At 40.3% G+C, this 60,948-nt stretch overlaps 1 protein-coding gene across 2 annotated transcripts; it reads left to right on the top strand.

The window, feature by feature from the left end:
• Nucleotides 1-12,936: 12,936 nt before the first annotated feature.
• On the top strand, nt 12,937-43,475 carry LOC140736120 (myosin regulatory light polypeptide 9). 2 transcript variants are annotated; one of them, XM_073061913.1, is made up of 4 exons: nt 12,937-13,057; nt 36,664-36,864; nt 39,125-39,286; nt 42,842-43,475. In XM_073061913.1, the coding sequence occupies exons 2-4, from the start codon at nt 36,681-36,683 to the stop codon at nt 43,012-43,014; spliced, it is 519 nt and encodes a 172-aa protein (XP_072918014.1). In that variant the 5' UTR covers nt 12,937-13,057; nt 36,664-36,680; the 3' UTR covers nt 43,015-43,475. The 2 variants fall into 2 exon arrangements, with proteins under 2 accessions (XP_072918014.1, XP_072918015.1); XM_073061914.1 differs by lacking the exon at nt 12,937-13,057 and adding an exon at nt 13,116-13,250.
• Nucleotides 43,476-60,948: the final 17,473 nt, after the last annotated feature.

Below are 60,948 nucleotides of genomic sequence, written 5' to 3'. Positions count from 1 at the left end.
TAGCAACAGAACAACACTCTCTTCTCGCCAATTAGCCTAATATCTCTTGGATCACCTCCGGTGACATTCGTAAATAAGAGGACCAAAGTAGAGCACCTGATTGCAGATGTGGCCTCACCAGTACCGTCTACAATTGTAACTATACTTAAGCTATTTTTAAACTACAACCTTCTCACAATAACGGCCAAGGACATTGCTAAGTGCACTTGCATTAAAAAAATATAAGGTCTTTACTGCAAGATCCCAACACATGCAATCAGTTAGTTCAATTTTAAAAGTTTACTGTCACGAGAAAGCTGACAGAGATGATGGTTGGTTGTTCTTATTCCATTCGTGTCTGAATAGTGAAAAGAACAGTTTCTTACAGTTACATATAATACACCAGCAGTGTTTAATTTAAAGCTGTCAGAAAGATAAGCAGCCTTTGCATTACAGAACTGTAGGCTATTTATGACACAGGAAGCAATTCAATACAATACATCAAACTAGTCAAGAAAAGGCTGGAGAGTGGTATAATCCCTCCCTCCTGAATTAGTCCATGACCCCACAGATTACAACTTCTCAATTACGCATGCAAGTATCATACATTTTAACACAGAATCATATAAAATAAGAGTGGAAATAGATCGTTTCACCCTTTCGATCCTATTCCGTCATGGTTGATCATCCAGTTCACTCCTTCTCCCCATGTCTTTTGATCACTTTAGCATAAGGAATTACTTATCTCTGCTTTCAATATATTTAATGACCTGTTCTCCACTGCCCACCATACAGAGAATTCTACAGGTTCGTCCTCCTCTGGGTGAAGAATTTTCTCCTGATTGTAAATGGCATTCTCCAACATCTTGAAATTATGACTCCTGGTGTTGTAAGCTCCAGCCATTGTCTATATCCTCCCCTTACCTAGCCACTCCTGCCCTAATGGATTTTTTTAGACTTCTGTGAGATCCCCTTATGTGAACATAGATTTAATCAACCCAGTCACTTCTGAGATGTCAGTCCTGCTATTATAGTAATCAGTCTAGTAATCTTTATTGCATTTCTTCCTTCAAGGAAGCTGCTGATATGGCCTCACCAAGGCCCTGTATAGCAGCAGCAAAACATCTTTTCTTCAATTCACAAAGGCAGCAAGTTCCCAGATCTCCTGCACTTGCTGACTGCAAAATGTTTCCTCATCTCCTTTGTAACTCTTCCACCAATATTTGTAAAAAATACAATTTTTCTTTGGTTCTCTGCAAAGTCCATGCCAAACTTTTTATCCATTTACCTGAATCCTGCTTATCTCATAAGGACCATATCCTTTGCCCATTCACATGCCTGATTAAACATCTCTTAAACACAGTAATTGTATCATATTCCATGACATCCTCTGGAAACAAGTTCTAGATATCATTTGCTCTCTGTGTAAAAAAATCTTACCCCTCAAATTCTTTTTAAAATTCACTCCACTCATCTTAAACCTATACCCCTTTGTTTTGGATACCTCTACCATGGGAAAATGATTCTGACTATCGACCCTATCCATGCACCTTGTGATTTTATATTCCTCTAATAACCTCCACTCCTGGGAAAACAATCTCAAACTATCTAATCTCCCACCCACCTCCCATAACTAACATCCTGATAAATCTCCTCTACACTCACCCCGTGCAATCACATCCCTCCTCTAAGGTGCTGGCCAGAACTGTACACAATATTTCAGATGTTGTTTTGTAAAGTTGCAACATAACCTCCCAACAGTTATATTCAATGCTAATGAAGGCAAACATATTGTATGCATTTTACATTGCATTGTCTACTTGCTTTGCTATTTTCAGGGAGCTATGGACCTGAATGCCATGACCTCCCTGATTATCAGCATTCTTAGTGCCCTGCTCATTTGCTTCCCCTTGCACTTATTGAGATTTAAATTCCATCTGTCAATGTTCCACCCAAATTTGCATCTGATCTATATCTTAAGTAGCTAATGATCGATTGTTCCATGAAAGTAAGTATTTTACCCAGAGTGCAAAGGTCAAAGTAAATTTATTAACTAAGTACATATATGTCATCATATTCAACCCTGAGATTCATTTTCTTGCGGATGTACTCAACAAATCCATAAAAGAAAAAAAACATACTAGAATCAATGAATTTCCAGTCATCTGCAACCTAAAAATCCTCAATTGCTCCAGTAACTAAAATCTCAATGCCAAAAGATGTTTCTTTCTCAGGGGCAACATTTTTCTTAATTTTGGATACACGACATTAAGAAACATGCATTTTAATAGTAACATTCTGTTTGAAGATAACTTGGGAGTGAGGGAGTATTTATGTGATTTTAATATAAAACTAAATCCGTTCAGAGAATGGGGTGCTGGAATCTCCAATCAGTTGCTGGAATGTTTTTGGCAGCAAATCACAAGGTGCACTGAAACTGTTTTGCTGTCGTGTTTCCAGATTATTTCCAGGCCATAAATGGAATCATACTCTGCCAGTGCCACAAGCATATTTTGTTTTGAAGATAAACCACTGACTTACTGATAGCTTCAGGGAAATGCATCTTTCCTTAACTGTATCCATCTAATTTTTTTGGTTTACAAGTCTGAAACAGGATTGATATATTGAAAAATAATCTCATAGAGATTAGTTTTATAATTGTGATGCAACCTTATAGAACTAATATGAATAGAATTTATTTTTATTTAATTTTGACTCTCACTTATTTTGACTGTAGCAGGTTTAAATCTGCCACATAGGAACCAGTGCAGAAATATCCCCAACCCCAATAAAAGGAGGTGTATGAAGATGGAGCCCTGTGATGAAGATCATTAATTTTAAAAAAAGCTTTAATGTTTTCTTTCTTTTCTTTCAGCCACTTAAATCAGAAAAAAAAATAGAATTGAGTTGAATACCTACTACCAGATGCAATAAAACCGAACAAAACAATGTCGTATGACTCCTTTTTCATGATACCTACAACCAGAACATGTCCAGGTAGCATAACTCAAGACAAAGCCTTTCATTCATTTTCACAAACTACAAGGCAGTTTATATTTGCTCTTGCCAAAGCAATGAAGATTTCATCATTGACATAAGTCCCAATCGCTGTTCTGGGAACATACTATATTTAACAACTTAAGCTGAAGATAGTATATTTCCAAAAAGACAGTTGGTGAACAGAATAAAATAATGCAGATGTCCCCCAAGTACTAATTTCAAGCGCCAAACATTGCATTGCCTGGCTTTAATTCAAAGTAATTGATGTGCAGTCATCTGCACTGGGAATCAACTAATGCGAGTACTTTTAAAAATACCGGGCTTTTTTTGGCCATGTATTAAACTCTGCAGTAAGTTGGCTGAAACTGCACTCCTTCAAAGGAACATAAAAATAACCTTTCATGGTTAGCAGCATTCAGCATCGGCACTTAGCTCCTGGAAACTATTATAATAACTTCTCATTAACAGTTCATGTATTCAGAAATGCAGTGCAAGTAAGTCAACTTGTTTGAATCTCATGTGGAAAGAAAAGTTTGCAATTGTTTGAATATCATGCACTCATCATCAGTGGCTGTCATGGCATTTATGTTGTGAAGATCCTTGTGCTCGTTCACTCAGACAAGTTCAAGTTTATGGTCATCTGACTGTACATACACACAACCAGTGCAACAACATTCCTCTGGACCACAGTGCACCCACAATACAAATATCATGTGTGGCACCTAAAACAAAGTATTATCACAAATAAGTTAAGAAAACATAATTCAAAATGTTTGTAAAGTGCACAAAAGAGGTAAACAGTAAACAATAATCAGCTAGCTGTCCTGGTGTTGAGACCTCAGTGGTAGCAAAGTATTCATTAGTCTCACGGCCTGCTGTTACCCAGTCTGGCAGTCCTAGTCCTGATGCTTCTGTACCTCCTCCTTGACAGAAGTGGGTCAAAGAGATTGTGCGATGGGTGGTAGGGATCCTCACCAATGCTTCTGGCCCTTCATATACAAAACTCACGGTAAATGTCACAAACAGGGGAGAGAATGACCCCATTGATCCTCTCAGTGGTGTCTTCCTATCCTCTGTAGGGTCTTGCCGTCCAATGCCTTGCAGCTTCCAATTCTGTTATCCAACAGGTACACATGCTTGGACTGGGAGTGTAGATCAGAGGTCTTGTGCTTGTATCTCTCCCAATCAATGTGCCGGTTATGAGCAAACTGTGCTCCAAGAATTTTGTCAGGAGGTGACTCTGTTGGAATTAGACTTCACTGCTTGCTAATCACACCTTGCCATAGCATTGTGTTCCCTCCTGCCCTGGCACTGAACTTATCCACATACACATCAACATGCTTCCTTCAGATTAGAGCAGAAGTTTTCCTTGGCTTCATTCTGAAGTTCCCAAGGTGAGGCATATGTGATGATGGCCATGATGTGTTAGTTCCTTGTCAGAGGAAGCTACAAAGTCAAGAGTCATATTTACAATTGCACAAGAGGATATTGCAGACTGCCTATATAAGCATATACATGATTGTAAAGCCCCATCCATGAAGAAGGTTAATGCCTCCAGTGGGAGCTGTTCTTTGAGCTGGCCTTCTCTTACCTGCCCTGTGTCACTTAGGACAGTAAAGGCAATGTCAAAACATCTTGAGCTTCAAAGCTATGACAATGGAACACCTACTGTCACTATTGGGACTGTCTCCCAGGTTCTAACAATACATGCCCTCAATCCAACTACCCTGTTATACAAAGGCCACCATCCTTTAATTACAGTATATATTATGATCCAGGAAACGTGGACCACTCCCCGTGTCTCAGGACTCACCACATAACAAAGGGAAGTGTTGATGATGAAATTCACCATCTTCCTTTAATGCATCAGCATAACATGTGACCAGTTGAGGAAAAGAATGTTTAAAGATTGATGTCAATCTTGGTACAAAACTCTGCGTGCTGGTCAGTAATGCCCTTTGCCACTCCTAAATAGTTCTCAGAGTTGAACTGCCTGCAACACGTGTCTCAAGATACTGGAGGGATACTACTAACAGTATAGGTGAAAAATCCTCCAAATATACTGGGAGCATAAACAAACAAATGTCAGGATTCTCTTCCAGGTCAGCATTCTATCCTCTAAGGTTTTAATTTTACTTAGTTGGCTCATTGGGTTGGATACATAATTTTCATGACCCCCACCGGACTCCCAAAACTCACACTTTATTGTGAATTCTGTCATGGGCAGAGATTACCAAAGATCAAGGATCAACTTTATCTACCATATCTTAAGAAAGAAATTAGAAAAGCTAAAAGAAGATATGAGGTTGCTTTGGCAAGTAAGGTGAAAATAAATCCAAAGGGTTTCTACAGTTATATTATTAGCAAAAGGAAAGTGAGGGATAAAATTGGTCCCTTAGAGAATCAGAGTGAACACTATGTGTGGAGCCAATAGAAATGGGGGAGATTTTGAACAATTTCTTTGGTATTCACTAAGGAGAAGGATAATGAATTGTGTAAGGTAAGGGAAACAAGTAGGGTAGTTATGGAAACTATGATGATTAAAGAAGAGGAAGTACTGGCGCTTTTAAAGAATATAAAAGTGGATAAGTCTCTGAGTCCTGACAGGATATTCCCTAGGACCTTGAGGGAAGTTAGTGTAGAAATAGCAGGGGCTCTGACAGAAATATTTCAAATGTCATTAGAATCAGGATGGTGTCAGAGGACTGGCATATTGCTCATGTGGTTCCATTGTTTAAAAAGGGTTCTAAGAGTAAACCTAGCAATTATCAGCCTGTAAGTTTGACATCAGTGGTGGGTAAATTAATGGAAAGTATTCTTAGAGATGGTATATATAATTATCTGGATAGACAGGGTCTGATTAGGAACAGTCAACATGGATTTGTGCGTGGAAGGTCATGTTTGACAAATCTTATTGAATTTTTTGAAGAGGTTACGAGGAAAGTTGATGAGGGTAAAGCAGTGGATGTTGTCTATACGGGCTTCAGTAAGGCCTTTGACAAGGTTCCACACGGAAGGTTAGTTAGGAAGGTTCAATCATTAGGTGTTAATATTGAAGTAGTGAAATGGATTCAACAGTGGCTGGATGGGAGATGCTAGAGAGTAATGGTGGATAACTGTTTGTCAGGTTGGAGGCCGGTGACTAGTGGTGTGCCTCAGGGATCAGTACTGGGTCCAATGTTGTTTGTCATTTACATTAATGATCTGGATGATAGGGTGGTAAATTGGATTAGTAAGTATGCAGATGATACTAATGAATCCACATACTAATGTGGATAATGAAGTAGGTTTTCAAAGCTTGCAGAGAGATTTAGGCCAGTTAGAAGAGTGGGCTGAAAGATGGCAGATGGAGTTTAATGCTAATAAGTATGAGGTGCTACATTTTGGTAGGACTAATCAAAATAGGACATACATGGTAAATGGTAGGGCATTGAGGAATGCAGTAGAACAGAGTGATCTAGGAATAATGGTGCATAGTTCCCTGAAGGTGGGATCTCATGCGGATAGGGTGGTGAAAAAAGCTTTTGGTATGCTGGCCTTTATAAATCAGAGCATTGAGTATAGGAGTTGGGATGTAATGTTAAAATTGTACAAGGCATTGGCAAGGCTGAATTTGGAGTATTGTGTACAGTTCTGGTCACCGAATTATAGGAAAGATATCAACAAAATAGAGTACAGAGAAGATTTACTAGAATGTTACCTGGGTTTCAGCACCTAAGTTGCAGAGAAAGGTTGAACAAGTTAGGTCTTTATTCTTTGGAGCGTAGAAGGTTGAGGGGGGACTTAATAGAGATATTTAAAATTATAAGGGGGATAGATAGAGTTGACATGGATAGGCTTTTTCCACTGAGCGTAGAGGAGATTCAAACAAGAGGACATGAGTTGAGAGTTAGGGGGAAAAGTTTAGGAGTAACACCAGGGGGAACTTCTTTACTCTGAGAGTGGTAGCTGTGTAGAATGAGCTTCCAGTAGAAATGGTAGAGGCAGGTTCGATATTGTCATTTAAAAAAAAAATTGGATAGGTATATGGACAGGAAAGGAATGGAGGGTTATGGACTGAGTGCAGGTAGGTGGGACTAGCTGAGAGTAAGCGTTCGGCATGGACTAGAAGGGCCAAGATGGCCTGTTTCCATGCTGTAATTGTTATATGGTTATATACAGTATATTTACATGTACACATTGAGTACCCATTATTTAAAATGCTTGACAGCTGAATTTTCACAATTATGTTCAATTTTCAGTTCATCGTGATAGATCTTTGGTTGTTTCATGATCTGCACACTGTTAAATGGCATATGCTCGCTCTAACGCTGACAAATCCATTCTCTCAATACATATTCCACTATAGACCGGTGAGTCTTACGTTGGTGGTCTGCAAACTACTGGAAAGGATTCTTAAGGATAGGATCTACGAGCATTTGGAGAAGTACAGTCTACTCATGGATAGTCAACATGGCCTTGTGAAGGGAAGATCGTGCCTCACGAGCCTGATTGAGTTTTTGAAGAGGTAACAAAAGAAATTGATGAGGGTAGGGCAGTGGATGTGGTCTACATGGACTTTAGCAAAGCATTTGACATGGTCCCTCATGAGAGACTCATCCAGAAAGTCATGAGGCATGGGATAAATGGAACCTTGGCTGTTTGGATAAAAAATTGGCTTAAAGGAAGAAAGCAGAGGGTAGTTGTGGAAGGAAAGTATTCTGCCTGGAGGTCAGTGACTAGTGGAGTGCCGCAGGGATCTGTCCTGGGACCACTGATATTTGTGATTTTTATAAATGACCCGGATGTAGAGGCGGAAGGATGGGTGAGTAAGTTTGTGGATGACACGAAGATTGGAGGAGTTGTGGATGGAGCTGCAGGTTGTCGAAGGTTACAAAAGGATATAGACAGACTGCAGAGTTGGGCAGAAAAATGCTAGATGGAGTTCAATCCAGACAAGTGTGAGGTAATACATTTTGGAAGGACAAACCAGAAGACTGAGTACAGGATTAATGGTCAGTTACTTAAGAGTGTGGATGAACAAAGGGACCTTGGGGTTCAAATCCATACATCCCTCAAGGTCGCTGTGCAGGTTGATAGGGTAGTTAAGAAGGCCTATGGGATGCTAGGCTTCATTAACGGGGATTGAGTTCAAGAGTAGAGAGATCATGTTGCAACTCTACAAATCTCTGGTGAGACCGCACTTAGAGTATTGTGTTCAGTTCTGGTCACCTCATTATAGGAAGGATGTGGAAGCTACGGAGAGGGTGCAGAGGAGATTTACCAGTATGCTGCCTGGTTTGGAGAACAAGTCATACGAAGCAAGGTTAGCAGAGATGGGACTTTTCTCTTTGGAATGTAGAAGAATGAGAGGGAACTTGATAGAGGTCTACAAGATTATGAGAGGCATAGATAGGGTGGATAGTCAGTACCTGTTTCCCAGGGCACCAACAGCAAACACCAGAGGGCATATGTACAAAATTAAGGGAGGGAAGTTTAGGGGAGACATCAGGGGTAAGTTTTTTACACAGAGGGTTGTGAATGCCTGGAATGACTTGCCAGGGATGGTGGTGGAGTCTAAAACATTAGGGGTACTTAAGAGCCTCTTGGACAGGCACATGGATGAAAGAAAAATGGAAGGTTATGGGGTAGTGTGGGTTTAGTACATTTTTTTAAGGATTATATGGGTCGGCACAACATGGAGGGCTGAAGGGCCTGTACTGTGCTGTAGTGTAGTGTTCTCTGGTTCTATTCGAGATCTTTATGCAGTAAATTTCAGTAAATTCTGTTCTTTACATATATGAGGTTACTTGTCAGAACTATCTGTGATGCACAAAGACCTGTAACGTCATGTCAGCGCTCAAAAAGTAATTCAGATTTTGGAATATTTAATGAGATAGCATAGAATCACCATCATTTCCAACACTGAATTTATATGCTACTGGTAACCAATCTTTTTTAACACTTACTCATTATACATATGTACTTACATACCAAATATTACATACGGTAAATATAATGAAAATATAATGTGTGCAGGGTAACAGAAGCAGCACAGCAGCATCGGGTGATGAACAACAATCAACGCAGGTTTTCAGTCTCCACCTACGATGTCATACTCTGATTACAGAATATCATATTTCTGTTTTACATTTTTCAAGCATTTCACAAAAGGTATATAAACAATCAGCATTGTAGACTTGTTCTGGTGTTAGATTTACATCTGTGACAATCTTGGCTAACTCATCAAGGAATTTCTCTGCTGTTTTATCACCACAAATCTTTAAAAATTTAATCCCGTGCCCTTCCTTAAATTTCTGTAACCAGCCTGCTGAATTTTCACAATTACCTTCAATTTTCAGTTTGTTTTGATAAATCTTTGCTTGCTTCACGATCAGCGTACTGTTAAGTGGCATATGTTCATTCTGATGCTGATGAATTCACTCTTTCATTATACGATTGAGATCTTCATTTTTCACTTCATGCCCTGTTTTTCTATTTTTCATTAACTTCAATTCATTACATATTGGGAAGCTTTTAAAACCCTATAGAGAGCAACTAAAAGAATAATTAGGAAGGTAAAGATGAAATATGAAAGCAAGCTAGCAAACAACATCAAAGTGGATAGTAAAAGCTTTTTCAAGTATATAAAAAATAGAAAAGAGTTGAGAGTGGATATAGGACCAATAGAAAATGAGGCCGGAGAAATAATAATGGGAGACAAGGAGATAGCAGATGAACTAAATGAGTATTTTACATCAGTCTTCACTGTGGAAGACACTAGCAGTGTGCTAGATGTTGAAGGGTGTGAGGAAAGAGAAATGAGTGCAGTTACTATTACAAGGAAGAAGGTGCTCAAAAAGCTGAAAGACATAAGGGTACATATGTCACCTGGACCAGATAAACTCCACCCTAGGGTTCTGAAAGAGGTAGCGGTAGAGATTGTGAGACATTAGTAATGATCTTTCAAAAATCATTGGACGCTAGCATCGTGCCAGAAAACTGGAAATTTGCAAATGTCACTCCACTCTTTAAGAAAGGAGGAAGACAGCAGAAAGGAAATTATAGATCAGTTAGCCTGACCTCAGTGGTTGGGAAGATATTGGAGCCAATTTTTAAGGATAAGGTTATGGAGCACTTGGTGGCACATGACACCAAGTGCAGTGCAGTGACTAAGGTAATAGATAGACGGGGTGGTGGTGGGCTAACTGGAATGGTTGATCGGATTAACAGCCTGCGAAAGAAGTTTTTAAGATAGCATGAAGTTTTTGTTTTAATAGCCCTATATCATTTTCCAGAACAGAGCTTTTGGAAAGGTATTTTTCTGGGTAGCTAGAGGAAAAGATTCAAGGATAATCTCCAAGCTTCCTTGAAAAAAAAAGTAAATTCCCCACCGACTCCTGGAGTCCCTGTCTCATGATCTCTGAAAGTGGAGCAGTCTTTAGGATAGCACAGAGAACTCTGAGACTATGCTCAGGATGTACACGGAAGTCCAGCATAAGTGGCAGAAGAAATGTGCCACCTAACAAGTTACCTTTCTGGCCATCCTGTCAGTTACCTCCATCTAATCTGTAGGGAATTGATGGGTCCCATAAGGATTGTATCATTAGTCCTAGAACCCACAGATTGGGACTGAGAGCAAATCAGCCTCTGAGCCACATTTAGCTATTACATGTACATGAAACATACAGTGAAATGTATTGTTTGTGTTAACAACCAACACACCATGTGCTGGGGGCAGCCCAAAAGTGTCGCCACACATTCAGAGCGCCCACAATTTTCAGTACAACAACACAGAACACAACAAGCAATAAAATAAGCACCTTTTCTCAATTCCACCCTGCCTCCCACCCATATACACCAGATAGTCCTCCTACTGCAGGATAAGTCTCCAGGGTTCCAGGTCTCCAGGCTTCAGCCATCGAACTTAGCTTCTGGACTTCTGATCAACCTTCGGGTTTCGATCTTCGGTATCAAGCCCTGGACTAGCAAGCGACGATAACCCATGACTCAAACTCTGATGTGCCGGCTGACCAGCTGTCATGCCTGCTCGTGCCTCCTGCTTACAGAGACGTGCACTTACCTGGAACAGCCCGAACAAGGCCACATAACTGGCTTTTGAGCACAAAGCAGAGATCTGGACACTGGTTGTCCTTCATCCCATAGCTATATTGCCAGCCTTTAGAGCATGGCGCTTAAGTCTGGATTCTGGATGTCTTTGTCCCACCAATGAAGAAAAAGATGATAAACTCAGTTTCTTAACTGAAGCTTAAATTTGATCAAAAGATGGAGATACATGGTGCCTTATGTGTCCCTTTCAGACATTCTAATCCACATTACAGCCAATAAATTATTTCCTAAAGGTAGTCATTGTTGGAACCAAACCATAAACAAGAGAAAATCTGCAGAAACTGGAAAACCTTTCTGCCCAAAATGTTGACTGTACTTTTTTCCATAGATGCTGCCTGGCCTGCTGAGCTCCTCCGGCATTTTGTGCGTGTTGCATGGCTGTAACTCTGAGACATCACAGTCACTTTGTGCACAAGTTTTGACAAACAGAAAACTGGAAATACATAATTCTTTGTGTGTTATTGGTCTTGACTTTCCTTAATTTACTGACGCGATGTGAATTCACTATGTCAGCAGTCATTACCTACTTCCAAATCCCATTGAGGTGGTTTTGAACAGTTGAGAGATTGAATACTTTTTCCCAGGGCCAAAATGTTTAAAACATGCATTTAAACTGAGAGAGTGTAAATTCACTGGAGGTGTGCAAGCAAGTTTTTTTACGGTGTGTGAATGCCTGGAATGTGCTGCCAGGGGTGCTAGTGCAGGCAAGTATGATAGAGACACTTAAAAGGCTTTTAGAAAGGAACATGAATATGCAGAGAATAGAGGGAAATGGGCATTATGTAGGCAAAAGGGTGTTTAGTTAGGTATTTAATTATTTGACAAAACATCCTGGACTACAGAGCATACTCCTGCTGCACAGTCCTATGTTCTATCAGCTTGGGTCAGGTCATATCAGAATCTCCTTTATTTCTGTACAAAATTGAATTTTTTCTACCATATTTTATTTTGTTGACAAAGTATTGTTCAGATGTATAAAATCGAAGGGAAGGACCCAGAACCCTCCCCACTGGGACTAGAGTTTCATTTCTGCTGAAACGTCTATACTGGTAACTTACTGTTCTTGATGGATGTGCGTGTTGCGAAACAATTTGAAGCCTCAGCTCCATTTAAAACAGCGTTCAGTGTCAGTAGACGGTTGCCCACCATCTATCATAACTTATTGTTGCTTAGATGTCCTATTTATTCTTGGATTGTGGTGACAAGTCAAATCTTACAATAATATAATACCAATTACCGGTAGTAATTTTAAACTGGAGGCACTAGAGACAGCAAATGCTGAAATCTGGAGCAAAGAATGATCTGCTGGAGAAAAACAGCAAGTTGGGCGGCATCTGTAGATGGAAATGGGTAGTTGACGTTTCAGGTTGAAACCCCTTCGTCTGCACTGAAACAACTTCGGACTTGTTTGCTGGCTTATGTCGTTGGTGAAACAAAAACTCCGGATTCAATTGTTTTTTGCTGATAAAATGAAATGAAAAATAGTTACCAAAATAGAGTAATTTCAATAAGTTCTGGCCAGAGCTTTAATAGCAGACAAGCCAATATTAATAAAGCTAACATAATTATACCATATCCTTATAAAGCAAATAGACACATGGTATTTTATCAGTCAGCAGAATATAAGTACTGTTATATATTTCTGCATTACAAGTATTAGTTTGGCTACACTAGGTATTTTCAACTATATAAGGCATCTTATCTGTTTATGTGGATTTCCTTGGACTAATATGCCAAAATCCATTGTACAACAAGCTATTTGGCAGCAATCCAGTCAGCATTTTATTGCCTTGTATGGACAAATGTCTGGAATGGGAGGGGAGGGATCCTAAGCAGCTGTCACTAGACATTGGACGATGTGAGCACATGACTAGTACATCAGCTTAAGCAGAGCAAATACTAACTGGCATAGCTCTGTTAACCTTAGCCTTGAAGAAAATTTAATATACCTCGTCATTTTTGACCACAGGTAAGAGTTTGAACATACATTGTTTCAACAGTTAGAACTTACTTGTCATTATTGGGAGTTGCAGAGAATGTTTAACTTCACAGCTTTCCTGTGTCAGTCTAACAAAAAGATGTATCTTTGGTAGAAGTTAACTTTTGCAGGACAACTTTCAGACTTATGAAGAGATACAGAAGCAAGGAGTCAAATCTTATGGGTAATTATCATTTTGCCTCAAAATCTAACCATACAAAAGATTAAAAAGTTTGAAGAACTTCACAGTTTTCATGGGTTAGTCATGTAAGTTGCGTATTTATTCAGAATATCAACTTTTTACTGTGTAAGTAGCTGATATCGAAGATTTCCCTTGCTTATTATATGTTGACATCCTAAATATAGCAGGAAGTTTTAATGGCAAAATTGTTAACATATTTGATCATATTGTAAATTATTGCCAGAAACACAATTCTCTATTTTTTCCCCCAGTTGAAGGCTACAGGTGAGGAACAAAATATAACGGATATTAATTGCTTTTAACTTGTCAGATGTTAATGTTTAACTGATAGGAAACATTGGAATGTGATCCCATAAGTGTGTTCTGTGTAATAAATGATCACGGCATTCTACTGGGTAGAAAAGTCAGTAAATCCAACAATGGATGCCGCAACATTATCTAGAAGTACTCGGTCTGGCATTCAGTTTAAACTAGAGATTCTTGTTTGCATTCCTGAGCTTCCAAACAGCAGAAAATTGCAGAGATTAACATATTGAGTGCCCTGTGAATTTTTGAAAATATGCTCCAAGACAATCTGCAGTGGGGGGGGGGGGGGGGGGAATGAAGTTTAAAAGGTACCCAAAATGGGTAAAAACTTTGTTTAATCTTAACTGGAAAAAGACTTTTCCTGCTTGGGTATCTCAACAAACGTTAAGATGAGAGTAATTATTTAACAATATACAGTAGGAGGAATTAAGTTTTGAATGCCTGAACAAAACAACAAAAAGTAAAATTTACGTAGTACTTCCAATACAAAAAGTTGACTCCAGGTTTTCACAAATGTTGCAGGCAAAAGCTAAATAAAAAATAGTCATGAAGAAATGACCAAAACTTTGTTCAAATTTTGTATGTTATCTTGCAGTATTAGATGAAGTTGAAGAGGAGGTGGGGTACAGAAAGTGAAATACAAATCTTGTAGCCTAAAACAGCAAGAGATCCCAGGGGAAGAGGAGGCGTGATCACATATGTCTTTTCCTTCAGACAAGCCTGACTTGCTTGTGAGATAACCAATGAGTCCAATATCGGATGCATAGACAATACTACAGCTGGGGCAGGTGTTACTTGACTGATGGTTTAATGGGCTGTTTTGTGAAGCGTGTTCCTTCTGATGTTTGTACTCAACTGGATGTACTCCTGCTGTAAAGACATGAGAAACTCAATGCCTTCCTGCATGGACAGGCTTGCAGAAACAAGAGGAAGGTTAGGGGAGAAATATATCAGAAGTAGATTTAATATCACTGGCATATGTCATAAAAATCGTTATCTTATAGTAGCAGTACTTTGCAATACATAATAATAATAGAAAAATTATAATTTACAATGAGAAAATTAAATAAGTCGTGCAAAAAGAGAGCAAAAAATAGGGAGATATTGTACGTGGGTTCATTGTCCATTCAGACATCTGGTGGTGGAGGGGAAATAGCTGTTCCTAAAGTGATGAGTGTGTCTTCTGGCTCATATACCTCCTCCCTGATGTTAGCAATGAGAAGAGGGCATGTCCTGGGTGATGGGGGTCCTTAAAGAAGGATGCTGCCTTTTCGAGGCATTACTCCTTAAGATGTCCTCGATGCTGGTGAGGCTAGTATCCATGATGGAGTTGGTCGAGTTTTTAACTTCCTGCAGCTTTTTCCGATCCTGTGTAGTGGCCCCTCCATACCAGATGGTGATGCAACAGTTAGAATGCTCTCTACATTACATCTGTAGAAATTTGTAAACAGTCATTGGTGGTATTTGAACATGAGTATAAAAATCTTTTAAAAATCATAAAAAAACAGCAGATTATGCAAGTCTGAATTTTTTTAAAAAATGAAATACAAAGCATAAATTGTTAAAAACATGGTCAGGAAGCATCTGTGGAAAGAAAACCAGAATTAATGTTTCTGGTCAAAGACCCTTCATCAAAACTGGGAAAGGGAGAAAACAGGTTAGTTTTGAATTTGCAAAGAAAAGGTTGGGGAGGGTTGAATAGAACGAACAAAATATCTGTGAAAGGGTGAAGTAAGGTTCTCTGAGGGGATAAAGAGTGTAAATGCAATTTGATGCACCATCAATAACTCTCTGAGACGTGGGGCGAGATATCGGCTTTTATTGGCTGGAAGAAAGAACAAGCAGCAATTGACCACCACACTGCATCCTGGAGACTGAGGCCGGGGCGGAGTCCCCAATCGCCTTTATACCGGGGTCCGTGGGAGGAGCCCATTTTTAAACCATTAAAAAGGGTTTAAATGGCGGGAAGAGAGTAATAATCCCATTCCAACTCACTCTGGCTCTCACTTGCTTGTCTCTGTTATCAGAAGCCCAGCAACTCATCTTCCATTTAGGCACATTGCAGCCTTCTGGACTCCAGCTTCAGGTAACTCACTTTCTCCATCTGTATCAGGATGAGCTAATTCCACTATAAATTATCCACCTGAAATATCAGCTCAGTTTTCCTCTCACAATTATCGGTACCACATCCCATTATTTACAAATCATTATACTTCTTTGATTGTATTATCACCACCTAACTACCCTGTTGATCCATTTGATGGAAGGTTCTATACGAACAGCAGCCTAATCACAACTTGACCTACCCAATGCCCCACACACTCTTCATTCCAACTTAGTTCTAACCTGTTTACTCTCTTTTCGAGTTCTGATTGAAGGATTTTCAAACTGGAATGTTAAAATATTTCTTTTTCTGTCTTGCCAGCTTAGTGGCTCCAGTTTTTCCTGTGAGCATTGAATACGACATGTGTTTGCATCCTAATACCAAGGTGAAGAGCAAGTTAATTTTTTTGATGTAGAAAATAATGTAACTAAAAGAGATTTGAATTCATTGATAATTCTGGAGCGCTGGGGTGGGGGTGCGGGTAATCTGAAGCCAAACACGGGAAAATTAGAGTAAGCATAAATACAAGAGGTTCTGCAGATGCTGGAAATCCAGAGCAACACACACAAAATGCTGGAGGAACTCAGCGGGTCAGGGAGCATCTATGAAAATTAATGACTTTTCAGGCTGAGATCCTTCATCGGGACTGGAAAGAAAGGGAGAAGAAGCCAGAATAAGAAGTTCGGGGGAGGGGAAGGAGTACAGCCTAGAATGAAATGGGTGAAAATTAGAGTAAGCATGCACGAACAAAGGTGTGAGCTTTGCTGTGGTGAATGATGTTAAGGGTGAGAAGTTAGGGGTTGTGGCAATAATAGGATAAAGAATCAAAAACCTATGGCAACGATTAATAGCACCACACAGCTGCAAACTGTCACATGGCTGACAATGGATATACTGTTGAAGTCGAGATGCCACTTGCATGGTTCCTTATGCATTTCTTTCAGCATGTCCTAAAACACCTTGAAGCCAATGAAGAACTTCATTGAAAGGTAGGAACTGTTGTACATGCCATCACCAAATCCATGCATCATTTTTGTCCCCAAATTATCTGCCATTACACATCATATATATGCAACTCCACAGTGATTGAAGACAATATGTCAAGTTCAACACCGTCTCTGATGACAAGCAGCTCTACTTCTTCAACAACTCTCTCGACATTTCCGCTGTCTCTGAGCTGTTACCTTCCTCAATGTGCCAAGGTTTCATCTAGTTGAGTATTGGATGACTAAAGCTCAGTTTTCTGCTATAACCTTCATTTATGCTCATTCACTCATGGCCCCCATGTTCACTAGGCTGTAAGGAGACCAAGTCTAGACTTGGCTCCAATTTAAATCCTTACCTTTTTGCATTCACTCCCATCAAATGGACAGCCATCTCTACTGCTTTTGGCAATTACATGGTTAAAAGGGAAAATGATTGTTGTTGTTTATGCGTCACTGAGATTTCTTAGAGTAATATAAAATTGACAAGATAATACTTGCTAATACATTTTCTGATCACGTGAGATGACTGTATCTATAATTATCTATTTCGCATTTGATGCTTCTTGCTATCTTTAATATTGGAATATGAAGATTGTTGAATCTCCGAACAGTCTATTAAATCATGTCAGGACATTAATGGTTCTGGAGATAATACATACTAGATCATTTGTAATAAGTAATTTTTTAAAAACACTTAATCTAACTGAGGAAGTTATAAAAAGCAATTTCCAGTGTTCTCATGATAAGAAGCCACTATTCTAGCTTTAGGAATGCTGTGTTAACTGTTCTCAGCCACCTGGATCAGTGGAAGTATGAACCATCCATAATTCATGACTGGCCTCTTTCAAGAACAACTCAGTAAAAGTGTTAAAAAGGCATGCGAAAAAATGGTGGACTGTTGATTTATTTAAGCTTATTTACTGAGATACCGTGTGGAATAGGCCCTTCCCAGCTCTCAAACCACACCACGCAGTGAATCTTTGATTTAATCCTAGCCTAAACACTGGACAATTTACAAAAGCAATCTTCCAACTGGTGTGTCTTTGAACTGTGGGAGGAAACCGGAGCACCCGCTTTTGTTTCATTTTCCAGCAACAGCAGTCCCTTGTGCCAAACAAGTGAAGTTGATAAAAATGAATGAATTTGTCCATTTTCTAATATTTAATGCTTGTCATCTTGACATATGGGATGCTTATAATTTCAAAACTCAAAGCAAACTTATTTTAAAAGTTTAAAAGATCGAGGCACAACTGCACAAGCACGAGGACATCAGCAAGTCAGACCAGCGGGAAGGATTTAAACAGAAGACAGCTTTATAGAACAGGCATTGGGGGAGTAGAGGGTATCAGAGTAGGAGGGCTTCGGCGATAACAGGTCAACGCGAGGTAAGTTACTTATGAAGAATGGAAATAGGAAGTATATCTGTGGGGCCAGTGTTCTGTACTGGGTGTCTGATGTGGGACGTCCAGGAGACTCCCAGCCTCCCAGACGTGTCAGGTGCGTCAAGCTGCAGCTCCTTAGGGACTGGGTTAGGGAACTGGAGATGCAGCTCGATGACCTTCGTCTGGTCAGGTAAAATGAGGAGGTGATAGAGAGGAGCCATAGGCAAATAACCACACCGGGGCCTCAGGAGACAGATAAGTGGGTAACAGTCATGCAAGAATCCAATTCTAGAGAGTACCCCAGTGGCTGCTCCCTTAACAATAAGTACTCCTGTTTGAGAACTGTTGGGGGTGGGACCTACCTGGGGGAAGCAACAGTGGCCGCGCCTCTGGCACAGAGTCTGGCCCTGTGGCTCAGAAGGGTAGGGAAAGGAAGAGGATAGCAGCAGTGATAGGGAGCTCTATAGTTAGGGGATCAGACAGGCAACTCTGTGGACGCAGGAAAGAAACGTGGATGGTAGTTTGCCTCCCAGGTGCCAGGGTCCAAGATGTTTCTGATCATGACCACGATATCCTGAAGTGGGAAGAGCCAGATGTTGTGGTACCTATTGGTACCAGCGACATAGGTAGGTAAAGGGAAGAGGTCCTGAAAACAGACTACAGGGAGTTAGGAAAGAAGCTGAGATGCAGGACCTCAAAGGTAGTAATCTCAGGATTACTGCCTGTGCCACATGACAGTGATTATAGGAATAGAGTGAGGTGGAGGATAAATGCGTGGCTGAGGGATTGGAGCAGGGGCAGGGATTCAGATTTCTGGATCGTTGGGACCTCTTTTGGAGCAGGTGTGACCTGTACAAAAAAGATGGGTTGCACTTGAATCTGAGGGGGACCAATATCCTGGCAGGGAGGTTTGCTAAGCCTGTTGGGGAGAGTTTAAACTAGAATTGCTGAGGGGTGGAAACCGAACTGAAGAGATAGAGGAAGGGGTGGTTGGCTCACAAATAGAGAAAACTTGTATGCAGTGTAAGAGGGAGGATAGGTAAGTGATCGAGAAGGGATGCACTCAGACTGATGGTTTGAGATGTCTCTGTTTTACTGCAAGAAGCATCATGAACAAAGCGGATGAGCTTAGAGCGTGGATCTGTACTTGGAGCTATGACATTGTGGCCATTACACAGTTTTGGATGGCTCAGGGGCAGGAATGGCTACTTAGAGTGCCAGGCTTTAGATGTTTCAGAAAGGACAGGGTAGGGGGCAAAAGAGGTGGGGGCATGGCACTGTTGATCAGAGATAGTGTCATGGCTGAAGAAAAGGAGGAAGTCATGGAGGGATTGTCTACTGAGACTCTGTGGTTGGAAGTTAAAGACAGGAAGGGGGCAATAACTCCACTGAGTGTTTTTTGTAGACCACCCAATAGACACAGGGACATTGAGGAGCAGATAGGGAGACAGGTTCTGGAATGATGCAGTAATAACAGGGTTGTAGTGGTGGGTGATTTCAATTACCCAAATATTGATTGGAATCTCCCTAGAGCAAGGGGTTTAGATGGGGTGGAATTTGTTAGGTGTGTTCAGGAAGGTTTCCTGACACAGTATGTAGATAAGCCTACAAGAAGAAAGGCTGTACTTAATCTGGTATTGGGAAATGAACCTGGTCAGGTGTCAGGTCTCTCAGTGGGAGAGTATTTTGGAGATAGTGATCATAATTCTATCTCCTTTACAATAGCATTGAGAGGGATAGGAACAGACAAGTTAGAAAAGCTTTTAATTGGAGTAAGGGGAAATATGAAGCTCTCATGCAGGAACTTGGAATCATAAATTCGGAACAGATGTTCTCAGGGAAACGTATGGCAAAAATGTGGCAAATGTTCAGGGGATATTTGCACGGCGTTCAGCATAGGTACGTTCCAATGAGACAAGGAAAGGACGGTAGGGTACAGGAACTGTGGTGTACAAAGGCAGTTGAAAGTCTAGTCAAGATGAAAAGAAAAGTTTATGAAAGGTTCAAAAAACTACGTAATGATAGAGATCTAGAAAATCATAAGGCTAGCAGGAAGCAGCTTAAGAATAAAATTAGGAGAGCCAGAAGAGCCCATGAGAAGGCCTAGGTGGACAAGATTAAGGAAAACCCCAAGGCATTCTACAAGTATGTGAAGAGCAAGAGGACAAGCCATGAGAGGATAGGACCAATCAAGTGTGACAGTGGGAAAGTGTATATGGAACCGGAAAAGGTAGCAGAGGTACTCAATAAATACTTTGTTTCAGTATTCACCACAGAAAAGGACCTTGGTGATTGTAGAGGTGACTTACAGCGGTCTGTAAGCCCAGGATATTATAGACCAGTGAGTCTTATTTCAGTGGTTGTTAAGTTGAGGGAGAAGATCCTGAGAGGCAGGATTTATGAATATTTGGAGAGGCATAATATGATTAGGAATAGTCAGCATGACTTTGTCAAAGGCAGGTCATGCTTTAGGAGCCTGATTTAATTTTTTGAGGATGTGGCTAAACATATTGATGAAGGTAGAGCAGTAGGTGTAGTGTATATGGCTTTCAGCAAGGCATATACACTACACCTACTCATGCAAGGTTTATTGAGAAAGTAAGGAGGCATGGGATCTAAGGGGACATTGCTTTGTGGATCCAGAACTAGCTTGCCCACAGAAGGCAAAGTGTGATCGTAGACGGATCATATTCTGCATGGAGTTTGGTGCCTCAAGGATCTGTTCTGTGCCCCCTTCTCTTCATGATTTTTATAAATGACCTGGATGAGGATGTGGAGGGATTGGTTAGTAAATTTGCTGATGACACAAAGGTTGGGGGTGTTATGGATAGTGTGGAGGGCTGTCAGAGGTTACAGTGGGACATCGATAGGATGCAAAACTGGGCTGAGAAGTGGCAAATGATGGAAGTGGTTCATTTTTGTAGGTCAAATATGATGGCAGAATATAGTGTAAATGGTAAGACTCTTGGCAGTGTGGAGGATCAGAGGGATCTTGGGGTCCAAGACCATGTGGCACTCAAAGCTGCTACGCAGGTTGACTCTGTGGTTAAGAAGGCATACAGTGCATTCGCCTTCATCAACTGTGGCATTCAGTTTAAGAGCCGAGAGGTAATGGCACAGCTATATAGGACCCTGGTCAGATCCCATTTGGTGTACTGTGCTCATTTCTGGTCGCCTCACTACAGGAAGGATGTGGAAACTATAGAAAAGATGCAGAGGAGATTTACAAGGATGTTGCTTGGATTGGGGAGCATGCCTTATGAGAATAGGTTGAGTGAACTCGGCCTTTTCTCCTTGGATCGATGGAGTATGAGAGGTGACCTGATAGAGGTGTATAAGATGATGAGAGGCATTGATCGTCAGAGGCTTTTTCCCAGGGCTGAAATGGCTAACACGAGAGGGCACAGCTTTAAGGTGCTTGGAAGTAGGTACAGAGGAGATATCAAGGATAAGTTTTTTACGCAGAGTGGTGAGTGCGTGGAATGGCCTGCAGGCAACAGTAGTGGAGGCGGATACAATAGGGTCTTTTAAGAGGCTCCTGGATCTATAAATGGAGCTTAGAAAAATAGAGGGCTATGGGTAACCCTAGGTAATTTCTAAAGTAAGTACATGTTCGGCACAGCATTGTGGGTTGAAGGGCCTGTATTGTGCTGTAGGTTTTCTATGTTTCTATTAAAAGTAAATATATGTCACCATACTGCCTTGAGATCCATTTTCTTGGAGACATTCATAGCAGGACAAAGAAATACAATAAAATCAATGTAAAACTATCCACAAACAAAGACCGACAAGCAACCAATGTGCAAAAGAAGAAAATTGTGCAAATACAAAACAAAAATAAAAAGAAAATAGATAAATAAATAAACAGCTAAATACATAATTAATAATAAATAGACAAATAAGCCAATAGATAGATAAATAGATAGATAGAGAGATACTGAGAACTTGAGTTGTAGAGTCCTTGAAAGTGATTCCTTTGGTTGTGGAATCAGTTCAGTATTGAGGTGAGTGAAGTTATCCACATTGATTCAGGAGTCTGAGGGTTGAAACATAATAACTGTTCCTGAACGTGGAGATGCGGGACATAAGGCTCCTATACCTCCTTTCTGATGGCAGCAGTGGCAAGAGAGCATGGCCTGGTTAGTGGACATCCTTAGTGATGGATGTTGATTTCTTGTGTTTATTATTCAACATAATCCTTTTTCAACAAGAAACTATTGGATGGTACATTTAAGAAGACCTGGCCTTCTTATTTATTAAGTGTAAAAGTATTTAAGAACCTAATTGCTGTGTGTAGCAATAACAGGTGATGAATCAGTAAGATGAAAATGAAGAGCTGAAAAATAATGCTAACAGCAGGGAAACTAGACTAATCTATGTTTAATAAAGTGACCCTACGGATGCTGAATAAAATGTAAGTAGAAGTTTTGGGATATAAAGTGTGGTTTAAGTAGAGGTGGTTGTTCATCATATCCGACAATGACAGGAGATCTGTGGAGGAAAGTTTTTTAAGTGGAAAAGCTGCTACACTGGGGCAGTTCCATTTTCTTGACCTCAAAAATCCAGATCCAGAGGTATGAACACATGTCACAAACTGGGTTCTTCCTCGGTTATGGATGACCATGATGACTTCAGTGCCCTGTTGTTCCCTTCGCTCTCCACGGTGTATAGCAGTACTGCCTTCCTGGCCGTTGGATCTCGCTATAGATCTCATTTGCCCTGTCCACCAGGTCTGATTTAACATGCTAGGCCAGGTGTGTCTCTGATGCACCATCAATAACTCACTCTGAGACGTAAGAAGCGAGATATCGGCTTTTATTGACTGGAAGAATGAACAACACTACATCCTGGAGAATGAGGCCGGGCTCAGGCCTCAATCGCCTTTATACAGGGGTCTGTGGGAGGAGCCACAGGAGCAGTCCAGACAGGTATATGTAGTTCACCACAGTCTCTATCTTACCGGGTATGAAGCCTGCCGACTACCATCACTTGGTTTAGCCTGCCTATTAAAGCAGTGTAGCAGGATGTTGTAGCTGTGGCAAGCAAACAGCTACTTGGAGCCAGAGCTGAGCATTCAGTGAGGACCAATGGTAAGTGAGCTGCCCCAGAATGAACATGACAAGCCTCTTCACCCCTCTGGACACTCCATACCCCTGGTTTATCTGGTAGGAGCTGTTTTATTAGCTTTGAAGATTTCAGAATGTACTTAGTTAACAAGCATGGTTGTCTTACGTGGATAGAAATCAAACTTGCATTCACTCCATCAATTTGCATCAGAGTTGAAAAACAAATTTAAGAAGCTGTGATATGAAATATAAAACAGAAATGCTGAAACTACCCAGCAGATCAGGCAGCATCAGTGGAGAGAGAAACAGAGTTAATATTTCAGGTTAATGACCATCTATGAGAAATGACCTCTTGGGAATTTGCTGAATTTTCTGTGAGAATGATATTTATTGATTTAATTACATCTATTGATGGCTCTGATAAGGGACAGGTCAGATTCTTGGAATATTTAGAAAACATCATGAGGGGAGATCTAAGTTTATAAGATTATGAGGGGAATAGATATACACCGGTATCTTTTCCCCGGGTCAAAATGTTTAATACTAGAAGGCATGCATTTAAGGTAAGAGATGGCTAGTTCAAAGGAGATGTGCATAGCAAGTTATTTTTCACAAGAAGTGGTAGATACCTGAAATGCACGGCCAGGAAAGGTAGGGGAGGTGTTGAAGAGGCTCTTGGATAGGTCCATGAATCTGCAAAGGAAGAGGGATATAGGCATTGCATAGGCAGAAGGGATTTGTCTAAACAGGAGAAATTCTGCAGATACTGTAAATCCAAAGCAACACACAAACAACACGCAGGAGGAACTCTGCAGATTAGGCCCAAAACGTCAAAAGTTTATTCATGTCCATAGATGCTGCATGACCTGCTGAGTTCCTCCAGCATTTTGTACATATTGCTAGGGATTTGCCCAGTTAGGAATTTAAATACTAGTTTAATTAGTTTGGCACAACATCTGCGGCTAAAGGGGTTGTTCCTGTGTTGTGCTGTTCTATGTTCTATGTTTAAAAATTAAGCAAGGGAAATTGTTATAGATTACTTTGGCTAGTTTTGATCTCTACTGAATTCCTGCCACTCCTTACAAATGCTTTCATTAACATTCAAGAATACTCATATAGAGGCTGATTCTCTGTTCTACTTGTGATTACTTTGTAGATTAGGAATAATGGCTGTTCCAAATTACAGCTCTTCCTCTTCACTGCAAAACATCAACATTGCTTACATTTATTTAAAAACCATTTTAGAGTCTAATGAATAGTTGCAGTATGAGAGATTAGTCTGTATCATCGAGTGTATTTAATGGAAAATGAATTTACATGTTTTCTTTTATTCTGGAGGCGCAACAGATTGCAGATGCTGGAATTAAAAAAGGTAAATGTGTCATCAAAATACATCTATGGCACCATATACCACCCTGAGATTCATTTTCTTAATGTGAATGCACACAAGAAAATGAATCTCAGGTTAGTATATGGTGCCAAGTATGTACTTCGATAATATTTAATCTGTGACACAAAACCAGCTGTTGGAGGAATTCAGTGGGTCAGGCAGTATCTGTGAAGGCAAAATGACATTTGATGTTTTTCAGCTGAGATCCTACATCAGGACTGTAAATATTGAGGAAGAAGTGCTGGTATAGACAATGAGAGAGAGAGAGAGCTGAGATAGGGGTTGTCAGGTGAACATCTATCACCTGCAGCCCTTGCATCACCCTCCCCTCTCTCCTCTTTATATTGGCTATCCACCCTCTACACTCTCAATCCCAATGCGGGGTCTCAACCCAAAACATCAACCATCCCGTTTCCTCCCCAGATGTTGCTTGATCTCCTGTTTTCATCCAGCAATTTGTTTTGTTTTCTATTCTCCCTTGTGTAGATTAATTAAAAGAAACATCTAATTGAGCAGGAAAAGGAATTTAAACAGGCTTTTCAGAAAAGGATGCCTTTTTAGTCATGAGGAAACAGGCATGGAGGTAATTTGGCCCAAAGCAACTATGGAAGATTCAGTTCCATAACATGACCTTGGTGGTGTGTTTTTTTTCAAGCATCTGTATCTCCTGCCCAGTGGTGGTGTTGGGGGTGTGTGTGTGGGGGGGGGGGGAGGGAACAGGAGAACGTCCAGGGTGAGAGAGGTGTTTGATTTTGTTCAATGCTTTACGGAGGCAGTGGGAAGTGTAGACTGAGTCCAATCTCTTTCCATTTCCTTGCTCTTTCCGTGGATCCTTTTTAATGCTATTTTGTTGTCTGGTGATTCCCTCAAGCAACTATCGTTTTTGATATTAAAACTAGTTCCACCTTTTAAAATTAACTCTGGTGCCCTGTTAGCTGAATCAACCCCATGTGTTTGACAGAGTTGTAATGAGATAGAGAGCAAGTGAAGAGTGGAACATTGGGAGTGGTGATCCATTAACTCTAATGTCTGACATTTCCATGGACTAGTTGCTTCATTGCATTTGTCATATTTTCTAAAACATTGGAAGGTACCTTGCACTTTATGAAGTTCTCAAACTATTTCAATTATATCAGTTACAGGATCATATACGTTCAGTAGCAAAAGTACAGTATATTGGGAAGCACTCAGACTAAATTTTTTGTTGCAAAATTAATTCTTTGCTTCCCTCAACATGAGGGCATGTTCCTTCTGATATTTTAATCTTAGATTGAGTAAGATGGTAATCAAATTGAAATGTTTTGCCAACCTATGTGTGTTTTTACTAATGGTCATATTTAGACAAAGAAATTACATTTGACATTAGGAGTCAAAAATATTAAATCAGAAACTTTATCCAAACGGAAAATGTGTTTTTGCAGCCTGTTTATCATAATACAAACATGTTTACCCTGTTTACTATCACATGGTAGACATTTAGCCAATGTTGTTCCTTTACCATTCACTGACTTTGCACCTATTTGAGGGAGTTTGTAATTGGCCATTTTCAATATTGTTAAATGATAAAATCATAGAAAGTTTACTACTGAGACTCATTGTATCCATGTTGGTCAAAAATAAAGATCTATTCAGCCTGCTAGCACTAGGTTTGCAGATGTTCTGGTACATATACGATAACTTATAAAAATGATGAGGGTTTATGCCTTCAACATCTTTTCAGGCAATGAATTCCAGATCACTGCTGGCCTCTACATTACATTTTTCTTCTTTTATTCCTTCTTCTTATCTTTCTACCAATTACTTTAAATCTCATAATTTTAAAAACACTTAAATTTTCACTCAATCAACTTTCTCCTTCAACAAAAAATACTTCCGCCTATACTGATAGCTAAATATTTGCATTTCTAGTAATGTTGCCCTTGCCCGCTCTCCATTTCAATCACGTCTTTCCTGTAATGTGGTGACAGAAATATAAGGAGCATTCAGATGAGTCCTGATGAAGGGTTTTGACCCGAAACATCGACTGTTTACTTTTTTCCATGGATGCTGCCTGGCCTGCGGAATTCCAACAGCATTTTGTGTGTGTTGCTTGGAGTTCCAGCATCCGCAGATTTTCTCTTGTTTCAGGACTGTTCTGCTGTTCAGTTTCGCTCAGTCTACCTCCTATAAACTAATGTGGAATCCTGCTGTTGGTGTTCCATCACAGACCACATCTCCTCCACACATCATCCCAGTGCCTGGTGATCTACCTTGACGCATCTACAAACCCAGATTTCAACTGGAAACTGCAGGGAACCCCTTGAATTGACAGTTCACAGCAGGAGCAATGTCATAAGGCCATGATTGATCTTACAATATAAGGCCAACAGACAAATCCAGGCCACTAACTGTTATTCCCAGAATACCAATAATTATTTGGTACATCATGCAGGTGGTTGATATTCATAAATGAGACAAGCCAATTAAAGTCACCATGTTAAACAACTCCATCAAAACCAAGTCCAATTCTATCTTTGTCTAATATATACAGTACTTATTGCAAGGTTGAGGGGCCAACCATCTGCTGCCGGATTCTTATTTCTATTTTCTTTTCCTCTTTGCTAGCCAAGATGAATGAGGTCAGCTTAAAGATTTCTCCGATGTCCTCATTTACAGTAGATTCGTTAGATCTGGACAGACCAGACATCAACTGTCAATAGTATCCCTGATTTCATATTTTGTGGTACATTTACTCAAGAAGCAGTGTGACAGGAGCTACTTACACTAAATTTAGTTCAAGGATTCATGCGCTCAGTATTTGCAATGTACAGTCAACAAAATGCTGGAGGAACTCAGCAAACTGGGCAGCATCTATGCAAAATTCAATATTCACAGTAAATTTATAATCAAAGTACATATATCTCACCATGTACTATCATGAGATTCATTTTTTGTGTACATTCACAGTAGATACAAAAAAAATGCAATAGAATTAATGGGAAAACTACAGACAAACAACCAATGTGCAAAAGAAGACAAACTGTTCAAATACAAAATAATAATAATAAGTAATAAATAATATTGAGAACGAGTTACAGAGTCATAGAGAAGTACCGCACAGCAACAGGCCCTTCAGCCCATCTAGTCCATGCCAAAACCATTAAAACTGCCTACTCTCATCGACCGACATAGCCCTCCATACCGCTATTATCTATGTACCTCTCCAAACTTCTCCTAAACATTGAAATCAAGCTTGCATGCATCACTTGTGCTGGCAGCTCACTCCACACTTTCATGGCACTCTGAGTAAAGAACTTTCCCCTCGTGTTCCCCTTAAACTTTTCACTTTTCACCTTTCACCTTTAACCCATGACTTCTAGTTGTAGTCCTACCCAACCTCAGTAGAAAAAGCCTGCCTGCTATCTATACTCCTCATAATTTTGTATATCTCTATCAAATCTCCTCTATATCTTCTTCATTCTAAAAAAATACAGCCCTAACCTATTGAATCTTTCCCTGTAATTCAGGTTCTCCAGACTAGGCAACATCCTTGTAAAGTGTGAGGTGTAGAGTCCTTGAAAGTAAGTCCATTGAATCAGTTCAGTGTTGAGGTGAGTGAAGTTGTCCATGCTGGTTCAAGAGTCTTATGGCTGAAGGATAATAACTGTTCCTGAACCTGGGGAATAAACAGTCCTAAAGAAGGGTCTCAGCCTGAAATGTTGACTATTTATTCTTCTCATAGATACTGTGTCACTTGCTGATTTCTTCCAGCAGGCTTGTGTGTATTGCACAAGATTTCCACCATCTGCCGAATCTTTTGGCTTTGTCACTTTGCTATTAGGTCACAGTTGTTTTTTTATTGCAAAAGATGCAGTTTAAACTGACAAGATAAATAAGCCATCAGTAATTTAACTTTTGGAATCCCATTTGTTCAGCATGGGAGCTTCTAAATAAGATAATAAATTCTTATTTTGCATTTTGTATTTAAAATGACTTTTTGATCAGAAATGATGAAGATAAAAGAAAATTAAACAAGAAGGTTTTGTATTCTTTCAGTTTTACTCAGAGGTAGATGAGTAATGTTTGATTCTTCATGATATGAAGCAACACTTTCACAAGTTCCCCTGTAATTGGAGACCTACAGCAGGATCACAGTGAAACTAATACTGCAATAATTAATCTCAGCAATTTCATTTGAAGCAATTTAATCTTAATGAAATGTGCAACTGTGTCTCATAAAAATGGACTGCACAGTGAGTCAGTCTTCAGAACTGTGGGCTTATATCCAAAATTCATGTCTTCTTAAAGAGCACATACAGGTATATTTTTCTAGTTACATGAATATAGAAATTAGGTAGCACCTAAAACTAACTTGAGATGTATTAGAAGACAAATTTGTCAACTTCAGTCTACAGTGAACAACTACATGTTCAATCTTTATCCTGTGCACATTGGTGGTGAATGACCCAAAGCTGGAGTAAAATTAAAAAAAAGAACCAAAGATGCTCCTCTTGATTGATAACTGATCACAATGTACATGAGGAGGTCAGTTCCAAGCACATCGAAGTGTGGTACTTCATTGGATGGTCTACTGGCATTTTAAAACATAAAGTATAAAACGGTAAAGCATTTGAGCCAAGATTGTTAGTATTGCCATGGTGTACAAGAACCTCAAACCCTGTATTTAGTATTGAATTGATCAGTGTCCTTGACATAGAATAAAGGATAGCACAGCACGGGAACAGCTCACAATGTTGTGCGGAGATAATTAAATGCCAAACTAAACTAATTCATACTGCCTACCCAACATCTCTCGATTATCTGTGCATGCAAGAGCCTATTTAAGAGCCTCTTAATTGTCTCTATCATAGTTAAATACACCACCACCCTTGGCAGAGCATTCCAGGCACCTGCCACTCTATGTAAAAAAAAAATTGCCATGCACATCTCCTTTGAATTTACCCACTCTCATCTTAAATGAAGGCCCTCATGTGTGTGACATTTTGACCCTGAGAGAAAGATACCAGCTTTCTACTCCATCTCTGCCTCTCAGAATCTAATACATCTCTATCAGGTCGCCCCCCCCCCCAGAGAAAACAACTCTAAATTGTCCAACCCTCCATATAGCACAAACCCTTTGACCAAGGCAACTTCCTGTTAAGCCTTCTCTGCACCCTCTCCAAACCTCTAGCTCCTTCTTATAATGAGGTGACCAGAACTGAATGCAATACTGCAGATGCGGCCTAACTAGAATTTTATAAAGCTGCAACATACCTTCCTGACTCTTGAACTTAATTCCTTGACTAATAAAAGCAAAAGTGCCCAATGCCTTCTTTATGATCCTATCAACCTGTGTTGCCACTTTCAGGGGGCAATGCACTTGGATCCCAAGATCCTCCTGTACAATAACACTGTTAAGAGTCTTGCCAATTACATTACACTGTACTTTTACATCTGATCTCTTAAAGTGCAGCACCTAAGTTCCACTTGCCATTTTCAGCCCATAGCCACAATTGATCTATATCCTTCCGTATACTTTCCCAGTGTTCTACACTATTCACCACATCACCAATTTTTGTAACATCTGTAAACATACTAACCCAATCATTGACATTTTCATCTAGATCATTTATATGTAGCACCAACCTTAGGTGTCCAGTACAGATTGTGCAGAACACCACTAGTTACAGACCTCCAGCGCTGTTGTAAGTCCCGTTGACAACTACCCTATGTCTTGTATGGGCAAGACAATTCTGAATCCAAATGGACAACTTATTATGGATCCCATCCATTTTAATTTTTTGGATGAGCCTCCCATGAGGGCTTTGTCAAACATGCTAGTAAAATTCTTATAGACAAAGTCCACAGCCCCACCTTTATCAATCATTTCCATCACCTTCTCAAAAAACTCAGTCAAGTTAGAAAAACATGACTTGCCCTAGGGACTTAAGAACCTTAACATTCTTTTAGTGGCCTAACACTACCTCCTTCTTTATCTCAAAATGCCCTAGCAAATTGGCATGCTCCATGCTAATCTCTCTGTTCTCCACATCCTTCTCCTTGGCATACACTGGTGTAAAGTATTCATTTAGTACCTCAGCTACATCCTTCACCTCCTATTATAATATTCCCACTTTATCCTTGAGTGGTCCTACCCACTTCCTAGTTACCTCTTGCTCATGATGTTTCTATAGAACGTATTGGGATTCTCTTTAATCCTATGCCATGGACCTTTTATGACCCCTTCTGGTTCTGCTAATTCACTTCTTGAGTTCTTTTCTTGTTTTTTTAATATATAATCTTTAAGGTCTCTGTTTGATTTTAGCTTCCTAAACCTTTTTCTTCTTGATAAAGTTTACCTCTACTTTCAACATCCAAAGTTGCCATCCTTCCTAATGGAATATTTCTGTCCTGTACTCTGTGCAGTTGGTTCTTAAGCATCCTCCGCATGTCAAATGTGGACTTACCCAGAAACAGCTGCTCCCAATTAACTCTCCCTCATTCCTCAATAATACTCTAATAACGAGTTCTGCTTCAATTTAATAATCTCCCACACGGTTAATACTTATCCTTTTCGAGCGGGAAGCCAGAGGATTGGGAAACTTTTAAAGAGCAACAGAAGATAACTAAAAAGGCAATACAGGGAGAAAAGATGAGGTATGAAGGTAAGCTAGTGAAGAATATAAAGGAGGATAGTAAAAGCTTCTTTAGGTATGTGAAGAGGAAAAAATTAGTTAAGACTAAAGTTGGGCCCTTGAAGACAGAAACAGGTGAATTTATTATGGAGAACAAGGAAATGGCAGACAAGTTGAACAGGTACATTGGATCTGTCTTCACTAGAGAAGACACAAACAATCTCCCAGATGTAATAGTGGCCAGAGGACCTAGGGTAGATTAGGCAGAAAATGGTGTTGGGCAGACTGATGGGACTAAGGATGATAAATCCCCAGGGTCTGATGGTCTGCATCCCAGGGTACTTAAGGAGGTGGCTCTAGAAATCATGGACGCATTGGTAATCATTTTCCAATGTACTATAGATTCAGGATCAGTTCCTGTGGATTGGAGAGTAACTAATGTTATCCCACTTTTTAGGAAAGGAGGGAGAGAGAAAACAGGGAATTATAGACCAGTTAGCCTGCCATCAGTGGCGGGGAAGATGCTGGAGTCAATTATAAAATATGAAATAGTGGCACATTCGGATAGCAGTAACAGGATCAGTCCGAGTCAGCGTGGATCTACGAAGGGGAAATCATGCTTGATTAATCTTCTGGAATTTTTTGAGGATGTAAGAGCCAGTGGATGTAGTGTTCCTGGACTTTCAGAAAGCCTTTGATAAGGTCCCACATAGGAGATCAGTGGGCAAAATTAGAGCACATGGTATTGGGGGTAGGGTACTGACATGGATAGAAAACATGGCAGGCAGGAAACAGAGTAGTGATTAACAGGTCCCTTTCAGAATGGCAGGCAGTGATTAATGGGGTACCGCAAGGCTCGGTGCTGGGACCGCAGCTGTTTACAACATACATTAATGATTTAGATGGAAGGATTAAAAGTAACATTAGCAAATTTGCAGATGAAACAAAGCTGGGTGGCAGTGTGAAATGTGAGGAGGATGTTATGAGAATGCAGGGTGACTTGGACAGTTTGGGTGAGTGGGCAGATGCATGGCAGATGCAATTTAATGTGGATAAATGTGAGGTTATCCACTTTGGTGGCAAGAACAGGAAGGCAAATTACTATCTGAATGGTGTCAAGTTAGGAAAAGGGGAAGTACAACGAGATCTAGGTGTCCTTTTTCAACAGTCACTGAAAGTAAGCATTCAGGTACAGCAGGCAATGAAGAAAGCTAATGGCTTGTTGGCCTTCATAACAAGGGGAGTTGAGTATAGGAGCAAAGAGGTCCTTCTGCAGTTGTACAGGGCCCTGGTGAGACCACACCTGAAATATTGTGTGCAGTTTTGATCTCCAAATTTGAGGAAGGACATTCTTGCTATTGAGGGAGTGCAGTGTAAGTTCACAAAATTAATTCCCGGGATGGCGGGACTGTCATATGTTGAAAGATTGGAGCGACTGGGCTTGTATATACTGGAATTTAGAAGGATGAGAGGGGATCTGATTGAAACATATAAGATTATTAAGGGATTGGACACGCTAGAGGCAGGAAACATGTTCCCGATGTTGGGGGAGTCCAGAACCAGAGATCACAGTTTAAGAATAAGGGGTAGGCCATTTAGAACGGAGTTCAGGGAAAACTTTTTCACCCAGAGAGTTGTGGATCTATGGAATGCTCTGCGTCAGAAGGCAGTGGAGGCCAATTCTCTGGATGCTTTCAAGAAAGAGTTAGATAGAGCTCTTAAAGATAGTGGAGTCAAAGGATATGGAGAGAAGGCAGGAACGGGGTACTGATTGTTCACAGTGAATGGCGGTGCTGGCTCGAAGGGCCAAATGGCCTACTCCTGCACCTATTGTCTATTGTCTATAACAACTTAAGCAGCTGTGATCACTGTTCCTTAACTGTTCTCCACTGAAAGATCAGTCACCTGTCCAGACTCATTTCTCAACACCAGGTCCAATATGGGCCATCTTTTTATAGGACTAACTACATATTCATATAAGAAACACTTCTCAATGCACCTAACATATTCTGCCCCATCTAAACCTTTTGCACTAGGAGGTCACAGTCAGTATTAGGGAAGTTGAAGTCACCCACTACATCTTTCCTTAATCTGCCTTCATGTTCCTCAATATCCTGGTAGCTATTGGGGCATCTGTTGTATAATCCAACAGAATGACTGCACCTTTCTTATTATTGAGTTCTGCTCATAAGGACACAGTGGATGACCTTCTCCATTATGTCCATTCTAAGTGCAGTTGTGATGGTGCCAAAGACTTCACAGAGGTTGAGAAGGATAAGAGGGGATAATTACTCACTGACAAAATTGCAAAGCTTATCATTTGAGATATATATTTGACAGTATAGGATGCCATAATGAAGATACATAATCATAAAATTGTGGGAAAGATAAGAATGCATAAGGTATGCAACATTCTCAGAGACTTAGATTAGCTTTGTTTGTCACGTGTACATCAAAACATACAGTGAAATGTGTAGTTTGCATCAAATCAACAAGGATTGTGCTGGGCAGCCAGCAAGAGTTGCCATGTTTCTGGCCCCAACATAACATGCCTAAAACTCACTAACCCTAACCATACGTCTTGGAAATGCGGAAGGAAACCCACGTGGTCACAGGGAGAACGTATAAATTCCTTACAGACAGCGGCAGTAATCAAGCCCTGATCTCATAGCTGGTGCTGTAATAGTTACGCTAACCACTACACCACCATGTTGCTTTGGGTTTTGAAGATTGGCAGTAATTTGAAGTCAGAATGATGTGCTTCTAAAGAAAAAGATGGTGAAAATAGATTTGTAAATTGGGGTGTAGGTAGTGTGAACCATTAACATCATCAACCCACCAAGGCAAAAGCTGAATTGTCAACAGTTTAGTTATAATAGAAGCAAGTGAATGAAAGATGGCTCTGAAGGACTGGATGATATCATGGAGAGTGACAGAAATTTAAAATGAATTTATAAAAAGATATGAATTCAGGAGTAGGACAACATGGACAACAGAGGAAGACTGGTCTGGTGGACAAGAGGAAGGGAGGAAATTGGCCCAGGCAACTGAAGAAGTCTCAATGTTTGTCAGACTAAAATCGAGAATAAGAGTTGGCAAAGATAAGAGGGGAGCTGCTGAAAGGAATGAAATCATGTCACAGTATAAGCCAAAAATAAACCCTGCAGTTGCTGGATATCCGAAAATAAAAACAGAAAATGTTGGAAATATTCAGCATGTCAGGCTGCGGTGGAAGAAACTGGCTGATTTCAAGCTGATGGTTCTTCATTTGATCTGATGGAAGCAATCAACAAAATGTGATTCTGTCTCTCTCTCTCCACAGATGATGCTTTACCTCCTGAACATTTCTGACAACTTCAGATTTTAAAAAAAACTTCAGTTTAAAAAAAAAACAAAATTAGGGAGTAGAACTGCAGAAGGAGACAAAATATAACTCTGGATTTTTTTTCTTGGGGAGTTGGGTAGGAGTGATTGTAGAGCTCTGCAAAATGGAATGACTGGCCTTTATAAGCACAATCCAAAACCATTTCAAATGAAGTGGCAAGTAACAAATAACAAAGGCAATAAAGGACACATTGGCTCAGTACAATTTGAATTCCACTCCTTTCTTGTGCTTCCAACAAGAGACTAATTAAAACCAGAGCCAAAAAACTGAAGCATGCGGAACTGTCCCATTTCCTGTAAGTTGCTATTTTTAAACCACTTCTAAAAACACTACTTGAAAAATAACTGAAATTCATAAAACAGGGAAAATTCCTCAAATGGACAACAATTACCATGTAATTGTTGTTCTTTAACTCAGAATTTTAATCTCTCTGATAAAGTCCTTTTTACACCCTTCCTGACATGCTGTTTCTTCATAGGCAGAGGTTATCTTTCAATGGGGCACCTACAGTATATTATCTATTGCATATGCTCACTGAAGTTGTGAAGGGAAGCTTAAAGTCGAAAGGTCTGCTCGCGATTACGCTCAAAACAGAATCCAACAATGGAATCTAAGCTTGAAGATCTATAATTTCACCCCAATCTGATATTTGCTGTCAATGCAACAAATTTAAATATTATTTTAATCTGTTTGAGCTTGAATCACCAAATATTGATTAAGTGCAGAGGGTACATGCGGTGATGTTTAAACAAATCTCCTTCACCTGGATCAAGTACAGAGACCTAACCCAAACCAAACTTGAAAGTTTAATTAGATTACTGAGTCTGACATGTATAATTAGGCCCCAACAAGCTGAGCTCCTGTAACTAGACCCTAGCACAGTCAAGCATGTTCCTGTCCTAACCTGCTGCAATGCCTAGCAGTCAGAAGGCACAAGAGAAACTTCCCCTTCCTCACGCAGGACTGCTACATTCCTTTAGTAGCCCTTCTCCTCTACCTCATCAGCTAACACCATTCAAACCTAGAGATCAAATCTGGTATCTTGCCAAGGAGAATGGTTCACAGCTTTTAGCTTAAGGCCATCCAGGAAGCCAAAGTACAAAATGAAATGTGTCCCCTATGAATAATAAAATACAAATCTGAGGACGGGGGAAGACCCACTCATGACATGTAATTTCAGAGTCTGCTAAGTTTTACAAAGCTCTGTATAAACTCTAGCAACAAAATAGTAGAATAAATTTTAGAGTCATTTCATTATAATTGCAATTAAATTTTTCAAATGGGCTCAAGCACATGCTCTCAAAATTGTTACCTTAAACACAAAATTAATTTAAATCTTTACAATGTTGCTCATTAAATAGCAGAAAATAAAATTTGGATTGGATTATTTCAGCTCTAATAAAACTGGGATGGAGAAGAAGATCAACATATTTTAAAAATGTATGTACTCCCACTTCAAAAATCCAGCTTTACAAAATCGCTTTTTATTTATTTATTGAGATCCAGCGCAGAATAGGCTCTTCCAGCCCTAAGAGCTGTACCACACAACAACCCCCTGATTAATCATGGGCTTAACATAGATAATTTATAATGACCATTTAGCCTACCAACCAACACATCTTTGGACTGTGGGAGGAAGCCAGAACACCTGGAGGAAACCCACGTGGTCACAGGGTGACAATACAAACTCCTTGCAGGTGTGGCCAGAATTGAACCTGGGTCACAGGTACTAACCTCTACGCTACTGTGCTGCCCCAATTAATTAAAAGAGAAGTGTGATTTTTAGAAGTGAACATACTGTACCTCTGGTAATTGAAGAGTTTTAAGATGATTTTAGAATTGAAATACTGTATTACCTTCAGCTAAAACTTGAGTTTCTGTGGGAAACAGAACCTACTTATGGTATTTTAATATGGTAAGTGTTACTCAACTATGTACTGAGCTTTGGACCGTTTCCCAAATTAAGAGATTAGTCCAAGTAATTACTTCTAGGGTATGTGGCTGTAAAAAAAAAAAGTAGATTTAACTCTTTTTATGGGTTCTGTAATTTTCTCAACAATTCAATGGCTTCAGACATTTTAATATGAATCCAGAATGACATACAGCCTGCCACTGATTTTCCTTAAATAAACTTTTGATATTTTGTGTTCTCTATCCGCCAGACCACTAGGGTACCAAAATGTCCAGCAAAAGAGCAAAGGCAAAGACGGCAAAGAAGCGCCCCCAGCGTGCGACTTCCAATGTGTTTGCAATGTTTGACCAGTCTCAGATCCAGGAATTCAAAGAGGCATTCAACATGATAGACCAAAACCGTGATGGCTTCATTGACAAGGAAGACCTTCATGACATGCTGGCTTCTCTTGGTAAAGTTGTTAAATATCATCTAAAATTAACGTGGCTTTCAGAGGAACTGAAAATTGCATTTATTTGTCAACCATTACATATTAGAGCTTCCGACTCTCTAATGTCAAGCTGTTTATATAATATACACTCAGCAGTCACTTTACCAGGCGCAGGAGGTACCTAAAGTGGCAACTGAGAATATTTCTGTATGTTTTGTGGTCCTCTGCTATAGCCCATCCACTTCAAAATTCAACATGTGCATTTGGAGATGCTCTTCTGCATCTTCGGGAGATGAGTGGTTGTTTGAGTTACTTTCGACTTCCTGTCAGCTTGAACAAGTCTGGCCATTCACTCATAGAATTGCCGCCCACTGGATGTGTTTTTTTGTAATTTATCGCACCATTCTCTGTAAACATTAGAGACTGTTGTGTGCAAAAATCTCAGGACATCAGCAGTTTCTGAGATACTCAAATCACCCCATCTGGCACCAACAGTCATTCCACAATAACAGTCACTCAGATCACATTCCTTCTCCCATTCTGATGTTTGGTCTGAACAACAACTGGATCTCATGACCATGTCTGCATGCTTTTATGTATTGAGTTGCTGTCACATGATTGGCTGATTAGATACTTGCATTAATGAGCAGAATTTGCATTAATAAAGTGGCCACTAGGTGAAAAACATTCCCCAAACACATGTTTGGATCTGCTAACAAACCCAGCTAATATGGAAGGAGGCTGTGATGTTACCATCAGCTGAGCAGAGTACCAGTCTCCAGAACTTATGGTGCGCTTGTTAACTCCTCATGGAGCCCACTGGAGCAGCACAACTTGCTGCAATAGCCCAGTTCTCTGAACGGGAATTGCGCCAGTGAGCCCACACTAGATTAACCTGGTCCAAAATCAGCAAGTCCATTGAAATCAATGGGAGAAATCAGCTACTAGGAAAATGTACGATAAGGTAGGTTATTTAATGCACTTAATGACTGTGAGTCTGCATCTGATAGTGAGAATATAAGAATGTCTGAGTCTGAGGGTATTTTAAGTATTTTAATATGTTTTTTAAACTTTTTTATTTTGGCTTTTAGCAGATATTGAGTGATTTTGAATGTTTATGAAAATCAGAATAATCCAATTCCAAAGTTCAAAGTAAATATATTTTCAAAATACATTTGTCACCATATACAATCATGAGATTCATTTTCTTGCAGGCATACTCAATAAATCCATAATAAAATAATAACCGTAACAGAATCAATGAAGGACCTCACCAATTTGGGTGTTCAACCAATGTGAAAGAGACAACAACCTGTGCAAATCCAAAAAGAAAACAACAATAATAAATAAATAACCAATAAATGTTGAAAACATAAGATAAAGAGTCCTTGAAATTGAGGCCATAGGTTGTGGAAACATTTCAGTGATGGGGCAAGTGAAGTTGAATGAAGTTATCCCCTTTAGTTCAAGAGCCTGATGGTTGTCAGGTAATAACTGTTCCTGAATCTGGTGGTGTTGGGGCTCCTATGCCTTCTTCCTGATGGCAACATTGAGAAGAGAGTATGACCTGGGTGGTGGGTGTTCCTGATGATGGATGCTGCCTTTCCGCAACAACGCTCTGTGTAGATGTGTTCAGTGGTGGAGAGGGCTTTACCAGTGATGGACTGACCATATTCACTGCTTTTTGTTGGATTTTCCATTCAAGGGAATTGGTGTTTCCATACCAGGCTGTGATGCAGCCAATCAATATACTCTCCACCACATAGCTATAGAAGTATGTCAAACTTTCTGGCGTCATACCGAACCTTCGCAAACTCTGAAGGAATCAGAGATAATTTAATTATACAATTTAACTTAACAGCTGTTGGGTCTTCATGCAGGGCCTCACTGATTCTCATGCTACTCTGTGTAACCAGGCCACTACGCTGCTACACCAGTGAGCAAAGGGCCAGCCTCCTAGTGAAGACTGGGCCCAGATTCACACCACTGTCAAGTGTACAGGTGACAACTGATCTCCAAACAGAAGATCAAATCTATTCTTTTAAATAATTGTCAGATGTGTAAACTAGCTGTGCTTGTTCCATTGTTATTCAAAACCACTTTACATAAATATAACACAGAAAAGTTGAGCAAAAATATTCTCTTTGCTAATTTTTGAAAGAGATCCATAGAAAGCAGCTGCTTTGCTACCTTTACCTCCTCAAGTGCCTTTTATGGGTGACTCAGTGTTCAGCAAAGTAGTGCATACAGCTTACTTTCAACTTTGAACTCTTGTGTTCAGGAAAGAACCCATCAGATGACTACCTTGAAGGGATGATGAGTGAGGCTCCGGGATCCATTAACTTTACCATGTTCCTCACCATGTTTGGTGAGAAACTAAATGGGACGGATCCAGAGGATGTCATTCGAAATGCTTTTGCTTGTTTTGATGAAGAAGGAACAGGTAACCTGGTTTTTATAAGATTGAGTAATCTGAAGAATTTATTGCAAAAGCATAAAAATAAGCATTCTAACTGCATAGTGGAATCACAAATAGACCTGACATCTCCTGCATCCTGTATTCAATCCCAACCTCCATTGCTGTAGAGTTTCTCCCTGTGACAATGTGGGTTTAAGTCAGGTACTCAAATTTTCTCCATCATGCAGGTTTGTAGGTTTATCGGCTGTTTTAAATTACCACGTGTGTGGTAGGGAGATTTCAGAGGTGACTGGGGAGATTCGATGAGTCTTCCAGTCAAGATCATGCCAAGCTAGGATATCCACCAATGTCAAGGCTCAGATTGCATTGTTTGTTTTTATGTTTGCAGGGATGTTCTTGGAGACAGAGAGGGGAATTACAGGTCAGGTTTAGAGACAGGGATGAGGGGAGTTAGAGAGTTTAGTAAGGACCCCTGAGATGCTTCACACAATGTGGGTAAAGGCACATTCCACAATTTCAGGGAATCCTAAAACCAGTTGCTTTTTAAAATCATGGTAAGTTCTGTAATAGAAAAAGAAGAAATGACACTCTTCTTTGTAGTATGTTACCAACAGATTCCACATTTTTGAAAAGTAAATCTTAGGCAAAGTATCACTTGCATGTAATCTTTCTATCTAGTCTAAAGGAAGACAATCTTTAACAAGATAAAGAATTGAATCTTCTCCCTGTAGTTCAGTGCATGTTTAATGACTGTCTCTCTGGAGAATAAAAGGACTTCAGCTTTGATTTACAGTCTCTTGTTGCCTGACACTTGGAGGACGATAAGAAAACTACAGTTAATTTCCGTACTTTTGCATCCCGAGGTAAAACCTGGGGTCGGATGGGAAGGAGGTAGGTTTGAGTGGAATGAAATGGGGTGAGGGTTAGATTCACCCAGCTTCATTTACAGGAAATACAACTACGTGAGCCTCAAGTTCCGTGAAGTTCTTCCTTAACTCTAGTAGCTTTCAAACCTGAGTACTCGCTTGGCATTTATTACGAGGAATCCCAGGACAATAATATTTAACTAAACATAATACCTCAGAATTATATATTTATTTGTTTGTTTGTTTGTTGAGATGCTGCATGGACTAAGCCTTCTCAGCCCTTCAAGCTGCACCACCCAGCAATCCCCCGACTTAATCCTATCCTAATCACAGGTAAATTTACAGTCACCAATTAACCTACCAAACGGTTCATCTCTGGACTGTGCAAGGGGACTGGAGCACCCAGAGCAAACATGCAGTCACAGAGAGAACATATAAAATCCTTACAGGCAGCAGCAGGAATTGAATGGGGGTTGTTGGTACTGTAAGGTGTTGTACTAACCGCTACGCTACTGTTCCGCCTCATTGGGAAGAATACCTGCCTGTCTGGCCAAGGGAGAAAAGCAGCAGGTCAGGCATCACCTATGGTAAAGAGTAAGAGAGGGCAATCCTGATGAAGGGTTTTGGCCAAAAATGTCAACTGTTTACTCTTTTCCATAGATACTGCCTGGCCTTTTGAGTTCCTCCATCATTTTGCATGTGTTACTTGGATTTCCAGCATCTGCAGATTTTCTCCTGTTTGTGAAGGGAGGAAAACCTATAGCTATGGTTCTATTTTCTATTTTATAGCTCTCTCTCCATTCCTCTCTGGTAGATCATGTGAACAAAATTTGACTTTGATAATTCTGTATCTGCAGTTCATAAAATCTACATTAACTTTTCTCATGGACTAAAAATTAGGCAACTGTGTGGACCACAAGACCATGAGGTATAGGAGCAGAATCAGGCCATTTGGCCCATCCCATCTGCTCCACCATTTCATCACGGCTGATACAATTTTCCTCTTAGCCCCAGTTTCCTGCCTTCTCCCCATATCCCTTCATGCCCTGAACAATCAAGAATCTGTCACCCTCTGCCTTAAACATACATAAAGACTTGGACTCCACATCTGCCTGTGGCAAAGAATTCCACAGATTCACCACTCTCTGGCTAAAGGAATTCCTCCTCATCTCCATTCTAAAAGGATGCCCCTCTATTCTGAGGCTGTGTCCTCTTGGTCTTAGACTCTCCCACCACAGGAAACATCCTCTGCACATCCACTCTATCAAGACCTTTCACCATTTGATAGATTTCAATGAGGTTACCCCTCATTCTTCTGAATTCTAGTGATTACAGAGCCATCAAACTCTCTTCATATGACAAACCATTCAATCTAGGAATCATTTTCGTGAACCTCCTTTGAACCCTCTCCAGTTTCAGCACATCCTTTCTAAGATAAGGGGCACAAAACTGCACACAATTCTCCAAATGAATCCTCACCAGTGCTTTATGAAATTTCAACATTACACTCCTGCTTTTATATGCTAGTCTTCTTGAAATGAATGCAAACATTGTATTTGCCTTTGTCACCACAGACTCAACCTGCAAGCTAACCTTTAGGGAATCCTGCACAAGGACTCACAAGTCCCTTTGCATCTCAGTTTTTGTATTTTTTCTCCACTTAGAAAATAGTCAAGCCTTTCATTTCTTCTACCAAAGTACATAACCATATACTTGCTGATACTGTATTCCATCTACCATTTCTTTGCCCATTCTCCTAATCTGTCTAAGTCCTTCTGTAGCCTCTCTACTTCCTCAAAACTACCTGCCCCTCCATATATCATCTGCAAATTTTGCAACAAAGCCATCAATCCCATCATCCAAATCATTGACATATAACGTATCAGTCCCAATACAGGCCCCCATGGATCACCACTAGTCAGCGGCAGCCAGCCAGAAAAGGCTCCTTGTACTCCCACTCTTTGCTTCCTGCCAATCAACCACTGCTTTATCCATACTAGAATCTTTCCTGTAGCACCATGGGCTCATAGCTTGTTCAGCAGCCTCGTGCGTGGCACCTAGTCAAAGGCCTTCTGAAAATCCAAAAACACAACATCAACTGATCCTCATTTGTCTATCCTGCTTGTTATTTCTCCAAAGAATTCCAACAGCTTAATCAGGCAAGAATTTCCCTTGAGGAAATCATGCTGACTACGGCCTATTTCAGCACGTGCGTCCAAGTACCCTGAGACCTCATACTTAACCATCAACTCCAACAACTTCACAACCACTGAATTCAGATTAACTAGCCTATAGCTTCCTTTCTTCTGTCTGTCTCCCTTCCTGAAGAGTGGAGAGACAGTTTCAATTTTCCATTCTTCCAGAACAATTCCAGAATCTCGTGATTCGTGAAAGATCATTACTAATGCATCCACGATCACTTCAACCACCTCTTTCAGAACCCTGGGGTGTACACCATCTAGTCCAGGTGACTTATCTACCTTCAGACCCTTCAGTTTCCCAAGAACCTCTCTCTAGTTATACTAACTTCACAATATAAAGTTTGATGAACAGTATCTAGTGCTTTGCTACAACTTTCTGAACTTGGAGATAGCAAACTGGATTTTTACAAAGTCAGACAGGAAATGTGTTCATTGATATAACTAAGGAAACTGTACCAGTAATTGAACAAATAATAAAACTACAATGTCTAAGCATGTTCCATTTCCTTCAGGTTTCATCCATGAAGACCACCTGCGGGAACTTCTGACTACCATGGGTGATAGGTTCACAGACGAAGAAGTCGATGAACTTTTCCGAGAAGCACCAATTGACAAGAAAAGCAATTTCAACTATGTGGAATTCACTCGCATTCTGAAACACGGTGCCAAGGATAAGGATGATTAAGTGTACTTGTGCTTGTTACTTTGCCAAATTTCAGAAATCTTCATCAGCGCACACCAATCGCCACTGATGCGATCCACTTACTCTAAAGAGCAACTTTAGAGTTGCTAAAGTGCATTTTGCTTGACATTTAAACCTAAATAGGATAGTACCACACAAGTATTGGGAAATATGATGATAGAAAAAGGATCAAAACAATCCAAAAAAATATTGTTATTCCATTAATCTCACACAGAAATTGGATTGGAACACAAAGCTAGTTAACCTGTCATTGAAGGTAAAAAAAAAATGCAATCTCCTCAAAACAATGAAATAAAAAGGGATGAAAATAAAACTTTAATAACAATGAAAGCAGGATTATCAGTAACAGTAGCTATAGCAAGATTTTGTACCTAGGTTTTATGTGAAACTTTGTACTTTTTCTTGAATATTATATGTCTAAATAAAAGCCTTATCAGACATGAGATGGCAATTTATTCACTAACGCTATGTTCCACTACAATTAATTCAGAATGGAGTCAATAAAATTTCCTGGACCTATCTGATGTAATGCTTGCACAGCTAATCTCAGAATCAACATTCCCCAAGTGCAGCTGAACTAAATGAAATTTCAGCAAGTATTTTTGTTATCTTTGTTCAGCAAAGTAGAATTGCTGTAAAACATGCTTTCTCAGTTTCATGAAGTTTGCTAAAATGAGATTTTTAGGAACATCATAGAAAGTGCCAAGTTGGATCCAATACTCTATCTTACTTCAAAAGAATAAATTGGCTCTATAGTTTTTATTTGCAGAGTAACTTCAGCTTGTAACAAAACACAGCATGATTTATTAAGCATGACATAGTTATAAAGTCATTGAAACTTCCCCTTCGCTTTGATGACAGTTGAGCACAAAACAACATTCAGTACCAATATACTTCCAGTAAGTAAATCAGATGAGATTGTCAGGTACAGTTCTGGTTAGGTCACATTTTCAGCATCTTCCTCCAGTCCTGCTTAACATAATTCAAAAAGGATGTAAATTCATGACAGTAGAGAACCAAAGAGAGGTCAAAGGTGAAAGTTGAAATACTTAAGGGGAACATGAGGGAGAACTTCTTCACTCAGAGGGTGATGAAAGTGTGGAATGATTTGCCAACAGAAGTGATGGATGCAGGTATGATTTGAACATTTAAGAGAATAAATTCTTCTCAGGCTTCTAGTCGGGTACAGGTATCTATTTTAACCAATGTAGAGTCAACAAACTCTGCCATCTTCATTGGGTTTGATGCCTGGGCATGTCTAGTCTGGTGGTATCTATACCCCCGTTGTCCATCCCTCGTGACTGGTTAGTCCTCATCCAATCAATTTTCCACTGTCTCACCTTGTGTAAAATCAAATTCCAGTTCTTACTTAGAGCAAGACCTTTGACTTTTTAAAAACTCTTTTCCTCTAGTTTTATTTCAATGGCTTCCTTCATCAGGTGGTCCCAAAAGCTATTGGGATGGCACAGTAGCTTTGTGCCGTTGAAGTCAATCCTTCAATGTTCTGCTACCACCGATTTCTCCAGGTAATACAAACGGATGCACCTCCTGTGCTTCTTGCTGCGGGTTTCTACCGTGTGTCCTGCCTGGCCGATAAACACAGGGAACTCTGAGTTCCACATCATCTTTGACCCATATAAGCTGTGATTTGAGCTTCCTTATGGGTTTGTGAATGGTATTAATATGGTATTTCTTCAGAATCCTGGTGATCCTTCCAGAAATTGTGGAAGTAGAGGGAAGACAGGTGGTAGCGATGGGTTCCTCCTCGTTGTTAGGTTTCCTGGTTTTTCCATCAGCCCTTTGAAGGGCCCAAAAGATTTCTTTCATCTGGTAGTCATTCACAATGGCCACAGAATTGAGTTCAATGGCACAAAACTACTGTGCCACACCAATGGCTTTCGGAACCGCCTGATGAAGGAAGCATTGAAATAGAACTAAAGGAAACAAACTTTAACAAAGACCAAGGTCTTGCTCTAAGTAAGAACTTAAATTTGATTGTAAACTAGAGAGGACAGCAGAAACCTGACTGGATGAGGACTATCCAATCAGGAGGGATGGATGACAGGGGTATCAATAGGGACATCATGCCTGATGAAGGTGACAGAGTTTGTGATCGAAACGTCAGTTAAAATCGATACCTGTACCTGGCTGGAAGCCAGAGAAGGGTTTATTTGTCACATACACTGGGAAAGCTCTAGATCCTTTTTCATTTAAGAGGTTTGGATAAGTACATTGATGGCAGAGGTATTTATATACTTATTGAGATACAGTACAGATCAGGCCTTTCCGGCCTTTTGAGCCACACTGCCCAGCAAACCACCTTCCAAACCCCTCTTTACCCCAAGCTAATCACAGGACAATTAACCCACTAACTGGCACATCTTTTAACTGTGGGAAGAAACCAGGCCATCCAGAGAAAACCCATGTATTCCACAAGGAAGACACACAACTCCTTACAGATGACGTCAGAATTTGACTCCAAACTCCAATGCCCGGAGGTGTAATTACATTGCGCTAACTGCTACACTACCATGACGTGTGGAGGGCTATGGTCCAGGTACAGGTCAATGGGACTAGCAGAATAACAGTTCGGCATAGACTAGATGGGCTGAAGGGCCTGTTTCTGTGCCTTTGTGCTCAATGGTTCTACAAAACAAATCATCTAAAAAGTAACAGGAAGAGCTATGAAAACCGAAGGATCTGAATAGTAAGTGGGGGGGATGTTAGTGGGGGTGCATGTAATGAAGGAAATTTCTGGCTTAATGTGAACCCATAAGGTTAATTCAAGGTAAAATTAGGCCAATTCTTTAGTCAGAGTTTTGCTAAATTAAATAACTTTACTCAAAAGATGATAAACATCCAAATAAATAAAAAAATTCTGGGTTGTTCAAAGTACAGTCATAATTGGGCTGAACACATTACAGTGTGACAGCAGTAAGCCTGATGTCCTTTACTCCTACTTGGCGTTCATTCACAGTTCAGCTGATGCCTTTCAGTTTGGCATCATTAACACAAGATAAATTCAGTAAGTATGAATGGGTCTGTGTGCTGAATAAACAGCATCATGGTAAAACATGCAGATTCATTTTATTTTCCCAAATAACATGATAATTTGAACTGTTTTGTTGCATGTTCCTGAAAAGTAGTCACTAAGAAGTAAGCCAAGTTGGAAAACTGCTGCTGTATTTTTATATTCTCTTTCCCTCACATGCAATGATTGAAAAACCCATATGTGCACATCGTTCTTTTAAACTAGTTTTCATTTCAGTTTCATTTTAACTCTGCTTTCAGAATAGCCTTTCAATATGAACGATGATAAATCAGGGACTCCTACACTCGTTGAACTGGGCCACACTACAGCAAGTGTCTCCTAAAGTGTGATAGTGAGACCCCAGAAGATTAGCTTGGTAAAATTTACCAACGCCCATGATCATCTTTGGCAAAATCCAGAAAAACGAGATTTCAAAGGATCTGCTGGAATCTTACAATCCCACTCCCTTGTACAGATGAACACATTGTTAAGTGGAATGAAGGATACCCCCCCCCCCACTCTGACCCCCACCCCACCTGGTCTAATAATTGAGATCAGATTGCCCTTACAAATTCATTGCTGGATTATACTTTCCATTCACCTGTACACATCTTATAGTTCTGCTGTACTTGGCTACAGTAACTACAAGCACTTTACAGGGAATGGTTGCCTGGGCTTGCATTTCAGATTTTGCCTTCTAAACTCTTCTTGGTCCCAGACATGGAGGTTGAGGAACGTTCCTTCTGGGTTCCTCCCTCTGCAACTGGGTCCTTTACTTCCTCATTTTGAGACCACAGTCTGAACGTCTCCTCGCTGACAATCTACTCTACGCACTTGAAAGATGCTTAGCCCGTTGCTGCACTCTCCATTCAGCCATGACTGTGCGGATAGGCACAGCTCAGGCGCTATCTATAAATTTGCTCCTGACACAACTATTGGCAGAATTTCAGATGGTGACAAAGACGCATACAGGAGCAAGACAGATCAGCTGGTTGAGTGGTGTCACAGCAAAAAACCTTGCACTCAATGTCAGTAAGACCAAGGAATTGATTGTGGACCTCAGGAAGGGTAAGTCAAGGGAACACTCACCAGTCCTCATCAAAGGATGGAAAAGGTGAGCAGTTTCAAGCTCCGGGATGTCAATATTCCTGAGAATTCCATGCAATTACAAGGAAGGCATGACAGTGGCTATATTTCATTCGGAGTTTGAGGAGAGTTGGTCTGTCACCAAAGGCACTCACAAATGTCTACAGATGTATGGTGGAGAGCATTCTAACTGCTTGTATCACAATTTAGTAATGAGGAGCCACTGTTCAGGATTGGAAACAGCTGCAGAAAGTTGTGACCCCTGCCAGCTCCATCGCGGGCACTCGCTTCCCCAGCATCCACTATGCCTCAAAATGCGACTCCATCATTAAGGACCCCCATCACCCTCGACATGCCCTCTTCCCATTGCTACCAACGAGGAGGAGGTACCTGAGCCTGAAGACACACACTCAATGTTTCAGAAACAGCTTCTTCCTCTCTGCCATCAGATTTGTGAATGGACATTGAATCGCTAAATCCGTGAACACTACCCTCACTATATTTTCTCTCCCTTTTTGCACTACTCATGTAATTTTTAAATACATACTTGCAATTTCTAGTTTTTTATTATTACAATATTGTCCAGAACTCTTAGCACATAAACAGTATATAGCTATTGTGCCCAAGGCTTTTGGACAGTACTGTATGTATGCAAATATCATGACATGTGATATTACACCTGATTCTGATTCTGAACTGAGATTGGACAGGAGGCACATAGAATCAGGCAAGCTGCTTAAAGATGGAGTGTTGTGGTATGGTGCGGAAGTGAAATCAATGATAAACCAAATCAACAGGAGGTCTTAAGAAGAAATTCTCATTACCGCACCTTCCATATCACCAGTATATGTAAGGGATTGTGGCCTGCAATATGCTTGGAGTAAAGTGCATTTAATTGTGACATTCATTAATTAGGGCATCTGCTTATTTTTGGACAACTCATAAACAACAAAAGCTGATTAAGAAAATAGCCCAGATTCTCTTCATTTATTTGGGACACCATACCACTTAATTGGGGCAGGAGACTTGCCGAACAGTTTCTAACTAGCATCAGCTGCATGCATATTGTACGGCCGTTAGATGCCACACAGTGCTTAGAGTGACCAGTTCTAAAATAGCATCACTTGCATGCTTGTGGTCAGAAAGCAGTCATTTTTGTCACTGATAGTTGGTGAGTAATAAACAGTAAGACAAATCAGAACTGTTTTGCACGCTGTGGTTTCAAGCATTCAGGCAAAGTGAGAGGCCTCGATAGAGTGGATGTGCAGAGGATGTTTCCTGTGGTGGGAGAGTCTAAGACCAAGAGGACACAGCCTCAGAATAGAGGGGCATCCTTTTAGAATGGAGATGAGGAGGAATTCCTTTAGCCAGAGAGTGGTGAATCTGTGGAATTCTTTGCCACAGGCAGATGTGGAGTCCAAGTCTTTATGTATGTTTAAGGCAGAGGGTGACAGATTCTTGATTGTTCAGGGCATGAAGGGATATGGGGAGAAGGCAGGAGACTGGGGCTAAGAGGAAAATTGTATCAGCCGTGATGAAATGGTGGAGCAGATGGGATGGGCCAAATGGCCTGATTCTGCTCCTATATCTCATGGTCTTGTGGTCCATACAATTGCCTAATTTTTAGACCATGAGAAAAGTTAATGTAGATTTTATGAGATGCAGATACAGAATTATCAAAGTCAAATTTTGTTCACATGATCTACCAGAGAGAAATGGCGAGAACAGCTGGGAGTGAAAATGAAACAATTTCACGACTTCAACAAGTTAGGACCCACGAAGAATTTGAAGGTATCAACAATCATCTTGAACATTACAATTAAAATGAAGATTTGGAGGATGCAATTGTCAAAAACACTGATCGAAGGCAGTCCACTACTTGCACTAAGTGTCTGCACTGACTTTGTACATTGACAGTCAACCAACATTGACTGCATGCATTGAATAGCAACCTCCATCAATAATTATTAGGAACTAATACACAGTTTTATAGTACTGAAGTAGTTTTGGTAGTGTTCTAATTTCATTTAAATATATACAAAATTTGTAACTCAGTTAAACAGTAGTTTATCTTTTTTTAAAACCTTTTTAATTATTTCCATGAAACTTTGGCCAATTGGGGCAGCCGCTTGATTGAGCCAAAATGTACTAGTACTGATGTGTCCCAATTAACACGAATCCATTGTATATCTATTAGTTCTGAAGAATTTTATTAATTTGTTCAACCACACACTTTTCCCCTACAAAAGGGAGAACACCAAGCCTTTTCTGGTAATAGTGATGCTGCTGAAATTGAGCTGTGAAATGTGATTTGTGATTTGTTACAATAAAACAGCGCTATATGTGAGAGAAGGGAAATTGTAAAAAAAAAACTAAAGCTGTAAAAATAAAAGGCTGAGCACCGATTGATAGCGATTTATGGGAGAAGGCTGATGGGGGTGCAGTCAATTACGCAATAGATGTGGATAGTGGTTCTTTGATTGAGCTTTTTGAGGAGGTGGTGAAGGAGATTGATGTGGTAGGGCAGTGAATGTCGTCCACATGGATTTTATTAAGGCATTTGACAAGGTCACTCATCGTGGGTTGATCATAAGATTGTACAACAAGCTGGAGGAACTCAGCAGGTCAGACAGCATCCATGGAAATGAGCCGTCAACATTTTGGACCGAGAGCCTTCGTCAGGACTCAAGAGGGAGGGGCAGGGGCCCTATAAAGAAGATGGGGGGAGGGTGGGAAGAGAAGGCTGGTAGGTGTCAGGTGAAAAACCAATCAGAGGAAAGATTAAGGGGTGGGGGAGGGGAAGTGGGGGGGATAGGCAGGAAAAGGTGAAGAAGGAATGTAAGGGGAAAGCACTGTGTAGTAGAAGAAGGCAGAATCATGAGAGAGGTGATAGGCAGCTGGAGGAGGAGGCAGAGTGGAACTGGGATAGGGGGAAGGGAGAAGGAGGGAATTACCGGAAGTTGGAGAATTCGATGTTCATTGCCAAGGGGCTGGAGACTGCCCAGACGGTAGATGAGGTGTTGCTCCTCCAGCCTGAGTGTGACCTCATCATAGGAGTAGAGGAGGGCATGTCTGCTCCGTCCGCCACAACAGGCAGGATCTCCCGGTTGCCACCCACTTCAACTCTGCTTCACGTTCCCATTCGGAAAAGAAACTCTTCGATCATAAGATTGGGATGCATGGGATCAATGGTGGTTTGGCTGGTTGGGTTCACAGAGAGCTTGCCCATAGAAGACGAAGAGGTGGTATTCCGGAAGGGCGTTATTTTGGCTGGAGGTCCGTTACCAGCGGTGTTCAGCTGGTCTCAGAGCTGAGCCCTGTTATTGTGATACAGTACTTATAGGCGACGTTGTTGAAAATGTGGATAGGTACTGTAGGTTAGTAAGTTTGTAGATGATCCAAAGATTGGTGGAGCTGTGGACAGTGTAGAGGACTGTCAAATGATAAAGTAGAATACCGATGAGTTACAAATATGAGCAGATGAATGGCAGGTGGAGTTTAGTCTGAGCAGGTGTTGCACGTTGTGTGGTAAAGAAGTCACGTGGCTAAACAGCAAAACAAGGAACTGCAGATGCTGGAATATGAATCAAAACAGTAGATGTTGGAGGAACTCAGTGACTCAAGCCCTTCATCTAGAGGAATGGAATGCTTGGTCAGATCATTGAGTATAGGATTAAGGAAATCGGAAGGCATGGATGCGTGGCAATAAACAACACTTCACAGTGCTGGTGGTCACTGATCAAGGTTCAATTCCTGCTACTGTCCGTGAGAAGTTCGTACGTCCTCTCCGTGTCCACATGGGTTTCCTCTAGATGCCCTGGTTTCGTCCCACATTCCAAAGATCAGGGTTAGTCACTTGTGTGCAAGCTACGCTGGCGCCAGAAGCATGCAACACTTGTAGGTTCTCCCCGGCACATTCCAGCTGTGTTGGTCACTGAGGCAAAATGGCAGATTGCACTGTACGTTGTGATGTTTCAATGTACGTGTGACGATACATGAGACTGTTCAATTTATATAGCAGCTATGTAAAACTTGGTCAAAATGCACTTGGAGTAGTGTGTACAATTCTAGTCACACCATTACAGAAAGAAGGTGGAGGATTTGGAAGGGGTACAGAAAAAGATTCTTAGGATTCTACATGAATTAAATGGTACGAATTACAAACGATTTGCAGAAGGATATGTTAGACAAACTTGAATTGTTTTCTCTGGAGTGTAAGAGGTTGAGGGGAGTTCTGATAGAAATTCATAAAATTATGAGAGGTATGGATAGGGAAAACATTCATAATTTTCTCCCTAGGATAGAAATGTAGCTCAGCCTTATGTCGAGAAGGCTGTTTTAAGTGAAGTGAACCAAATCGAATATTTGATTCCTGCTAATGCTTGAAGCTATTAATTCACAACAGCACTTATGGCTGCACAGAGTGTAGATGATAATCAACAACAGCACAGTCTTAAAGTGCCACCCAAAGCAGAAGGAACAAGGAAGGGTTAATTGCAGCCTGTTACCCTGATTCCCATTTTCAAGATAATCCTAGTTAACACTCATTTGCTATTTTACGCATCTGCAAACTTAAAATTAAAATAATAGAGCCAGAAGTTACAGAGTAAAACACAAAGCTGTCTCACTGCCTCTGGAGTGCGAACTAAACAAGAATCAAAGTATTGTTATTAACACAGATTGGTTGACCTAAAGATTTGATCATGTGATGCTGGCATGCAGTTTGTAAATGGAATTCTTTTCTCCTGTATAATAGTTGGGTCTCCAAGGGATGAGCATCAGCTTTCTAAGAGGCTTCAAACAATACATTCTCTTGCTAGCAGCCAAAATAAAAAACACAAAATTCCCTAATGACCCTATGCACATCTTGCATAGAGATGTGATTGATCTTTGTCCTTTCTCCGCTCCAGAGTATTTTGCTCCCTACTGTCCCACACCCCAGGAAGCGGCCCTTTCACTTCTGCTCTCGATCTAGGAGTAAGTTTCTTCTATTCTCCTCCCAATCGAGGAGGTGTCCTTTCAGTTCTCATCCACATCAGGGGATGGCCTCTGTGACCTTCCTGCTCTGGCTAGAGGCATTCGCCCACGTGCTCACCACGTCCCGGCACTCTCCTGTAAAAATGTAGGAAATGGAACAGTTGATTGCTCTGTGACTCTGTGATAAAGATGGAGATAAAGGCAAAGACAAAGATTAGCTTTATTTGTCACATGTACATTGAAACATACAGTGAAATGTGACGCTTGCTTCAGGGATGTGCTGGGGCAGCCTGCCCGACGTGGGTGGGACAGCAGAAAACAAAATTCTCTAAAACGGAGGAAGACCAAAGAGTTTGGCCATATCTTAACGGATTGTTGGAGAAACATTCACAGGAGCATTTGGGAATTTTGTGTTTTCAGTTTTGGCTAATAGCAAAAGAAAATGTATTCTTTAAAGCCTCCTGAAGAGCTGACACTCAACCCCAGAGACCCAACCATAATACAGGAAAAGGAATACCATTTACAAATTGCACTCCAGCATCACATGATCAAACAGTCAGGTTAACCAACACAGCATGCCCATACTTACTAACCCTAACCTGGACCTCTTTGGGATGTGGGAGGAAACCGGAGCAACCAGAGCACTCAGAAGAAGCCCACACAGTCATGGGGAGAATCCTTACACAAGGCGGGTGAATGGGATTGAAAGGGAAAATAAATCAGCCATGACCAGATGGCAGAGCAGACTTGATGGGCCAAATGGCCGAATTCTGCTCCTTCATCTTATAGTCTTATATTCAAAACAGGAACAACTCCCAAGGTCCTTCTCACTCATAAGCATCAATATTATTAAGCATAATTATGCATAAAACACTGCTACATAACTGCTATTCTGAGGTGCTCAAATCTCATGATTGAGCTTCAAATGTGTCACAGCTCAGTTCAGAGGATGATCTCTCTTACAGAGTAAGGTAGGTCCCAGAAAATCTGGAAGCATGCGTTTATGAGCTCACGTTGACCAATTCACCAACAAATGATCAACTCACCCTTAACTTCTGCATTGCATTTCTGAGCAACATCCAGCCAAGGCTAAACTTAATATTTTTCAGTGCTTGTGAACATGGCAGTAAGTTTGCACTCTGATTTCACAGCCAAGAGGAAGTTACATTGGGATTTAGCAACCATAACCTCATTAAGATCAGAGGAAGGGAGAAATTAAACTGGTTTCCCATTTCTTCTTGCTGTCTGACCACAGATGCTGTGGTTGTGGATACAGACACGGGTTATGGCCTCTCGGTCAAAGGGCCTGACAGAACTAACAAGGAAAAACATTCTTCATTTACTGTGGTCACCAAGGAGAAGACCAGTATTGGGCCAAGAACCTTCCCCAGTCATTTATAAGAATTAGCCATATTGCTGTGACCCAAGAGTAATACAGACCAGCAGAGGTAAGGATGTCAGGTTTCGTTCCCTTCAGGACATAAATGAACCAGGTAGTTTTTCACAATAGTCTATTAAAAGTTTTATTTCAGATTATTTAATTGATTGAATTTAAATTCAGTAGATGTTGTGATAATATTTGAACCGTGATGAAGGGTCTCGGCCAGAAATGCCAACTGTCCTCTCTGTTGATGTCATCTGACCTGCTGAGTTCCTATTGTATTTTGTGTGTGTCACGCTGGATTTCCAGCACCACAGAATCTCTTGTGTTTTTGAACCCTTTATCACTGGATTATTATTCCCTTTTATTTGGATTATTCATTCAGGAACTTTATAACACAGTACGACTATGATGATACCATCTTAAACATTCCGATTTGTTGACCTTGGAGGCAAGACAAATTTCACATCCGCTACTATTGAGTGTTAAAATGGGCTTTTTTGCCAATTCTCTTTCAATATTTTTATTAGTTTCTGCATAGAGGAATACAGAGTACAAGAAGAAATATAAGTCAAAAGAAAAAAATAAAATAGTACCAAATACGTTGTATTAAAAATACAGTTACAATCACAAAACCCTGTATTCATAAAAATTACATTAAATCATAATATTGAGATATAATAATTTTGTTATACAGAAAAAAAATCTAAACCCCTAACAAAGTCAGAGCTGTTAGGAAAAGCAAGAAAGGGGGAAAAATCCTTATCATATAATAAAATATATTATTAGCCACCATCTGTACTTTTACAACAATCAAAGGTTTTGAAAATAACTCAAAAATGGTCAGGTTAAAATCTTGGCCAGGTTCAAAAACTGAACAACGGATCTTCTCTAAGTTTAATGCCAATTCTGGCATTATAGAAAAGTCATTACACAGATGATGTGGTTATTTGATATCTTTCAGATAATGAAAGATTTTATAGTAAACTTGGTTTGATCCTTACATTCAAATTGTCAGAGCATCAGAGATACAGAGCAACCTCTCCTAACTTACACATTTTCAGATCATTTTCAAAATGGCCAAACAGTTTTTTTCTCTCTCCACAACTAGTTCTGTACCCCAGTGGTTCAGTATTCCATTAAATGTAAGAGTCTGAAAATAATTTGTAATGCTAATCTGACTCAGGAGATTCATTGTGATTGAAGTGTGCCTCTCTGTAGGACAGATTAAAATCAAAAACTCTGGGCAATAATACTCTGAAATAATTTGGTACAGATTCAGTTTGAGTGAAGTCTACAATGCAAGCCCTGCACATCTGTGTAAAGCCACCTCAGGAAGTTACAAGTCTCGCTGCAGATTTCTGACTGCCTTGTCAGACCCAAGGACAGGCCCAAGATAGATCCGGAACCAGATTCAATGCCAGTTTGTTATGTGGTGCAGTTTTTTAAAAGGTTACTTTAAATTTTGTTCATTTTTAAACTGCAAAGCTCAAAAGGTGTTCCAATTCATCATTTCCCACACTATCCCACCATTCTAGCTGAGGCTTGCTCTCTTTTGTGTGAGTATATGAGGACACAATACATTTCCTTTTTTTTAATCACTTAATTTGTCGCATGAAGACCTTGAATCCATTCACTGCAATCTAACACATTGTCCTCATTTCTTGTGCACTTGATTCACAAAGAGTACTTTGATTTACTTATAAATTCAACAAAGAATAATAAAAATGTTGAACTGCATCACCATGTCACTTGCACATGATGTCACTATGACAACAAGCTGAGTATATCTATGACTTGGTTTCTATTCTTGTCTAATCATGAAACTATTGTTGATGGAGTCTCAATATTTATTAAGAGAAACACAATAGAAAATCACTTCCATAAATTGCTTTTGCATTTAAAAAATTTATTGTAGGCTGCTTCCTTAAAAATTATTAATGTCATTATTCAAGAACTGGATCCTCAAAGCTCCAGCATACTTCCCATCTTCTTATTGTTGGCACCTTAGGCTCTGATGCTCAGACAAAGGAACAGATGCGATTCAGTTCTCTGCACTCATTTCATTTCCAGAGGCAGACTTAACCTAACCGGAGAATCAGTGACCCATATTTACAAGAACTTACCTCACTTTCTGGAATACAGGCCTGCTTTGATTGTGAAGTACCACTGACAAAGGGAGTCCGACCCATCTCAAATTGGTTACACTCCTGTCATGTTAAACATGCCTAAAGCCAGTTAAAAATCTGTCCTTAATGTTCCAATGAGACCAAGCAGCATCTGTTCCTCTAAGGTGGTTTTACAGCGGAGAAGTGCGGCCACCTGCAGGAATGAAAATATGGTTCCATGCATCAGCCTTCTGAAGGTAGAAACTGCTTTCAATTACATAAATGTTGGCCCAGTCCCACGCATTTTCCATTTTTGTGGATCTCTATGTTAACAGCCTCTTCTCCCAGCGGAACAGCCATTTCTTTGAAGGGAATGTGAAGTATGGATAATTTTTGCAGCAAGAAACAAGATTTCTTCTTCCAACGGAATATCTCTTCAATAATTTCAATTCTGGGCAATAGTATAAAATAGGTGAGAGTAAATTCGCAATGAATTTTACATTACTTCTGATTCTCTTTTCAATTGACTAAGAGATTTAAGTCTGAGTGATGTTAGGAGTGATGTAAGGAGAGATATTAGGAGTGATGTAAGGAGAGATGTTAGGAGTGATGTAAGGAGTGATGTTAGGAGTGATGTAAGGGGTGATGTTAGGAGTGATGTAAGGAGAGATGTTAGGAGTGATATAAGGAGTGATGTTAGGAGTGATGTTAGGAGTGATGTAAGGAAAGATGTAATGAGAGATGTTAGGAGTGATGTTAGGAGTGATGTAAGGAGTGATGTTAGGAGTGATGTAAGGAGTGATGTAAAGAGTGATGTTAGGAGTGATGTTAGGAGTGATGTAAGGAGTGATGTTAGGAGTGATGTAAGGAGAGATGTTAGGAGTGATGTAAGGAGTGATGTTAGGAGTGCCTGCCTCCTTTCATTATTACTTGTTTTACACAATCTTAAAAAAGTTGACTCTGTCTCCATCTGGTCAGGGAAAATCTCAATTTGACAGTAAATGCACTTGAGTGAATTCAAAATATTCTTGTAAACTCTGCAACAGCACTTCTGGGAGAAAGACTTAGATCATCAGAGTAAAATTTTCCAGTGCAAGTTATGGATAAGTTCAGTCAGAATTTAATTCAGTCAAGTTATTTCAGAATACTATTGCTCAGAGTTTTTGATTTTAATCGGTCCTACAGATCACAATGAATCTCTTGAGGTTTTTCTTAATATTTTAGTAATGTTTGATCATGTCTTGACAGATTATATTGTTATGGGTGTCCAGATCTAAGCTCGCTTCTCTTTTTAGTCAAAGCCCTATCATCCTTTTGCATGTACACATGCAAACATCTTGGTCAGTCAAAACACTCATTCCCACCGTAATCAAGCATCGGACATTGTTACATTTGAACAAGCTCTTTGGCCCGCCGTTTCTGCGCTGACCATGATACCGATCTCACTAATCCAATTCATGTAGGGACACTGAAGCAAATTGTATCACCCTGCCTTTACATCAGCTAATTCAGCAAAAAGAAAACAAAGATTAAATCCAATAAATCTAATCTAAATCTAAATCATTCCTGATCCACACTGTCAAACTTTGAACAAACTGATTGAACCCTCGATGATATTTCAAGTGTTCTTTTTAAAACACGATTCATTCAGTAGTTCTTATGTCGGTATATGAGATATGTGGCCTTTTCAAATGGAAATAATCTCATTTAGAAATTAGTAAGGGTTTTTGGATCCTGGCAGTTTACGACAATTTAATGGATAAAGTGAGAATAGAGAACATTATATGGTCCATTCATTTCACTCTTTGAGGTTCATATTCTGTTACCATCCTTCCACAGCCTCAAAAGGGACCATTTTCATAAACAACTTTCAATGTTTTTGCTCCATTGTTCCTTCTGCTATTCTGTAAATTTCTAACACTGTTAAACCTATTATTGTCACCCAACTTGCCTCATTTCAACAGCTGGTTCATCTTTTGATATTAGGGTTTACAGCAAGCACTCACACAACAGTCTGAATTTATTCAAAAAATTATTCTGTAACTTAGATAAATATGATAAAATATGGGATGGTAGAATAATTTTATCACTTCCATTTAGTCACAATGAGAATACGCTATTATTAAAATGTAATATAAATATATTGGTGATATTATTTTTTGAAAGTTGAGCTCTTGCTCCCTACACTCAATTGGTCTTGCACAATTTCTAAGTCACTTCGAATCCCAGTGACATCATTAACACATTCTATATCTAATGCACATCTTTTCTGATTATTTCAGGTTATCATTTCAAAAATATTCATCATAATTTTCAAAAATATTTTGTATTTTTACTTCTGGAAGAAAGGTCTCAGCCAAAACGTTGACTGTTTATTCATTTCTATAGATGCTGCCTGGCCTGCTGAGTTCCTCCAGCATTTTGTGTGTGTTGCTTTGGACTTCTAGCATCTGCAGATAGACAACAGACAATAGACAATAGGTGCAGAAGTAGACCATTCGGCCCTTTGAGCCTGCACCGCCATTTTGAGATCATGGCTGATCAACTATTATCAATACCCGGTTCCTGCCTTGTCCCCATATCCCTTGATTCCCCTATCCATAAGATACCTATCTAGCTCCTTCTTGAAAGCATCCAGCGAATTGGCCTCCACTATCTTCTGAGGCAGTGCATTCCAGACCCTCCACAACTCTCTGGGAGAAGAAGTTTTTCCTTAACTCCGTCCTAAATGACCTACCTCTTATTCTCAAACCATGCCCTCTGGTACTGGACTCCCCCAGCATCTGGAACATATTTCCTGCCTCTATCTTGTCCAATCCCTTAATAATCTTATATGTTTCAATCAGATCCCCTCTCAATCTCCTTAATTCCAGCGTGTACAAGCCCAGTCTCTCTAACCTCTCTGCGTAAGACAGTCCAGATATCCCAGGAATTAACCTCGTGAATCTACGCTGCACTTCCTCTACAGCCAGGATGTCCTTCCTTAACCCTGGAGACCAAAACTGTACACAATACTCCAGGTGTGGTCTCACCAGGGCTCTGTACAAATGCAAGAGGATTTCCTTGCTCTTGTACTCAATTCCCTTTGTAATAAAGGCCAACATTCCATTAGCCTTCTTCACTGCCTGCTGCACTTGCTCATTCACCTTCAGTGACTGATGAACAAGGACTCCTAGATCTCTTTGTATTTCTCCTTTACCTAACTCTACACCGTTCAGATAATAATCTGCCTTCCTGTTCTTACTCCCAAAGTGGATAACCTCACACTTATTCACATTAAACGTCATCTGCCAAGTATCTGCCCACTCACCCAGCCTATCCAAGTCACCCTGAATTCTCCTAACATCCTCATCACATGTCACCCTGCCACCCAGCTTAGTATCATCAGCAAATTTGCTGATGTTATTTTCAATGCCTTCATCCAAATCGTTGACGTAAATTGTAAACAGCTGTGGTCCCAATACCGAGCCCTGTGGCACCCCACTAGTCACCACCTGCCATTCCGAGAAACACCCATTCACCGCTACCCTTTGCTTTCTATCTGCCAACCAGTTTTCTATCCATGTCAATGTCTTCCCCCCAATGCCCTGAGCTTTGATTTTACCCACCAATCTCCTATGTGGGACCTTATCAAATGCCTTCTGAAAATCGAGGTACACTACATCCACTGGATCTCCCCCATCTAACTTCCTGGTTACATCCTCGAAAAACTCCAACAGATTAGTCAAGCATGATTTACCCTTGGTAAATCCATGCTGGCTCAGCCCAAACCTATCACTGCTATCTAGGTATGCCACTATTTCATCCTTAATAATGGACTCTAGCATCTTCCCCACCACCGATGTCAGGCTGACAGGTCGATAGTTCTCTGTTTTCTCCCTCCCTCCTTTCTTAAAAAGTGGGATAACATTAGCCATTCTCCAATCCTCAGGAACTGATCCTGAATCTAAGGAACATTGGAAAATGATTACCAATGCATCTGCAATTTCCAGGGCCACCTCCTTCAGTACCCTAGGATGCAGACCATCCGGACCTGGGGATTTGTCAGCCTTCAGTCCCATCAGTCTTCTCATCACCGTTTCCTTCCTAATGTCAATCTGTTTCATTTCGTCTGTTACCCTATGTCCTTGGCTCATCCATACATCTGGGAGATTGCTTGTGTCTTCCTTAGTGAAAACAGATCTAAAGTACTCATTAAATTCTTCTGCCATTTCTCTGTTTTCCATAACAATTTCACCCAATTCATTCTTCAGGGGCCCAACATTGTTCTTAACTATCTTCTTTCTCTTCACATACCTAAAAAAGCTTTTGCTATCTTCCTTTATATTCCTGGCTAGCTTGCGTTCATACCTCATTTTTTCTCCCCGTATTGTCTTTTTAGTTAAGTTCTGTTGTTTCTTAAAAACTTCCCAATCATCTGTCCTCCCACTCACCTTACCTCTGTCATACTTCCTTTTTTTTAATGCTATGCGATCTCTGACTTCCTTTGTCAACCACTGTGGCCCCTTTCCCCCCTTTGAATCCTTCCTTCTCTGGGGGATGAACTGATTTTGCACCTTGTGCATTATTCCCAAGAATACCTGCCATTGCTGTTCCACTGTCTTTTCTGCTAGGCTATCCGTCCAATCAACTTTGGCCAGCTCCTCCCTCATGGCTCCATAGTTTCCCCTGTTCAACTGCAACACTGACACCTCCGAGCTGCCCTTATCCTTCTCAAATTGCAGATAAAAACTTATCATATTATGATCACTACCTCCTAATGGCTCCTTTACTGCAAGATCGCTTATCAAATCCTGTTCATTACATAACACTAAATCCAGAATAGTCTTGTCCCTGGTCGGCTCTCATACAAGCTGTTCCAAGAATGCATCCCATAGGCACTCTACAAACTCCCTATCCTGTGGTCCAGCACCAACCTGATTCTCCCAGTTCACCTGCATGTTGAAATCCCCCATAACTACTGCGACATTACCTTTGCCACATGCCAGTGTTAACTCCCTATTCAACTTGCAGCCAATATCCATGCTACTGTTTGGTGGCCTGTAGACAACACCCATTAGGGTCTTTTTGCCCTTACTGTTCCTCAGTTCTATCCACACAGATTCTACTTCTCCTGACCCTATGTCCCCCCTTGCAAAGGACTGAATCTCATTCCTCACCAACAGGGCCACCCCACCCCCTCTGCCCACATTTCTGTCCCTATGATAGCACGTATACCCTTGCACATTCATTTCCCAGGTCTGATCTCCCTGCAGCCATGTCTCCGTTATCCCAACAACATCATAGTTACCCATTCGCACCTGGGCTTCAAGCTCATCCGCTTTATTTCTGAC

The sequence above is a fragment of the Hemitrygon akajei genome, chromosome 11 (genome assembly GCF_048418815.1).
Source record: "Hemitrygon akajei chromosome 11, sHemAka1.3, whole genome shotgun sequence".
NCBI lineage: Eukaryota > Metazoa > Chordata > Chondrichthyes > Myliobatiformes > Dasyatidae > Hemitrygon > Hemitrygon akajei.
Note: the sequence above shows the minus strand (reverse complement) of the source record. Positions and strands in the feature narration are given on the sequence as shown.

Excerpts from the sequence above, each read along its gene's own strand:
- LOC140736120 (XM_073061913.1), top strand. The coding sequence starts at position 36,681 with ATGTCCAGCAAAAGAGCAAAGGCAAAGACGGCAAAGAAGCGCCCCCAG. Across the intron at positions 36,865-39,124 it reads TGACATGCTGGCTTCTCTTG|GAAAGAACCCATCAGATGAC; the intron begins GTAAAGTTGTTA and ends TCTTGTGTTCAG. Across the intron at positions 39,287-42,841 it reads TTTTGATGAAGAAGGAACAG|GTTTCATCCATGAAGACCAC; the intron begins GTAACCTGGTTT and ends CATTTCCTTCAG.